This window comes from Delphinus delphis, chromosome 8 (assembly GCF_949987515.2).
Source record: "Delphinus delphis chromosome 8, mDelDel1.2, whole genome shotgun sequence".
Lineage (NCBI taxonomy): Eukaryota > Metazoa > Chordata > Mammalia > Artiodactyla > Delphinidae > Delphinus > Delphinus delphis.
In genome coordinates, this window is record NC_082690.1 from 20,161,202 (window position 1) to 20,233,290 (window position 72,089).

General features: G+C 41.3%; 1 protein-coding gene and 1 non-coding gene across 2 annotated transcripts; both read right to left on the reverse strand.

Annotated features, from left to right (window-relative positions):
- Window positions 1–8,120: 8,120 nt before the first annotated feature.
- Window positions 8,121–53,087, reverse strand: HTR3B (5-hydroxytryptamine receptor 3B). The gene is made up of 10 exons (XM_060017608.1): window positions 53,050–53,087; window positions 49,887–49,951; window positions 44,448–44,608; window positions 21,373–21,417; window positions 20,943–21,052; window positions 19,809–19,978; window positions 19,138–19,295; window positions 9,662–9,872; window positions 9,346–9,528; window positions 8,121–8,356 (listed from the first exon to the last, which is right to left on the reverse strand). Exons 1-10 carry the CDS (start codon window positions 53,085–53,087, stop codon window positions 8,121–8,123), a joined length of 1,377 nt encoding a protein of 458 aa, XP_059873591.1.
- Window positions 8,864–8,967, reverse strand: LOC132430419 (U6 spliceosomal RNA). The gene has a single exon (XR_009520510.1). It is a non-coding gene; the product is annotated as a U6 spliceosomal RNA (small nuclear RNA).
- Window positions 53,088–72,089: the final 19,002 nt, after the last annotated feature.

Consider the following 72,089-nt stretch of genomic DNA (forward strand, 5'->3'; position numbering starts at 1 on the left):
CCTTGTCACCTGGGGTTCTTCCCGTCCCCACCCCCGGGGCCCAGCGCTTTGATGCAAGATGGCAGCAAAGCGCTTGCCCCACCGTAGCTTGGCCGGCTGCCTTCTGGGGCAACTGGAGCACATGTTCCTACATCCAGGACTCCCAGTGCCCCACTCTGTGCGGGCCTGTGATTACATGCCAGATACGGTTAGGGCGACTGCAGCTCTGGTCGCAGGTCTACCTTCGCCCGGCGTTCTGAGGCGCCAAGCTCTAGGGAGCGGCGAGGATTTGGGCGAGCAAACCTGCTCCATCTGTCAGAGGCCAATCCGTTAGAGGAAGCCCCTCCTGCGAGGGGAAGGATTCACACAATGGAGGTCCGTGGAGATACTCTGGCCATGACCTGGCCGGCAGGAGGGCTCAGGAGTTTGCTGCACTGAGTTTGCTCCACGGTGAGTGGGCTCTGGGGGAAAGGGGCCACCTGATGGTTGGTATCGGCAGCTTGGTTCTCCAAAAAAGAGGGTGTCTGCTGTCAGGGGAAGGAGGGCAGTGGGAGGGGCCTTCTCTTCCCTTCACTGCCCTCTCTCTTTGGACGGCATACACAGAGTCATCTCCAGCATCTGCCCACAGCCTGTAATTCAGCCACCCAGCTGCACTGAGTATTTGGCTGCTCTGGTTGTGGGGAGGGCAGATTACTGAGTGGAGTGAAGTGACTGGCAGGTGCCTGGGGGGCCCGGCTGCCCTGGTAGCAGAGGCAGGCTCCACGTGACGCTGTACTGCCCGAGAAGCCCCAGCTCCCGGGACTCCTGTGTGTCCCCTTCCCAAAACTCAGACCGTCCCCCTTTCCCTTCATCATTCTTTAGATCCACGCTTCTCTAACTGTTATAAGCAAGTGAATCATCTGGGATGTGGTTAGAATTCAGATTCCAATTTAGAGCCCAAGATTCTGTATTTCTAACCAGTTCCCGGTACTGTTGCTCTGCTGCTGATGCAGGAACGATGCTCTGAGTAGGAAATCTTTAGAATTTTCATAGCATCATTATGTATATGATCTCTGCTCTCATGACAGCCCTGTGGAAAGAGTAATGATAATAATAATAATGGTAGTAGCGTATATCATTCTCATTGCCTCCAATGCAAGACACTGAACCCCGAATTTCATAAATCCTACTTCAATCTTCACAGCACCTCAGCAAAAGAGCTCTTTCTCAGAATTTACAGATGAGAAAAAAGTTGACATTCTGAGATAACTTGCCAAGGTCATGAACCCAATGAGCGGTGGAGCTGGAATTCAAACTTCCATCTTCTAACACTGGTCCCTCCTCTATTTATATATAAGGTTGGCAAATTTAAGCTTCTTTAAAAAAGTAATGGTCAAGGATGTAAGCTCTGGAGCCAGAGTGTGCCTGACTTTAGCAGAGAGCCCAAGAATCTGGACCCAGACTCTTCAGATTTGAATGCTAGCTTTGTCACTTGCTAGCTTAATGATCTTGGGCAACTTAATTAACCTCTCTGTGCTTCAGTTTCTTTAACTGAAATGGCAATGATAATACTAGGGTTATTATGAGGATTATACAGTCAGCCTTCTGTATCTATGGATGTGGAACCTGCAGATACAGAGGACTGACTGTAAGACACGTGAGCATTTACAGATTTTGGTATCCAAGGTGGTGGGGTCCTGGAACCAATGCCCCTCAGATACCAAGGGACACTGTAGAAACTATGATATATAATTATATATGCATCTCATAATATATATAATCCTCATAATAACCATAGTATTATCTATCTATCTATCTATCATTGACCTTAAACAAATAGTTATTTCTTCAGCAGTACATGGGTTTATTCAGCATCAGCAAAGAATTGTAATTTGGGGTCTGCAAGCATGATGAGCCATGTGTAAGTGTTGTGCAACAAAGAGACGAGAACTCTTTTATGGAGGGTGAAAGGAAGCTGGGAGGGCTATAGTAAACGTAGAGTCCATTGGAGGAATTGAGAGTTCAAAGCATAGTGGCTTTTCATTGGCTGAGCTCCTGCCAGCCTAGAAGAGAAAGATTTTCTTCTTCCTGTAGGGCTCTGCTATCATCCAGGGTGTGAGAACTCCTCCTTCTGACCTCTCAACTCGAGATTCATTGAGGTCTCTGTTTATTCATTTTTATATTATCTGTGCAATGAGATTATAGACAGAGAGCACTTAGAAAAGTGTCTGACACAAATATCAGTGATATGATTACTTGTGAAATGGGGATATTGATACTAAAGATAAAGACTATCATTCAATCAAAGACTTTGCAAGTGTCAGACACTTTTCTACATGTAGTAACTCATTTAGTTCTCATAATAATTCTATAAGCTAGGTTTACTATTAATCACATTGTATAGATGAGGAAACCGAGGCACAGAGTTTAAATGACTTGCCCCAAATCACATAGCTAATAAGTGACAGAGCTGGAATTTGAACCCAGTGTGATTCACGCAACACGTATTGACATATTGATTGAGTGTTTACAGTGTGCCAGGCACTGCTGTAGGCACTGGAAATACAGCAGTAAACACAATAAACCCCCTGCTCTCTAGGGGTCCTAGACTGATACCTCCTAAGCACTCAGCACAGTGCTTGGCACATGGCAAAACCCTCAATGAACACTGGCTCTGCTTGTCCTCTTACCCTTCTCTTGCCTGTGGCAGACATCACTAATTGATCACAGCATTCTTTCCCACAGAGCCTGCCTCCGTCCAAAAAACCTGTCTTAAGACAGCACTCCAGGCAGCCTCTGTCTGCACTGAGACCAAAGCTATGTCAGCTCTGAGTAATCATGGAACAAATGAACATCTCTGACCTCAAAGCCTGTGGTGTCAGCACCCAGGAGGAGGCAGATGGGACAGAGACAGAGGGAGGTTCATATGGGGAAGAGCCGAGAAGCCAAGATTGACCAGGGAGGTGGGGAGGGAAAGCACTACCAACAGCCGCTCAACTCCCTTGCTCTTGGCCTGGAGCTTTCTAAAGAGGACGAGCAAGACGACTGGGCAGGGGGCTGGCCATCCCCATGCAGGTCTGTCCCTAGTGACACCAGTTAGGACTGATAATCCTGCTAGGCCCTCTTGGGCCCCAGGTCTTTGGAGCCTGGCACTAGGCTTGGGGAGAGGTAGAAGGTGAGGTAAAGGGCGAGCAAAGGGCTCCCCACCCCGGCTCTACTGCCTGCTATCGAGCCCACCTACTGCCCAGCAGAAAGCCTGGCTGCAATTCCCACTATATGGCCTCTGCCAAATGAAGCACAAACTTCACTACATCACCCCCCTGACAGGACAGGGAGGGGCTGGAGTGAAACGCTGGGCGGCTTCAGCCCCTAATCTAATCACTGGCATGGGTCATTTCAATTCCGGAGTGTGCTGGGGGCGTGGCAGCTCCCCAAAGCCTCCATGCTGGTGCTCAGCTAATTGCGAATCTCTTACTGTCTCCCAGGTGAATAACTCAGGACTAAGAGCTTCTGGTTGCTGAGATGGAGTGTGAGCTGGGGAACTGGACAGGGCAACACCTGAGATGGGCCCCGGGGCACAGATGGGGTTGCAGGGAGGGAAGCACAGCCTTCCTGGAGGGGACACAGGGACTGTTGTCCCTGCCCTGGGGTGACCACCCACCATCTGGGAACTGGTCTTAAAACCCAAGACCTAGAAACAGACTCACAGACATAGAGATCAGACTTGTGATTGCCAAGGGGGAGGGGGAGAGGGATGCACTGGGAGTTTTGGGTTGGCAGGTGCAAACTATTACATTTGCAGTGGATAAACAACAAGGTCCTACCGTAGAGCACAGGGAACTATATCCAATCTCCTGGGATAAATCATAATGGAAAGGAAAATATTAAAAAAAAGAAAGTCTATATATGTATAACTGAGTCACTTTGCTGTACAGCGGAGATTGGTACAACATTGTAAATCAACTATACTTTGATTTAAAAAAAAAAAAAAAAAAGAAAGAAAGAAAAAAAAGCAAAACCCAAGACCTGAAGTTTTCTGGAACCTCAGAGCCACAGGGTAGGGTAAAAATTTAAGTTCCACCCCTTCCTACTAACCTTGTCTTTAGATATATAATTAGATCCCTGAGGAGTGAGAGGGCCCGGGAAGCCTCCGGGCTTTACCGAGGGGAGAGCTAATGCCTTCGGGCAGCTTCAGGCTGGCTGCCTGCAGGGCGGTTCTTTGGTTCCTTTATGGGTCTGGCCCATAGAGGCTTCAAGCTGGACCCCGGGAGACTGGCTGAGTCATGGAGATGTAAGAGGCGAGGGGCTCAGTATCCTTAACCACACAGCTCCTCTCCTCTAGTACAACTGGAGAAGGAGGTGGGGATGTCTTGGGAGGAAAGTGAGACCTCTACCATCGAATTATTGGCCATCCAACAGGATGCAGAGACTGTGGGAGATTGTGGCAGCAGCCCTTGGAAGTTTTTCTGGTTATAATGACAAATAGAGGGCTGCCTGTCTAGCCAGGGGTTGTGCATAACTAACTCTTTATTCTAGATGTTAGTGAAGTCCCCAGAACTGGAGCTGAGATTTCTTGGTGAGTGCTGAAACTACCTGAGATTCTGGGAAATAGCAGATGGTAGGAGCATTCACAGCTGGGAAAATCCCATTTTTGCTCTGCTCCTCAGTTGCCTTCCTCTCTGAAATGGGAATCATGAAAGGTATAAACACTTGGAGAGGCTGAGCCAATGCTGCTCTGTAAGTAAGGGCTGCTGGTGCCCTATCTTCGTCCCACTGCAGAGGGACACTATTCCAGGAGGAGGGCTCTAAGTGCCATTCGCTAATGATAGCTTTGCTTCAGGCCCTGACCCAGGGCTTAGAATGAGTCCCTGGCTGCCACGTTGACATCAGGGCCACTTGGCACTTGGACAGAGGAGGTCCACACACTGGGGCCTGGCTTAGCAGCCAGGCTTCACTCGTGAAGGCCTGCTGACATAGAGAGGCTGGGAGAGATTCCCTAGGGAGAAAGCCAAGGTGAGCTGCATGGGAAGTGAAATGGGAAGTCCCTTGGGCAGCACCCACCCCCACCCCTCGCCTGGCCCGCAGCCCAAGTCCCTGACAAGGAGGCATATGGTGGCTTCAGCCCTTGGCCTTTGGATTCTGGAATAAAGGCCCTTCTGGGGTATCCAGTCCATAAATGGATTCTGATAGAGGTAGCTGGAAGAGGACCTCACAGCAAAGACTAAAGAATGGAATCCGTCTGTTGATAGCAGGCAGGTGTTTTTATTTCACAATATATGATTTACTTTTCCAAGTACTCTTAAATACATTGCTTCATTCTGAGCCTCAAAATTCTGTGATATGGGTAGAATAAGTATAAGCAGCCCCGATGTCAAATAGTAAGCTGAAGCTCTGAGAGGTCAGTCTCAAGGTCCCCTGGCAAGGTAGTGATGGAGCCAGGAGCAAAGTCAGGTGGTGGAAAGGAAGGAGCCTCTGTAGTGGGGACCTCACCGCAGATCTTTTCCTTTTCTAATAACCGAGACAGTGAAGAAAGATTTGGGATCAATTTAGAGGCTAACTGAGCAGGTCGAGGCAGAGGAGACCAGGAGCAGGAAGTAGGAAGCGAGGAGGGAAACAGGTGGACGTTTGCATGGACACTTCCTGTTCACAAACTTCTTACACTCCTCATTTCATTAACAGCAGCAGCGGAATTTCATGGACAATTGGCGTTGAGCATTAACTGGGAGGTAATGAGAGGGAGGATGCGGTAAAGGCTGTTTGAATTTAAATTCTTTTCCTTTGGGGGGATGGGGGGGCAGATTTTTTTAAAGGCAATTTTAGTGCTGGAAAAAGTTCCTAGCAAACAGCAGTCCTCTGTAAGCAGTGTTAGGAGTAATGCCTTACCCTCAGCCCACGGTGTTCTTCTACCCACCAAATTCTGGTGCTTGCCCTGAGTGAGGGATGCTGAGGGACTGGGTGTCTGACCCTGGGCAGATTCAGTCCCTCAGACTTGGGGAAACACAGTGGTAGATGGTAGAAATGTGTCTACCATCAGCCACGAGCTAGAATGAGTTTCTCTGCAATAGTTATGGCAGAATCACCATGAAAAAAAACTCTGTATGGACCTGGGCAGAGATGAGGATGACCTAGAAATAGAAAACAAGATTTCTGTTTTAGGAGTGTGCGATCTATTTGACAAGTGATACACACACACACAGAGCCATGAAACATTCAAGGGGAGAAGGATAGGAGATAATGTAAGTCTGAAGTTAGAGGAGAGGGGACAGAGTCATAGGGTGATCAGGTGGTAAGGGTGGGGGAGGAAGGCTGTTTTTTGAGCCAGGTCTTAGACAGGGACCTACAGATTGGTGAAACAGAAGAAGACTGTGCCAAGAAATAGAGGCTTAGATGGAAATGAACCCCTTCCTGAGCAGGATGGTAGGCAGGCTGGCTTGGCTAGATTGAAGGTTCTGTAATAGAAAGCAATGAGAAATGAAGAAAGTTAAATATAAGGGGAGGGAAACTTTGTGGAAGGCATGAATTCTAATCTTAGGATTCAGGTTATGAGGCCACAGGAACTGCCATAAGATAGGATAATCAGTACAGAATTGGCTACTGAGGAGAATGAACCAGAAGTTGATTAGTTACCCAAGTGCAAGGTGATCAGGGCTCTTCTATCTGGACAGATGGCTGTGGGCACAGATGGGGAGCTAAGGGGCCATTGGGACTCTGATGGCTAATTTTCTGTGTCAACTTGGCTGGGCCACAGATATTTGTTCAAACATTATTCTTGGTGTTTCTGTGAAGGTATCTCTTAAATGTTTAAAGTCTTTAAACCAGTAGACTTTGAGTAAAACAGATTGTCCTCCAGAACGTGGGTGGGCTTCATCCAATCATTTGAAGGTCCTAATAGAAAAAGACCAACCTCTCCAGAAGAGAAAATCCAGCCAGCAGACTGCCTATGAACACAAACTGCAATTCCTTCCTGAGTCTCTAGCCTGCCAGAATACCCTACAGATTATGGATTTGCCAAGCCTCCACAATCATGTGAGTGTTATGGGCTGAATTGTGTCCCCCAAGAATTCATATGTTGAAGTCCTAACCCCCAATATGTCACAGTGGGACTGTATTTAGAAACAGGGCCTTTAAAGAAGTAGTTAGGGTTACATGAGTTCATAAGGTGGGCCCTGGTCCAGTGTGACTAGTGTCCTTAGAAGAAGAGGAAATTTGGACACATATGTGTCCAGAAGAGAACCACAGGAAGAAGGCAGCTATCTACAAGCCAGGGAGAGAGGCCTCAGAAGAAACCAACCTTACCAACACCTTGATCTTGGACTTCCAGCCTGCAGAACTATGAGAGAATCAATCTCTGTTTAAGCCACCCAGTCTGTGGTATTTTGTTATGGCAGCCAGAGCAGACTAATACAAGGATAGCAGATTATAATAAACTCCTTGAACCCAAGGGCCATGCATTAAGCCTATCCCCCAGCTCAGTGCCTTACACATGGTGCGTGTTGATGAAATGTTGTGCTAGATCTGGATCCCCTCCAATAGGAATGCACTGCTGAGAAGGCACAGGGGAAGACAGACTCACCTGGGATGAAGGGAACGAGAGCTCCAGGATATAGATAAGGTGGGAACTTTGTGTTCTGGTTGGAGCAATGTTCCTTAGGGATCAAGTCAAGTGAAGAATGATCTGAAACTGACTTATTTTGTACTCTCTGGTGTGCCTAACACAAGGCCTAGGACCTAATCAATACTCAATACAAGTTTTGTTGAACGACCGACTGAATAAGTGACCAAGACAGGACTGGGAGATGGAGTGCTCTTACACCTTTTAAAAAACCACTTAAACACACATGTATGCTTTCATGTGCTAGAAATTTTCTGAAAGAGGTTGCTAACGGTGGTTACTTCTGGGGAGTGAAGTGGGTAAGAGGCCAGGATTACTTTTCACTGGATACCTCGTACTGTTTATGCATTTTCATCATGAATGCATTACTCCTGGGTCATTCAATAGCTAATTCGATGATGTGCATCCCTGGGCTGAATGAAAAGAGGCAACGGGGGCTGGAGAACATTTTACCCCATCATTTGTCCCCTTCCAATATCCCCACAAAAACTTTTCAGCCTTCCCCAAGTGCCATGCAAACACATTGATGGAGACCAGCAAACTTGGGTCTTCATAAGCCACTCCACAGCACCCAGAGGGAGCACAGGGTGATGGTGTAGAACCCCAGCACAACAAGATAGCTTTGGAAGAGCAATCGGTCAAAGCGCTCCAGGAGGGCCAGCCACCCAGCCTCCTGTCGGTCCGCCTGGTCCTGGGTCTGGAAGTAGCTGCTGATACGTTGAAGCTGGGACCAGACTTCCCTCAGGGTCCATGGCTGGGCCTGGTGCTCCTGACAGATGGGGGACTCTACATGAGAGGAAGACACTCTAGGTGAGCCAGGGGCTACCAAGGCTCCCCCAGCCTTCCCATTGAAGCCGATGGCCTCAACCTTCAAGAAAGGTGGTGGGCAAAACTGGGCAGTGGGTTAGTTAGGATTGGGGACCCTCTCCCTACCTGCTGAGGGGAGGCAAGACTGCGCTGAAGGAACCCCTGGAGAACACAGCAAGTAGGGTGCTTGTGTAAGTAGGGTGTCGAGGCTACATCTATCCGGGAGATTTTTCTGAGCTAGCAGCCAGCCCACATTGACTTAGAGCTTCAGGGGCTGGAATGGTTCTTTTTTTTTTTTAATTGAGGTATAATTGACATATTATGTTAGTTTCAAGCGTACAACATAATGATTCAATGTTTGTATACACTGTGAAATGATCACCACAATAAGCCTAGGTAACATCCATCACCACACAGTTACAAATTTTTGTTCTTGTGATGAGAACTTTTGGAATGTACTCTCTCGGCAACTTTCAAGGATACAGTGAAAATATGGACTGCTTCATGACTTTGCATGTCATCCTTGCACAGGGGCCATGCTAACCTCTGTATCATTCCAGTGTTAGTATATGTGTTGCCAAAGGGAACACTGGGATGATTTGTATACTTTTGCACATTAAGCGATCAGATCCCACATGTATACAAACCATTTGTGTGTGTGTGTGTGCGCGCGTGCACACGCACGCACTCTGCTATTCTGGAGTCAATGGCTCCAAACTGGAAAATAAAACAAGCTAAGGGGACTGAGGCCCTGATCTCTAGGCTGACATGTGGCTTCCTGGCAAGCCAGCAGGAGACGGTCTTCAGTCTCCAGGGAGGTAATGTAATATGCAGGGCAGAGGTTAAGAAGCAGGTGTTTCCATTTTTTCATACAGCTGACTCAAGACGGCCTGGTACTCCACCCATGGGAACTAAGGCTGAGGGTGATAAAGCAGAACCAGGCAGGGACCTCAAGGCTTCTCACAAACCTGTTACCCCAGTGAGCTGGGCCCAGGAATCCATTCTAGACCCTTCTGCATCGGTGTCCCCTCGAAAGCACAAGAAGGTCCACTCCCGCTGGCTGCACTGCTCATCATGGAGGAATTTGACCAACAGGATGGACTTGCATAAGCTGAGGACCAAGAAGGCCATGCAGACCGTGAAGAAGACCCCTGAGGGAAGGAGCCAATGGAGGTGGAGTTAGCAGGGGTCCCTGGGCCTCTTCCTTCCCCATCTGAAAGGCAACATCAGATCTTGGACAGAAGCAATGCGAGACAGGTACCTAGAGACCCCGGAGCTGCTTACCAATTAGAGGCGTGGTCACTGCACTCTTCGGCACCTCATCAGACATGTTAAGCCTGAAGACGGTGTAGCCCACCAGCACGCTGCTCTTGAACACAATCCTGGCGTGGCAGGTGGGCGGGAGATAGAAGCTCCCCAGGTCCACGAGCATTAGGAAGATGCTGGGAATCAGCAGGCTCACAACATAGACCAGTGGGCGCCTGCGAATCACCACCTGGACAGGGATGAGGAATCTGTTGCCAAGAGGGTCTAAGCCAATGGACAAATGTTTGGCCAAAGAACACTTAGCCAAGAACACTTTCTGCCGTCCCAACATTTCTGCATAATAAGAAAAGTCTATGTAGTTTAGAATAGGAGATTATCTTGTGGTTTAGAAAATAGAAAAAAATCCTTTAAGCTTTTACATAGAACTAATATTAATATTATTAATCATTATAAGAAGAAGCTACCATTTATTTAGCACTTGCTCTATGCCAGGCACTGGAATAAGTGTTTCATATGATTTGTCTTATTTAATCCTCACAACAGCTCTGAGGGCTGCTCTGAGGGCTGGGTATTATTATTATTATTTTTTAACGATTTTATTGGAGTATAATTGCTTTACAATGGTGTGTTAGTTTCTGCTTTATAACGAAGTGAATCAGTTATACATATACATATATCCCCATATCTCTTCCCTCTTGCGTCTCCCTCCCTCCCACCCTCCCTATCCCACCCTTCTAGCTGGTCACATAGCACCGAGCTGATCTCCCTGTGCTATGTGACTGCTATGTGACTGCTATTTTACATTTGGTAGTGTATACATGTCCATATATACACTACCACTCTCTCACAGGGCTGGGTATTATTATATCCATTTTACAAACCGGGAAACTGAGGTTCCTGGAGATTAAATTGCTTGTCCAAATTCACATAACTGGTGAGTGAGAAACTGTTTTAAAACCAGGTCTTACACCAGACTCTTTCTTTTTAAACCATTTAGTTTGCAATATATTGTATTGGTTTTGGTTTAGTCTCTCTTCTTACCCGAGATGCAAACACCTTAGTACCTGTGTATCTGTCAGAGTCTTGTTAGGAACAAATAACACAGTTAAACTAAGAAAGTTGAGGAGGGCTTGACAAGGTGTGGGCAGGACATAGAGAAACAACAAGGAAGAGGACAGTGCCCCAGGGATTCGGGGGACTGCGTCAGCTGTTCCTACCCTTAGGCCTGAAGGGACCAAAGACCGGGAATGTGGTTGGAACTTGAGGGGACAGAAGGCTGGTTGGACTTGTGGCTTCCTTGTAGGAGCACAGCCAGCTGGCAGAAACACCGTGGGGTGGGGAGAAATGGAGAGATAAATGCCCCACTCACTCTCCCCCCTCCTTCCAATCTCCTGCCACTGCCTCCCCTGCTGCTACTGGCCAAACATGACCAGGAGTCCCAACTCTACAGGCCATAGACCAGCCTCCAGGAGCAAAAGTAGATGTGAGGTGGGGGCACCTGCAGATACCCAGCAGGGCCTGCTGCAGGGCTGGGCAGAGAGCTGCTGAGCAGGTTTCTTAGCTGGGAATTTAAGACTCATAAAATTACAATGATTGCTGTTGCCATTTTGTTATACCTAGCTTCTCTGGGATGGGAATAGGAGATGTCTGTAATGAACACAAAATCTATTCTCATCCTTCCTGGAGAGAAACTATGATATGACAGGGCTGTTTCCCCCGTCAGACACTTACTGCTTTGCAATGACCGTTTGAGGGTGAAAATGGCATTTTTTAATCCTTCATGGGGCCAGAAATAATGCCTATCTTACAGTGGGTGTTCGATAAATGTTTACTGAACAAATGAATGTTCTGAGCCACGTTGCTGTTAGATTTGGAAAAAAATAATGTCTGAAATCTCCCATTGCTCTGATTCATCAAACAGCTGAACGATTTCTACGTGTCAGATAGTGTGCTAGATACTCTTTCACATGGGATGTGAGTTATTTGCTCTTCACTGTCAGTTTGTTGGGACGTAATAGAGCATCCCCACTTTATAGATCTTTAAAAATAAAGCTCAGCCCCCTAGGTAAGCTGAGTAAGTGGCAGAGCTGGGATGTGCTCCCACATCTTCTGGTTCCAAGCGCTGTGCTCTTTCCCATACAGCCTACTCTTGGTCTGATCAGACCTCTGAGCTGAGTTCAGGGTCTTCTCTCTCACCTCTGCCTCCGTCTCCGGATGAGGATCACATAGACGGGAGCCAGGGCAGAGACCAGGGAAAGAGCAGAAGGTGGTGGGCGAAGAGCCTGGCTGGGTGAGACCAGATGTCACCTTGCTGGTGAGAGCAGGGCCTCCCCAGCCTTTGGGTCTGGAAGCGTGTCCTGACTCAGTGGAGTTCTGCAGACCAGAGCCATTCGGCGTATTGTAGTCGGGCTGTTGTCTTTCACACGAGACATAACTGGCTGCAAATATCTAAACCAGAGTGACACTCACTGCTTTGCAATCATTTGGTTAAAATACATTTTTACCCAAGTGCAGTCAACAAGGAAAACCATGACCTGTCATCAACCTGCACCTTTCTACTCCCTTCGTTGTGCTGTGACAGACATAGCCGTGTTTGGAGGCGCAGGGGGAAGGGAGTCAAGGGGCCAGAGTCCACAGGGGCTCTTGTGTTGTGAGCCCCACCTGGGCTGTTGGTGATCTAGCCATATGGGGAGATGGGGGCGACCAAGCCTGCTGTCTCTGGAGGGTAGAAGTGGGAAGACCCCCAGAGACTTCATGGTGGATGTTACATAAAGGAGATGAAAGGAATAAGAATACCACCCTAAAGAAAAGTACCAGTAGGCATGTTGGTTAAGCAGAAAGAGCCCAGACTTAGAGTCAAAGGAACAGCAGAGTTCCTAAGCTTCTCAATTTGATGTGCTGGTTCAAGTGATTCTGGATGGTATCGAACCTCTCCTTGCCTTGGTTTTTCCCTTTTTAGAAAAGGAGTTTACTTTTGCCTTGCCAAGCACCTTGGGTACAATTGAGATTAGCTGTTGTACTCTGTAAATAAAGTTCCCATGTAAATAGCGCATGCCGAGATGACTCTTCTCCACCCAGAGGCTGATACAGAAAGTGAGTGGAAATCTGGGACAGAACCAAAGATGGGCAGTGTGGCTCCTTAGGGTCCCTGGTTCCTAGGAAAGTGCAGTTTCACCAAACCTCATGTTCCCCAAGGTGCCAGGGGAGAGGCGTGTCAAGAGGTAAGAGGCTGAGAGGCACGCCAGCTTCATGCAGTCACGAGGAGCCGGGCACTGAGATGGGCCCATGCTTGGCTTTGTGCCATTTTGAGATTCTTAATAATTTTTAAGCAAGGGACCCTGCATTTTCACTTTGCAGGAGGCCCCAAAAAGTATGTAGCCTGTCCTGTTGTGACGATACTCCTCACTGGCTATCAACAATAGCTGAAAGTAAACAGGTAGGTACAAGGGTGGACAATTAGCTTGGGCTGTGACATAAAGCAGAAGGCTCTATGTCTATGCTTGGCTTGTAAAATCGTGAAACTAGGCAGACCCTCCAGAACTACCTTAGCCATTTTTCTGCCTTTTAGCAGGGATGTTCCAATTCCTAAGACAGATCAAATAGTTCCTACAGTTTTGGTTTTCTTCAAGCACAAAGGACCCACCTTTTTCTTTAAGTTGATCTGGGGGCAATGTTACCTATGGACTAGACTAATTTTCTCTACAAGCCCAGTACAGCCTAAAGAAACTCTAATTTTATCCCACAGTTTTCAGAAATGTTTTGTTTTCATGATCTCCTTTGATCCTCAAAGCCCTCTGTCCCCCTACTCAAGAAACATGAATTGAGCATGAACAGAGTATCAGGCACTATCCTAAATGATAGAGTTAGAACTGGTGACAGGACAAGTCTCTACTCTTGCCCCCCAAACCCCCAACCCACGTCTTATGGGATCAGGAACCAGATTCCGATGGTTAGATATTTCACAAGTCTGCAGATCGAAGTTTGCCCCAGAATGGACCATACCCAGGGTCTATTCTTGATTTGATGACAAGATTTGGGACTTTCTGAGTTAATGTTTAGGTGATATTCTGGTCTTAGAATTAGTACTGGAATGGGTTAAGACATTTGGGGATGTTGGGATAGGGCGTCTATATTTTGCACATGGGACAGACATGAATTTGGGGGAGTCAGAGGGTGGCAGATGGTACTGGGTTGAATAATGCCCCCCAAAATCTGTGTCTTTCCAGAAGCTCAGGATATGACCTAATTTGGAAATGGGATCATTGCAGATGAAATTAGTTAAGGTGAGGTCATATGGAATAGGGTGGGCCCTTAACCCAATGTGACTGATGTCCTTGTAAGAAGAAGAAAAAATGGATCTCCTTTGTATCCATTCAAAGGATAATGCCACGTAAGGATGGAGGCAGGCATTGGAGTGATATGTCTACAAGCCAAGGAAAGCCAAAGATTGCTAGCAACCACCAAAAGCTAAGGGAGAGGCATGGAGCAGTCTCTCCCTCAGAGTGCCCAGAAGGAACCAACCCTGCCAACACCTTGATGTCAGATTTCTGACCTCCAGAACTGTGAGAGAAGAAATTTCTATTGTTTTAAAGTGGTCCTTTGTGACAGCAGCTCTAAGAAACTAATACAGGCGACTTGGCCGGTAACACACAGTGGCAGGATGCCACAGACTGGACTGGAATATTACTGCTTATCTTTAGTTGTGTGTCACCATCATACAGGATTAGGCACAGAGTTTCTGGAGTCAAGTCCAGGCTCCACCAGCCACCCTATAACCTTGGTTAAGATACTTAACTTCTCTGCACCCCAATTCAAACACCTGTAAACATGTGGATCCTTAGCGGCTGCATCTCACAGAGATGTGAGGGTTACAGTATGACCTCTTAAAACAGTGCCTGGTTTGGAGTTAGTGCTTGGTTTTGTGGTTAGTGTTACCATGTCTCCCTGGGCAGATTTTGAGGCCTGTGATAGGAACCAAGAGACTTGTTTTATTCATGCTTGTGTCCTCAGTGCTCAGCATTGAGCTTGGTGCACGATAAAAACACAAAAGGTGTTCATTGAGCTGTATTAGAGTCTGTTAATAATGCTGCTTTTAGCTCCAGTAGGGTGGGAGAGTGGAGTGAACCCAAAGGGAGGCTCTCATCTTAAGGTCAGTGTTCTGAGGGCTACCTCTCTGCAGGTCACGTCAGGCAGTGACCCCTGTATGCCAGGGGACGGTATGTCACCAGCTCAATGAGACACCACTCTCTGCAGAACTGCCCCTACCTAGAGCCCATCATTTCTAATGGACTAAAGGAGCTGGTGCCTTTAAATTCCACAGAAGGGGAAGAAAAAGCACTTTGGTTTCAGTCCGTATTCTCCATTAGACACCCTTCAGGTGTTAGCAATATTATGCCACAATTTCATTATCCATTAAAGCCAGGTAATAATAAGTACACAAAGGTATTTGCAGCCTATTGATGTTAATGAAAGAGATCAATCTAATTCAGAATGTGTATGTAGAGAGCTCCTTGGAGATGGAATAGGCCCCAAGGTGAGCCTCTAATTGCCTCCTTGATGGTAGACCTCACCAGTACTCAATTTTGCATGACCATCTTTATGACATAGTTGGAATTTTGACGCCCAGACTCACGCTTCATACAGAAGCCCATTCTCCTCCTCTCCCAAGCCCCTCCTAACATTCCCAATTCAGAAAGAATGGGAAAGTTGCGGCCATTTAAGTAAGATCCTTGCACAAGAGTGAGAGTTTCTTGGATCTAGACCATGGGTCGGGTTGGATTAGCAGAAAGTCCGTGATTCCAGAGTTACTTGAGTGACCCTGGAAGGGTTTCTAGGGGTCTAAATTCTATCTCTCTATCTCTCTATCTATCATCTATCTATATATCTGTGTGTGTGTGTCTCTCTCTCTCTCCTCTCTTTATCTCTGTCTCTGGAGTGACCTAATAGAGCTTAGAAGGATCCTCTATCAAGTTTCTGAGCTGCATTCAAAGGATATCTCAATGAAATTAATCTACCCTACTCTAGAAAGGAAAATTACATCTGAAAGTGAGGGTAAACAAGGCGCCTTTCTTTCCCAGATGCCCCTCTGCATTTTTCTAGGAGTCCCCTGTGGACCTCCCAATTCTGGCCGCATGAAATTTAGTCAGTGAGAGGACATCTGTGGTCCAGCTCACTTTAGTTCCCACAACGGTCTGCCCTTTTCTATCCAACGTAAGTTCTCAAATTTTATTTCTACCGCCTCTCACTTCTACCCTCATTCTTTTTTTTTTTTTTTTTTTTGCGGTACGTGGGCCTCTCACTGTTGTGGCCTCTCCCGCTGCGGAGCAACAGGCTCCGGACACGCAGGCTCAGCGGCCATGGCTTATGGGCCCAGCCGCTGCGCGGCATGTGGGATCTTCCCGGACCGGGGCACGAACCCGTGTCCCCTGCATTGGCAGGCGGACTCTCAACCACTGCGCCACCAGGGAAGCCCTACCCTCATTCTTTAACAAACAAAAAAGAAACAAAACACTACATATAGAAATCAAATGTTCACCCTGCTCTTTCTGGGAACCAGCACCTCTGGCAATGTGTTGGAGGAAACCTCCCCTCCTATGGCTGCTGGATCGGGTGCCAGGCTGCACACAGACATCCTCGTAGGCAGAGGTGCCTGTGCTCTGGGCCCCCTGCGGAATGCAGCCTGACTCCAAAGTGTCACCGGTGCCCTCTGATCATCAATACATGTCCTAGAGCTGCAGACATGATTGCACATTAGCCAGAACTAATGGGGCACCCGGAGCATTTGGTTCAGTATCAATGGCAGCATGTACATCAGGCCCAGGTTGATGACGTACTTAGAATAGATCTTTGTTCCTCCTGCCTGCCCCACCTGTTCCCTACCCCCTGCTGGGTAGCCTGGACTTGGACATAGGAGGTGATTAGATTAAGAGGGAGTTGATCCTTTGCTGTCAGGACCCTGGCAGGCCCATTGTTGGCATGGAACTGGGCTCTGAATTTCACATTATTGGCTAAAGGTCGTTGAAGGACACCAGGGTGACTTGATTGCTAAATTCAGAGTAGGATGTCTGGCACGGAGTAGGAGAACATGGGCCGACACGGTGCACATAGGGGGAATAGGGAGTCAGGGAGGCTGAACGAGGTCGAGGGGGACAAAGAACTGAACTGGAGAGTCATTCAATCTACTTGTCTTCCAAAGTTGCAGGAATGCCCCTGAGTCTGACTCCCTGCCTTACCAAACATGATCTGTGGCTCTTCCCAGGATTCTTTCCCTACTCTGTTCCAGAGGGCCAGGGTGGAAGGCAGCCTGCTAGATAACCAACCTTAACCCCCAGGGCAAAGGTCCCCAGGGAGAAGTTCCAAGAGCATGAAATCTCGCACCGATGTCCCCTCCAGCCCCACTCAGTGTAAACACTGAATGGAAAAGAAGGGTGGCAGTGAAGACAACAAACGAATGGGACCTTGGTCCCCGAGATCCAGGGAGGAGATCGTCTCCTCCCTTTAACAATCTTTTACGTCTCTGTTCATCATATTTAACATGGACTAGGACATAGAAAACCTCTTGCCAGGACTTCCCTGGTGGCGCAGTGGTTAAGAATCCGCCTGCCAATGCAGGGGACACGGGTTTGAGCCCTGGTCCGGGAAGATCCCACATGCTGCGGAGCAACTAAGCCCGTGCACGAGCCACAGCTACTGAGCCCACGTGCCACAACTACTGAAGCCCGCACACCTAGAGCCCGTGCTCCACAACAAGAGAAGCCACCTCAACGAGAAGCCCACGTGCAGCAGCAAAGAGTAGCCCTCACTCGATGCAACTATAGAAGAGCCTGCGCACAGCAACGAAGACCCAACACAGCCAAAAATAAACAAACAAATAAATAAATAAAGTAAAAAAAGAAAACCTCTTGCCACTGTTGAGAAGACAATTAATATCTAGGGTAAAGGGTGACATGTAACTACAAATAATGGCTGCTCTATGGAGAGAGTGCGTTTGTGTGCACGGGAACACACACTCCTGTTTACCTGCCCCGTCTCCCATCTTTGTTTGTCTCCTCCGTGCATGTAGGTAATGGTGTGTGCAGCGTTCTCCAGAGTGCTTGATAGGTGACTGTGTTCCACCCTGCATGTGCTACTCTCTCACATTTCCCTTTAATGATCTCCATTATTCGGGCTGCATTAATAATGTTTGTGGGCTGATATCTTTAAAATTAATGAGGTGTTTACTCTTAGCCAAGAAACTCATTGAAATTAAAAAAGCTTTCTTTTTCCCCTCCCTTTCTCTTGGTAAAAAAGTGGACAAACAAGCCACAATGCAAGCTTTGATAAAAACCAAGCAGAATAGGCAAGAACCCAAGCCCTACCGCAAAGAAGGTATGAATTGGGAGTAGCTGGTGCCTGGAGTTATACATTAGTCATGTTCAAATCACAGCTGTGTCTAAGAGGGCTTGATTTAACAAGAGCTTTGCTAGAAAGCTGCATACCACACCTTTTAACCAATGGAGGACTTCTGTGCCCTCAATAATCGCTTATTTCATCCCCACCGCTCCCCTTAGCATAGGATTATCCATTGTAACCGTAGCACCTTAGTCTAGTCTGACTTTTCCTTCTTATTCAAAAGGGTTGTTTCCAGGAGACTTCATCTGTGTGAATTCATCTGTGCAATCCTGACCTGTCTGTAGTCTCTACTTTTCAATCAGATTACCTGGCATGAAAGACCCTCCCACTGCCCCCAGCTCCCACCACCAGCTGACTTTGTGCAGAAAAGCAGGACTGAATATTAATGACAAGTCTGCCGGCTGCAGAAACTTGCTGCAAAGTATCAGGCTTCACTGTCCTGCTCCCAACTGCCTCCCAGGTGTCTGCTGGACAAATTTCCCCAGGAACAGTGCAGCCAAGGGCATTCCCGGTGACACATCTGAGAAGTTCGGGTTCTTATCACGTCGTACTAGAGTAGTTGTTCTCTCTGACCTGGAAACCACCAGTAGTCTCTGTGGATCCTGCAGGTGATTTGTTAGCTAATCCCTCAAGATACTCAAGTTAATAATATGATAATTTTATGCACTTGAGTCTGGGATTAATTAATAATTTACTCAATTGCAAACAGGACATTAATGTTGAAGAGACACTCTTCTCCCAATTTTTTGTTGCTGTTGTTGTGGGGTTTTTTTTCTCTCTCTCTCGGTAGCAATTAAAAGTGAGGATGTTACATGTATTGAAAGCCTGGAAGATTCCTGCTGTAGGGGCTGGTTCAGGTCTCTGTCTGAAAACCATTCTCTTTATATTCACATATGGAATAGCTACAGCAGGAGTCCAGGATCTACGGCTGAATCTCTCGTCTCTGAAATGCCAAAATGCAAGTGGATGTTGGAACCATTGGAATCTCCTGTACTTAGGTGGTAATGAATGAGAAGATGCAGGAGAGAGACTCCTCAGCCCAATAGAGAAGGTGAAAAACTGCAGAGAAGTGGGCAACAGGGACAGGAATGGGGAGGACTTACATTAAACTGAATCTGTGCAAAATCTCCAGCGCTGCTCTGCAGGATGTTGTATGTTGAGGACACAGAAAGAAGTTCCCACTCACCGTCATTCAAAAATTCTTTTCGGTCATGTGTAATGTCTTCTCTGCTTCTCAGGAAGGCCAGGTCTACATCTTCCACTGAAAACAGAAACACTTGACTTCCCATGGAGAGAGGCACCAATATTAACCCACTTTTCCAACTCGCAATTCAAATCCTTCCTTTTTACTCCTGTCCCCACATGGACAGTCTTATGGAGATGGGGTTCAATATACTATTTTGAATTAGGGGTAGGGATGGGGGATAAAAACTTTCAGGTCATGAAAAAAAGCAGCTATGAACTGAGGGTTTGTACTCCATTGTCTATAGAATGAGACTTCTATAACGTTCTCAATGGCAGTAGAGGCCTAATATTGTATTTTCAAACCAACAGCAGCAAAGGGCAATATCTCTGGGCACAATACTGTACTTAGTCTGAATTACAGCAGGAGCCAAATAACTACAAGAAGAGATTTAGATTTATAAAAAGTCAATTATGTGCAAGAATAAAATAGACCTGAGGGACAGCAGAATGTAATAATTTCACCTATGTGAGCCAACCCAGCACAACAAGTGTGTTTGCCCACTAGCAGGCTACACCTCTCATGGCTTACCTGTGTGCAGAATGCTATTGAAGGTTAGGCTGCAATTCTGAATATCGAATGGAAAAGCGTATGTCTCTAAACTGCATGCAGAGACCAGTAGGATGGACTTAGAGTGCTTAATGGTCCCAGATGAGTTCACGTAAACATAGGGAAGATCAGGTGATCTTTCAATGTCCACACTATATGAAACAAAAAAGATCTTTGTTACAGAAAGGGCTTTAGTCATTCCAATACATAAGCAGAACTGATTATGAGATGATAGTGACCGTAACACCCAAGACTAGACTAGAAGTGCAAAGACAGAATCGCACTTTACATGAGATAGCCACCCTGGCAAAGGTGGGTTCAGCAATGACAGCCTTGTAAGTCAACTCACTGGAGATCAGCTCGGTGCTTTGTGACTGCCTGGAGGGGTGGGATAGGGAGGGTGGGAGGGAGGGAGACGCAAGAGGGAAGAGATATGGGAACATATGTATATGTATAGCTGATTCACTTTGTTATAAAGCAGAAACTAACAACCATTGTAAAGCAATTATACTCCAATAAAGATGTAAAAAAAAGAAAAAAAAAAACACAGGCATAGGACTTCCCTGGTGGTGCAGTGGTTAAAAATCTGCCTGCCAATGCAGGGCACAGGGGTTTGAGCCCTGGTCTGGGAAGATCCCACATGCCACGGAGCAACTAAGCCCATGTGCCACAACTACTGAGCCTGCGTGCCACAACTATGGAAGCCCGCATGCCTAGAGCCTGTGCTCTGCAACAAGAGAAGCCACTGCAATGAGAGAAGCTCACGCACCGCAACGAAGAGTAGCCCCCGCTCCCCTCAACTAGAGAAAGCCCACGTGCAACAACAAAGACCCAATGCAGCCAAAAATAAAATATATAAATAAATAAGTAAATGTATAAAACAAACACACACACACACACACAGACATAATCCATGAGTAACATCAAGCATTAGCAATCAAATCTGTATCTTAAATGATGTCAACCCATGGTACTTCTAACCTGAATATTCCCAACAGTATGCTCTTCTTCAAGTTGAGAAACAAAAATTAGTAACAATGACTTAAAGGAAGCAGCAACCAGCCTGAATATTCTAAGCAGTCTAAACCCCACAGAAACACACCCCAGCACACTTACAACTCATTTATGGTGATATCAGGAGCCCAGATGGCACTTAGGGGTAGGGAGATCTCACTAATCTCATCAAACATGCTGGAGTTCCAGGATAAAAACTCATCATCCCAAACCTGTATCCAAAAAGGAAACATCACAAAGGGGCAATGCCAATCTCATCAAAGAACTGAAGAGGGATTCGGATGAATAACTCAATTGATCAGCCCGTTGGTTCTATCTGTCAGGGAAGAGGACTTTCCATTCAGCTCCTAAAAAGGGTTGCCCCAACCAGAAACCACGGCCATGTATCTTACTCAGATTCTAATAAATCAAGTCTGCTGCGGACATAAAGAACTAGAAACACAAGATAGTATCTATTTCTTCGAATAATTACATCTTGCAACAGATTGAGTTCAGGAGTCCAGCATGCACGGAAGAAAACATAATCATTTACCTCACGGTACCATACACTTGTCTTTAATTTTTGATTCTGTGCATCCTGCAAAGCAAAAAGAACATCCACACCAAATCTTAGAGTGTCAGAAAATCAAAGCCCAATTCAACAGTATGACAATTCAGAGGAAGAAAATCAAATCCAACAAAATAATGCTGATTTTAGAAACATTACCTTGACTCTTCAATACCTGAGTATTCTCAGTTCTTATTTATTACATACACCTGTCGCTATGAGCTTTACTATATTATCTATGATAAAATGACACACTAACTGCACTTGACATCTTAAATGATTTGTGAATCTCTTTCCTACTCTAATTGTTACCCTGCCATTAATCAGACTAAAAGATGATATGTAGTCGTAGCCAATTTTGGACTAAAAAGATGAGACCACCCTTTTATTTGTAATCAAGATGTTATTCATAATCTTTCAATGAATGTTATCTCAACTGCCATTGGCAGCCATTCCTGTTGTTACTTTATGCTTGGATTTCTCTGCTTATAAAACAGACTGAATGAGCTTAATCCAAGTGAGGTATATTTTTGGTGATATAAATAGATGTGGCTTCCCACGTCAGTGATTTAAAAAAAAGATCTCCCCAAACAAAAAAATCCACTTTACTAATTTTTTTTCATATTGAATCTAGTAAAAACATGCTAAAATGATTATATTCTTAGGGATTAAAAGAAAAGGAACATCTCATACCATATACAAGCATTAACTCAAAATGGATCATAAACCAAAATGTAAGAGCTAAAACTATAAAACTCTTAGAACAAAACATAGGAGTAAACTTCATGACTTTGAATTAGGCAATAATTTCTTAGATATGACACCACAAACACAAGCAGCAAAAGAAAAAGTAAATGGGACTTCATCAAAATTTAAAACCTTTGTGTTTGAAAGGACATCATCAGGAAGTCAAGTGACAAACCACAGTATGGGTGAAAATATTTGCAAATCATATACCTAGTAAGGGGCTTGTATCCAGAATATATAAAGAACTCTTACAACTCAACAATAAAAAGGTAAATAAACCAATTTAAAAATGAGCATCAAAGGACACAGTCAAGGCTTCCCTGGTGGCACAGTGATTGAGAGTCCGCCTGCCGATGCAGGGGACGCAGGTTCGTGCCCCGGTCCGGGAAGATCCCACATGCCGCAGAGCGGCTGGGCCCGTGAGCCATGGTCGCTGAGCCTGTGCGTCCGGAGCCTGTGCTCCGCAATGGGAGAGGCCACAACAGTGAGAGGCCCATGTACCGCAAAAAAAAAAAAAAAAGGACACAGTCAACAGAGTGAGAAGGCAACTCATAGAATGGAAGAAAACATTTGTGGATCCTACATCTGATAAAGGGTTATTATCCTGAATATTAAAGAACTTCTACAACTCAAAACAAAACCAATATCCTTATTTAAGAGTGGGCAAAAGACTTGAATACACTAGATATACAAATGGCCAATAAATACATGAAAATATGCTCAACATCACAGCTATGGACCAAACTGTGTTCTTCCAAAATTCATATATGACTGTATTTGGAGGTAGGACTTTTAGGAGATAATTAAGGTTAAATGAGGTCAAAAGGGTGGGGCTCTCATCCAATAGGATTGGTGACCTTAGAAAGAGAGGAAGAGAGAATGATCTCTCTTTCTCCTCCCTGTGAGGACACAGTGAGAAGGCAGCCATCTGCAAGCCAGGAGGAGAGCTCTTACTAGGAACCAAATTGGCTGGAACTTTGATCTTGAACTGCCCAGCCTCCAGAACTGTGACAAATAAATTTCTGTTGTTTAAGCCACCCAGCCTATGGTATTTGTTACGGCAGTTGGAGCTGGCTGATATAATTTCTAATCATTAGGGAAATATAAACCAAAACCACAATGAAATACCATTTCACTCTCATTAGGATGGCTACTATTTTTTTTTTAAAGCAGAAAATAAGTGTTGGTGAGGATAATTGGAATTCTTGTGCACTATTGTTGGGAATGTAAAATGGTGCAGCTGCTATGGAAAACAGTATGGCAGTTCCTAAAAACTTAAAAATAGAATTACTACATGGTCCAACAATTCCTCTCCTCGGCATTTACCCAAAAGAATTGAAAGCAGGGACTTGGACAGATATTTGTACATCTATGTTCATTATTCACAATAGCCAAGGGGTGGAAGCAACCCAAGTGCCCCTCAGTGGATGAATGGATGAACAAAATGTAGTATATATATGCAATGTAATATTATTCAGTCTTTAAAAGGAAGGAAATTCTGACCCATGCTACAACATGGATGAACCTTGAAGACACTATGCAAAGTCACAAATAAGCCAGTCACAAAAGGACAAATAGGGCTTCCCTGGTGGCGCAGTGGTTGGAGGTCTGCCTGCCGATGCAGGGGACACGGGTTCATGCCCTGGTCTGGGAAGATCCCACATGCCGCGGAGCGGCTGTGCCCGTGAGCCATGGCTGCTGAGCCTGCGCGTCCGGAGCCTGTGCTCCGCAACGGGAGAGGCCACAACAGTGAGAGGCCCACGTACCGCAAAAAAAAAAAAAAAAAAAAAAAGGCAAATATTTTATGATATTTGTCTATATATAGACAAATATATAGACAAATATCATATTAGGCTATATATAGTCTAAGTACCTAGACTAGTCAAATTCATAGAGACAGAAAGTAGAATGATGGTTGCCAGGGGCTGGGGAATGGGAAATGGGGAAATGGTGTTTAATGGGTGCAGGGTTTCAGTTTTGGAAGATGAAGAGTTCTGGAGATGGACAGTGGTGATGTTTGTACAACAATGAGCATGTACTTAATGCCATTGAACTGTACACTTAAAAAAGGTTAAGATGGAAATTTTATATTACATGTAGTTTACTACAAGCAAAATTAATAATTTTAAAATAAGCAAAGGACTTGAACAGATATTTCTCCAAGGGAGATATATAAATGTGGCCAATTAACACTTGAAAAGATGCTCGACATCATTAGTTATTAGGGAAATGCAAATCAAAACCACAATGAGATACCACTTCACCCCACTAGGACGGATAAAATTAAAAAGACAAAAAATAAGTGTTGGGAAAATGTAGAAAAATTAGAGCCCCCCTACATTGCTAGTGGGATTATAAAATGGTGCAGCCACTGTGTAAAACAGTATGGTAGTTCCTCAGAATGTTAAACATAGAGTTACCATAGGACCTAGCAACTGCACTCCTAAGTGAATAACCAAGACTCTTGAAAACAGAAGTACACACACACACACAGTGTGTACAGGAAAAAAAGCAAACTTGTACAGGACTGTTCATAGCAGCCAAAAAGTAGAAATAACCCAATATCCATCAACTGATGAATGGATAAACAAAATGTGGTACATATCCATTCAATAGAATATTTTTCAGCACTAAAAACTAGCATGTTCCTACATGCTACAACATGGATGAAACTTGAAGACATTATGCTAAATGAAAGAATTCAATCACAAGAGGCCATTTATTGTATGATACCATTTATATGAAATGTCTGGAATAGGCAAATCTATAGAGATAAAAAGTAGATTAGTGGGACTTCCCTGGCAGTCCAGTGGTTAAGACTTCACCTTCCAATGCAGGGAGTGAAGGTCTGATCCCTGGTTGGGGAGCTAGATCCCACATGCCTTGCAGCCAAAAATAAAAAAAAACCCAAAACATAGAACAGAAGCAATATTGTGACAAATTCAATGAAGACTTTTTAAAAACTGGTCCACATCAAAAGAAAATTTTTTTAAAAAGTAGATTAGTGTTTGCCTAGGGCCGGTGAGGGTGGGGTGCAGGATGCAGCTGCTAATGGTATGAAATCTTTGGAAGTGATGAAATGCTTTGAAATTAGATAGTGGTGATGGTTGCACAGCTCTGTGAATATACTGCAACCACTGAATTATATAGTTTAAATGGATGACTTTTGTGGTTGTGTTATATCTCAATAGAACTGCCATTTAAAAAATGTATTAATAAAGAAAAAGAAAATCATTATTTTTTGGCCACACCATGCAGCATGCGGGATTTTATTTCCCTGACTGGGGATTGAACCCATGCCCCCAGTAGTGGAAGCGTGGAGGCTTAACCATTGGACCACCAGGGAAGTCCCAGGAAACCATTTTTGAAGATGTTTCAGGGAATGTATAGGTAAGAAGGCTGGTACAAACTACTGATGAAACCATTCCTTTCCAACTGTATCCTTCAAAGAGAATAAGAGGCATGGAAAATCCAAGATAAAAACATGTGAAATAAAATGTGTAAAACACTTCCTTACTGATTTTGGTTCAAAGCTGAGGAGTCATTTAAATAACATTTGTATTTCTGTAATATTAAGTGTAATACCAATTTCAGTAAAATAATAGAGTTGGGGAATTATGGCATGAAAGCAAACAACAGCTCCATTTTCCTCCCCAGAACAAAGTATATTAAATTAATTATCCAGTCAGTTATCCAATCACATCAAAAATATATAATCTTGGGGCTTCCCTGGTGGCGCAGTGGTTGAGAGTCCGCCTGCCGATACAGGGGACACGGGTTCGTGCCCCGGTCCGGGAAGATCCCACATGCCGCGGAGCAGCTGGGCCCGTGAGCCATGGCCGCTAAGCCTGCGCGTCCGGAGCCTGTGCTCCTTAACGGGAGAAGCCACAACAGTGAGAGGCCCACGTACCGAAAAAAAACAAAACAAAAAAAAAATATATATATATATATAATCTTTGTGCATAGGGTCAAGACTACCACTCTCTTAAATCCAGGCTGGGTGGGGGGTAGGGAGAAGCCATTGACATTTACTTCTTGCGGGGGGTGCACCTGGAATTGTGTAGTGCTCAGACTATACAGGTGTACACAGGATGGCATCATTTGAAAGAGAAACAATAAACTTTTTAAAGTTCCCCCTTTTTGCAATCAAAAAAGTAAGTTGCTATTGAATAAACATTTCTAGATACCTTGAGAAAAAAGGGATTGTGCACAGATACAGAGGGACTCTACTTCAGTGGTTCAGCAAAGGTTAGTCGGAGTGAACTTGCTCTGCAGATTTTTATGAACTTCAAATAGATACATGAGAAAGGCAGGTTTTAAAATGGTATACAGTTGTCCCTCAGTATCCATGCAGCATTGGCTCCAGAACCCCCTCAGATACCAAAATCTATAGATGCTCAAGACCCTTATGTATAAAATGGAGAAGTATTTGCATATAACCTACACACATCCTCCAGTATACTTTAAATCATCTCTAGATTACTCATAATACCCAATACAATGAAATGCTACGTAAATAGTTGCTGATGCATGGCAAATTCAAGTTTTGCTTTTTGGAACTTTCTGAAATTTTTTAAAATAAATTTATTTATTTTATTTATTTATTTTTGGCTGCCTTGGGTCTTTGTTGCTGTGTGCGGGCTTTCTCTAGTTGCAGAGAGCAGGGGTTACTCTTTGTTGTGGTGCGCAGTGTTGGGAGCCAAGAAGTTTTCGCCATTAGAAGATGGCCGACACCCTGCTTCTCTTCCTGATTTATGAGATAGAAGTTCGCGCCTAAAATGAAAGCCCGCGCACGCAGCACCAATGATGATTAGCCAAGTACTTCCCTCATTCTGAATCCCGCCCCCCTTTCTCTGCAGTGTATAAATACAGCTACCGCAGCAATAAAAGTTTGAGGCTTGATCAGGATTCTGTCTTGCCTCCATTCTTTCGCGTCTCCTGCCCTTCCCCCTTTTTTCAACCCCCACAGGTTCCTCCTCGGACTCACAAGGATTTGTCCTGCTGGTCGGGACTCCCGGGGACGCCCGGGGCCGTACACAATTGGCGCCCAACGTGGGGCTCGAGGAACGGATCCTGACGGAGGTAGCACGCTTACGAACGCCTGGCCAGGCACCCACTGAGCCGCCGCGAGACTTACTCGAAAGTGCAGCTTGATTAGGTCCCCGGAGGACTGGCCGTCCTTCGGCAGTCGTGACCTGAGGATAAGGTAAGCGGAGCTATAAATATGGGACAGGAATTGAGTTCCCATGAACTCTTTCTTCAGGGGATCGAGGATTCCCTCAAGATGCGGAAGATTAAGGCTAGAAAAAAAGATTTGCGTGAATTTTTTATGTTCTTGTCTGATGTTTGCCCATGGTTCCCACAGGAAGGGACAATAGATAAAAAATGCTGGAATCGTGTAGGAAATTGTTTAAATGATTATTATCAAACCTTTGGGCCTTCTAAAGTGCCTGTGACTGCATTTTCGTATTGGAATTTAATTAGGGAGATTCTCATGGGTCATTTTTTTGACCCCGATGTCCAAAAGGTTGTAGAGACCGGGGAAACAATTCTTAAAGCAGCCTCTCGTCTCCATTCAGCTTGTCCATCCGTTACCATTGATATGGGTTCAAATGAAGAGTTCCCAAAAATTCCAGAAACCGGTCATCATTATCCCACAGATGATAAAGTTATCCCAAAGATTTATCCTTCCCTTACTGCTATTAAGGGTGATCCCAATGATGACCAGCTTTCCCCCCAAGATCAGGAAACTCTCGATGAGCAGGCTGCTCGTTATCATCGCAATGATGATCCCTGGGGATTCCCCCTTTTGAAGCCTCCACCATCTTATAATACTCCTCATCAGATGCCTGCCTTTAGCGCCCCTGCTCCCGTTGCCCCCCTGATTGATCCCCTTCGACAGGCTAAGATGGCCTTAACCCAGGAAATTTCCTCTTTGAGAGATGTTTTACAACAAAAACGGGAACGCTTGGATCTCCTAAAGGAGCTTAAGGCCCTTGAGGTGGAGCTTACTTCTTTTAATGTCTCGAACGGTCCCAATAAACCCCCGCTTCGACAAAAACCAGGATCCATTAAGTTAGCCTTCCCTGTTACTCGCAGTCAAAATTTACCCACTCAAGGTGAAATTCAAGCTGAAGATAGTGAGGAAGGGGAAGAGGAAGAAGGAGAAGAATCTCCTGAACCTGATGAGGGACCAGATATTCATAATTCTTCTGGGGGCGGCCCTTTTGAACATAAATATCGCCGCCTCAATTTAAAACATATAAAAGATTTAAAATCTGCTGTCAATAATTATGGGCCCACAGCCCCTTATACATTGGCAATCTTGGAGGGATTAAGCGATCGCTGGCTGACCCCAAATGATTGGCTTACCCTGGCTCGGGCCACCCTTTCTGGGGGAGATTTTGTTTTATGGCTCACTGAATTTGCAGAAAATTGTAGAGAAACTGCCCAAAGAAATGCTGAAAACAGAACTTCCCGATCATGGACCCGAGATAAATTACTTGGCCGTCCCCCCTATGAATCCAATGAGTCTCAGGCTGCTTTTCCCCCTGGTTTGTTGGCTCAAATACAACATGCTGGCCTTAAGGCCTGGCGCCGTCTTCCGCCTAAGGGTTCGCCCACAACTTCCTTGGCAAAAATTCGCCAGGGACCAGAAGAGCCTTATTGTGAGTTTATTAGCCGCCTCACGGACGCCGCCGAGCGTGTAGTGGGTGATAGTGAAACTGATAATGCCTTTGTTAAACATTTAGCTTATGAAAATGCCAATCCGGCCTGCCAAGCTGCCCTTCGGGCTCATCGTGGTGGTAGCCTGGCTGATTACATTAAGTTGTGCTCCGGAATTGGTCCCTCCCATTCTGTTGGTCTTGCGATTGGAGCTGCTCTAAAAGATTTTATTAAAGATACATCCGTCCTAGATAAACAACAAAAAACTTGCTATAATTGCAAACAACCTGGACATTTTGCCCGGAATTGTTCATTACATAGACAAGGACAGTCATTAAAGGCTAACCCACAACAACCCCAATATCAATCCCGGGCTCCTCCCACCACCGTTTGCCCTCGTTGTAAAAGAGGCAAACATTGGTCTTCAGAATGTTTTTCAAAAACGGATATAAATGGCCAATTGCTCCCCAAAAAACAGGGAAACTTTTCACGGGGCCAGCCCCTGGCCCCTTCCTTGGAACCAAACCAAGGGACAATTCGGTTCGTTCCTCAAAAATCTGGACAAGTTCCCTGCACCCAGATGTTGGCTCCCTCTGTCCAGCCACACCCGGAAGCGCAGGATTGGACCTCTGTGCCTCCACCGACTCAATATTAGTCCCAGAACAAGGAGTACAACCAATTCCCACAGAAGTTTATGGCCCCCTGCCCCCAAATACTTTTGGTTTAATTTTAGGAAGAGGTAGTTCCGCTTTGGCTGGCCTCCAAATTATACCTGGTGTTATTGATAATGATTATTCAGGTCAAATTACCCTTTTGGCATCTGCTTTACAAGGCCCTATATCAATCCCTAAAGGTCAAAGGATAGCACAGTTAGTATTGTTGCCCCTAAATTCTTTAAATAAGAGCCATACTAATTGTCCTAGAGCAGATGCTGCTTTTGGCTCCTCAGATGTTTACTGGGTCCAACAAATTACTCCTGAAAGGCCACTCCTAACCCTGTGGTTAGATGGAAAGAAATTTGAGGGTTTAGTCGATACAGGAGCCGATGCAACAGTTATTTCGGAAAAATATTGGCCCTCCTCTTGGCCTTGTACAGTGTCTATAACTCATTTACAAGGCATAGGACATTCTACCAATCCTAAACGGAGTTCTAAAGTTCTTACATGGATAGATACTGAAGGTAATACTGGACAGGTACAACCTTATATTTTGCCACATATCCCGTTGAATCTTTGGGGACGTGACATCCTGTCACAATTATAGTTAATCATGGCCAGCCCCAATGAGGTGGTGACCCAACAAATGCTAAACCAAGGGTTTCTACCAGGCTTAGGCTTAGGAAAAAATAATCAGGGTATTACACGACCTATTTCCCTGGCATCTAACATAAATCGCCAGGGCCTAGGCAGTTCGCCTTTTTCTTAGCGGCCATTGACCTTCCTGTGCCCCATGCGGACAAAATACGATGGAAAACTAATGATCCCGTTTGGGTGGACCAATGGCCTCTAACAGAAGAAAAACTTACAGCTGCCACAAAGTTAGTGCAGGAACAATTGGCCGCTGGACATTTAGAAGCCACTACTTCGCCATGGAATACCCCTATATTTGTGATAAAAAAGAGATCTGGCTCATGGCGACTTCTCCAAGATCTTAGGGAAATTAATAAAACAATGTTTACTATGGGAGCTTTACAGCCTGGCTTGCCTTCTCCTATTGCCATTCCAGCTGGCTATTTTAAAATCATTATTGATCTTAAAGATTGCTTTTTTACTATCCCTCTCCATCCTCAGGATAGAGAGCGTTTTGCATTTAGTCTCCCAGTAATTAATTTTAAAGGCCCAATGCCACGTTTTCAATGGAAGGTCCTCCCGCAGGGTATGGCCAATAGCCCCACCTTATGTCAAAAATTTGTTGCACAAGCTGTAGACCCTCTTAGGGCTCGTTGGCCTGGTATCTATATCATTCATTATATGGATGATATTCTTTTGGCTGGAAAATCAACTGATGAACTCCTTAAGTGTTATCAAGATTTAAAAGATAATCTTGCTTCCTCTGGCCTTCAAATTGCTTCAAATAAGGTACAATTAAAAGATCCATACTATTATCTTGGTTTCGAATTAAACAAAAAAAATAATTACCACTCAAAAGATACACATACAAGTATCACATTTGCAAACCCTCAATGATTTTCAAAAATTTTTGGGAGATATTAATTGGCTACGACCGTATCTTAAACTTACTACGGGAGAGTTAAAACCCTTATTCGAAATTTTACAAGGGCCATCAGATCCCTTGTCACCCCGTAGGCTGACTAAGGAGGCTAAAAATTCTCTTCAATTAGTAGAAAAGGCCATTAGATGTCAACAGATTACCTTTTTAGATTATGGTCGTCCCTTTAGTTTGATTATTTGTGCCACTGCACATACACCCACTGGAGTCCTATGGCAAGATCATCCCCTCTTGTGGATACATTTGTCCGTATCTCCTAATAAAGTGCTTAAGACCTACCCTTCCTTAGTAGCACAGGTTCTTACTTTGGGCAGAGAAAAAAGCCGTCAATTTTTTGGCAGAGATCCTGATCATTTGATTCTCCCCTATACCAAAGAAGAGCTTGGTTGGTTATTACAAACTGATGATAAATGGCTTGTTTCCTTATCCTCCTTTCAGGGTAATATGGATAATCATTATCCACCTGATAAGCTCCTTCAGTTTGCTAGAAAACATCTGTTTATATTTCCCAAAATCACTTCTGCTGTTCCTCTGGGAGATGCTGCCCTAGTATTCACTGATGGATCATCATCCGGTGTTGCTGTATTTGTTATAAATAATCAGCCCTATAGGGTACAGTCCCCCTTTTTATCAGCACAACTTGTTGAGCTTTTTGCCATTCTTCAGGTTTTTGAGATGTTACAGAATATCCCCTTTAATTTATATACGGACAGCTCATATATAGCTTTGTCCGTCCCCCTTTTAGAAACTGTTCCATATATTAAACCCTCTTCCAATGCTGTTCCCCTTTTTCAACAACTTCAAAGTCTTATACTTCGAAGACAAGCGCCTTTTTTTATTGATCATCTTAGGGCTCATACAGATCTTCCTGGACCCCTCTCTCAGGGCAATGATTTAGCTGATAAAAATGCCCGCCTGATGTGCACCGTAACCTCTGATTCTGTTTCTCAAGCTACTCAATTTCATCAGCTACATCATGTTAATGCACATACTCTTCGCTTAATGTTTAAGCTTACTCGAGAACAATCAAGACAAATTGTAAAAAATTGTCCAGGGTGTGTTACATTTTTACCTCTTCCACATCTTGGGGTAAACCCAAGAGGTCTATTACCTAATGAAATCTGGCAGATGGATGTTACCCATCTTGCTAAATTTGGAAAATTAAAATTTATTCATGTGTCCATTGATACCTTTAGCGGCTTTATATATGCCTCCCTTCAGGGAGGAGAAGCCACAAAAAACATTATTTCACATGTGCTCCAATGTTTTACAGTTTTAGGCAAGCCTCAAATAATTAAAACAGATAATGGGCCTGGGTATACCTCCCAGGCTTTCCAAGATTTTTGCACCCGGCTTCAAATAAAACATCTTACGGGAATTCCATATAACCCCCAGGGTCAAGGCATAGTAGAAAGAGCCCATCAAACCCTTAAAAATACCATTTCCAAGCTTAAAAATAATGATTTAACTGCTACAAAAAATTCCCCAAAAAATATTCTTAGTCATGCCCTGTTTGTAATTAATTTTTTACAATTAGATAATAATGGTAGATCTGCCGCCGATCGCCTTTGGCATCAAGAAACTAAAAATCAATATGCACAAGTTATGTGGAAAGACCCTTTGACCTTTAAATGGCATGGACCCGATCCACTCCTCATCTGGGGGAGGGGATCCGCATGTGTATATAATACCAAAGAAGGTGGAGCACGCTGGTTGCCTGAGCGCCTTATTAAACCTATAAGTTCTATAAAGTAATAAATTTTATCCAGGGCCCTTTTCCCTGAGATTGTATTTCTTTTTCTTTTTCAGAAAAGATGGAGACCCTCCTAATATTGAAAGAGCGGCAGAGACGACATGAGCTATCCGTTGTGACCCTGATCCTGTCATCTTTGCTGGTTGTTGGACAGGCTGAAAGCACTCCCCACTTGCCTCAAAATTTAACCTGATACATTACCATCGCCTCGCCATTACAGAAGCAGAACCAAAGGATGATTCTGGCTGCCCCTCCACTGGAGCGGCATGAAACAGAGACATGCCTACCCCCCTCTTTGATGGAGGGTATGGGTACCGAGTTGAGTGTGGCAGCAAAGCATGCACAAGGGAAAACGTGTATATATGTATATACAAGGTAATCTCTGTTATTCCCTGTGAGTATACCTGAATTATGATAGAGGTTGGTATCTAAACATTGTTTTTGGCTTTTAGTAGCTAAGATTATCTTTGGCTCTGCCTCTTCTCCCCAAAAGATACCAAGAGCCGATGAGTGTGGACACACATACCTTGTCCACGGGAGGATTCAGGTCACTACTCCCTCACTCGGTTAATGCCCACCTCCTTAAAAGAAATAAAAAGGGAGGAAATGTTGGGAGCCAAGAAGTTTTCGCCATTAGAAGATGGCCGACACCCTGCTTCTCTTCCTGATTTATGAGATAGAAGTTCGCGCCTAAAATGAAAGCCCGCGCACGCAGCACCAATGATGATTAGCCAAGTACTTCCCTCATTCTGAATCCCGCCCCCCTTTCTCTGCAGTGTATAAATACAGCTACCGCAGCAATAAAAGTTTGAGGCTTGATCAGGATTCTGTCTTGCCTCCATTCTTTCGCGTCTCCTGCCCTTCCCCCTTTTTTCAACCCCCACAGGTTCCTCCTCGGACTCACAAGGATTTGTCCTGCTGGTCGGGACTCCCGGGGACGCCCGGGGCCGTACACAGCGCAGGCTTCTCATTACAGTGGCTTCTCTTGTTGCGGACTGTGGGCTCTAGGCACGTGGGCTTCAGTAACTGTGGCACATGGGCTCAGTAGTTGTGGCACATGGGCTTAGTTGCTCCACAGCATGTGGGATCTTCCAGGACCAGGGATCGAACCCTTGTCCCCTGCATTGGCAGGCGGATCCTTAACCACTGCGCCACCAGGGAAGTCTCTGGAATTTTTTTTTAATATATTTTCGAGGCACAGTTGGTTCAATCTGCAAATACTGTACTGACTGTACAAAATGTAAACACTGAATTCACAAGTATTTCCCTAAGAAACAGCTTGGAGGAGGTACAGAGAGGACTCCCAGCCAAGATAGGCTCTGAGGGGCTCAGGGCAGTTAAAAAAAGACCTCTACTGAGAGCCCAAGATTGGGTGACACCACTTTCTTCCAAGTTTTACTGGCTGAGAGAGCCTGAAATAGATCATATCTCACCCACTAACACACAAAAGGCACAGTTCTAGGCTTAGCTGCAATCAAAGAGGGTCCCCCCTTAACAATGGAAAAAGTCCAAAACGTTGTTTCTATTACTGAGAAATATAGCTTTTAGCTACTCTTTCATTACAAATATACTTTTACATCTATGAAATATCCCAACCAGTTTCTTTATCACTGTCATGAAAAGTTGTGAATATAACTCGTTGACTCAGTCATGTGGCTGGGGAGGAAGGTCTCTACGTATTAATGTTTCATTTTCACTGTCATTTTATCTAGTTGGTTCTTATTAACTGCCATGTTGACGCCTTTGCTTGTTTTTCTCTTCCTGCCAAGCCCTTTGTCATGTTACACGTAACAATAGTGTTAAGAATTTTTTCCCTAATATCTTATGGGGGTGTCTGGGAAGATTTGTCATTCACCCCTAAAGAACACAATGTCAAAAAGAAGTTTGAGGCTAAAACTGAAGTCTTTTTTTTGTCAAGGGAAACAAGTTTCTCAATGCCAGCTGGTGAACATAATTGGTTCTCTGGTGGCATTATTCACAGCTTTTCCCTCTGTGCATCTCTTTCTTTTATTTTTTTCTTTAGATGCCTTCCATCTTGTTTGTTAAAAGCAAAGGATATTTCAGAGAATTGGAATTCATTAGCCTTCCTAACAGAGGGAGTCTATTTAGATCTAAATTGGTGGTTAGCAAATATACAGATAATTCCTGCACATTCTTATTTATCTTTCCCAGTTCCAAAGACTATAGAAACAGATGCCTTAACGTCTGGCTGGGAGTCTCTAGTCAATGGACTGGAATACAAAGGAATCTTGGATTCAGAATTGACAAAACTCAATAGAAACAAATGGAAACTCTTCCCTGTTAGTAGATTATCTCTATAATCAGATTTCCCTAAGGTACACATAATACCCAGAAATTCTAAGACAAGACTGTAGTCTTTCACGTAAACAAAACAGGAGGCAAAACATAACGGAAGGGAGGTGCACTGATGAAAGCTGGGCTGAAAGCTCTTCACTCCAAACAAAAGTTGCCAGCAGTTCAGCTGCTGGTAGATGCATCCAACAAGTTATCTATTCACATTGGGAGTGTCCTTGTCTGAGCAGAATTTGTGAGTGATTTTTATCAAGTCCTTCAAACCAGCCCTGCCTCTGGAACAAACTTTAGGAGCAGCCCACCTGAATGTAATAGAGACATTTGCGAATTATATTAGACTAAGTCATTCATAAAGACAACCCTAGAATTGTACTTACATATCTTAATTAATTGGTTAGACATATATCTACCCAGTAGCTCTGAAGTAAGATATACTATGCTGCATATTGTGGGAAACAGGACCATGAGTTAGAAAATCCTTCCCTCAAGTAGCTATTAGTGTATGTGACATTTTAACAGTTAACTATGGGCATTAAGAAATACACATACTTCGTTGGATTCAAAAGAGGGAGACATTGCTGTCAGTTTGGAGAATTGAGGAAAATTTCTCTTAGGAGCTGAGATTTGAGGACTATAATATTTGATAGATGGCAAATGAAGAGGAAAACACATTCATTGGAGGAAATAGCAGAATTAACAGCATATAGGCAGGAAACAAGAAGTTCAGGTTCATTGTAGCATTGAGTACATGTAGAAGATAAAGTTAAGACAGTAGATAGGGATAAAACTAGAGGGATGGAATATAAGATTTTTCCATATTTCTGAAGGCAAGTTTTCCATATCCAATAAAATATGTCTAACATATTCTTGTAAAAAATTAGTATATTTCACAACATTGGAGAAAAGCATATCTTTGAAAAAATAATGGTGTTCTCCTTACCCACCATAAGGGATATAATTTTATTTTCTTTTATTGGGGTAGGAAGAAAGAGTTAGATTAAAACTTTCAATTTGATACAGTTGTTCCAAGGGAATTAGTAAAAGAAAGACTTTACTCCTTTTCTTTATCTCCAAATAAGACTCTAAATGAAAGCCTGAGCAATTCTACTTCACCTTCACCAATATGAAGTCAGAAAGTAGAAGGATAAGGAGAGACCTAGAAACCTGTCTTCAGCTCTTAACTCAAGGCTGATTCTATCTCTTCCCTGGAGTTTCATATAACATGGTTCATATCGTGTCTTTATTCAAATCATGTTTTTCCCATTGGACAATGTCCGATAAACAATATAGACATAATAACCCACTGACAACTAAATAGCAAGGACTAATATCTCTTAAGTAAGTGAAGATGCAGCCCCAGAAAATTGTCTCCCAAATTCTAGTTCAACATCCAAATAGAAAAGAGATTTAAAGGAGTTTTCTACTGGGGCTTTGTGTAAGACTAGGTCTTTTGGATAGTAAGGGTGGGCGTTTTCTGGCATTTAATTAAACAGTATTTTCTAGGATCTTAGATAGAGTACTTTTACTAGTGTAAGTGGGAAAATAAAGCTGAGAAAAGTGAAATTGTGTGCTAAAAGGAGGATTTTTTGTGTTGCATTTAAATGTACCTACTTATGGCCGCATAGCACAGGGAGATCAGCTCCGTGCTTTGTGTCCACCTAGAGGGGTACGATAGGGAGGGTGGGAGGGAGACGCAAGAGGGAGGAGATATGGGGATGTATGTATATGTATAGCTGATTCACTTTGTTATACAGCAGAAACTAACACACCATTGTAAAGCAATTATACTCCAATAGAGATGTTAAAAATAAATAAATAAATGTACCTGCTTACGAAGAAATAATGAGTAGGGGTTTATCTAAGCTCGAGGAAAATTATGCTAAAATAACTTGATTAGATAAAAAATAATTTAAACCATGTTATAACAGAAAATTTATACTTTCAGTTTTGAAGTATTTTTCATCAATTTCAATACCTGAGTCTCAGTCAAAAAATCAGAGTCTATGATTCATAGTGCAGCACTAAGATATTAACATAGAGAAACACATCCATTAAAATAAATTAAAGAGAAATTGTTGAATTATTTTTTAAAGTACATTAAAATAATAATACTGTATTGTAGGGCATATTATATATGTAAATGTAAGGGGAACAGGTAAATAGAATTTTACTGTTGTAAGATTTGTACATTTTATATGAAGTGTAATAACATTAATTCTAAGTACATTGTATTAAGTTAATGATGGATATGGAAATCCCTAAAATAACATCTAAAAATAATACACAGAGGGATTGCAAAAAAGCTAATTTGATTTCAGAGGAACTAAAATCAAATATTAAAGAATATTTAATTTATCCAAAATAAGGCAGGATAAGAGGATCAGAAAACAGAAAACAGATGCGACAGCTAGAAAACAAATAGCAAGATGGTATTGGTAAATGGACAAAACACTTCCATTAAAATGCATAGGTTGACAGGTTAAAATAGCAATACCCTGGAACACTACTCAGCAACAAAAAAGAGTGAATTATTGATACACACAACAACTTGGATGAACCTGAAGGGAATTACACTGAATGAAAGAAGCCAACCTCAAAGGTAAGATACTGCATGATTCCATTTATGTAATATTCTTGAGATGACACAATTATAAAGATAGAGAAGGGATTTATTGGTTGCCAGGGGTTAAGGGTTAGAGGGGAGAAAGGATTGCGGCTATAAAGGAACAGTACCAGGGAGCCCTGTGATGATGATTGTGTAGCTTGATGTGGTGGTAGTGGTGGTTACACAAAGCTACACATATGATAAAATTATAGAGAAACATATACACACATGCAAATGAGTATATGTAAAACTGGAGAAAGCTGAATAAGCACCAAAGTCCATTTTCTAGTATTGATACTGTACTGTACTGTATTTATTGTACTGTACTGATATTGTACTGTACTGTACTGTACTGATATTGTACTGTACTGTATTTATGCAAGATGTTAACATTGGGGGGCATTGAGTGAAGGGTGCACAGAACCTCCCTATAAATTTATTAGCAACTTCCTGTAAATTTATAGTTATTTCAAAATAAAAAGTTTAACAAAATGAAAGACCAAACTACATGCTCTGTCTAAGAGATGACTTTGAGTACCACAGAAATTGAAAATAAAAGGATGGCAAAATACATACCATGCAGAAAGTAAGCAAGAAAAAAACTTCAAGAAAAAGAATATTACCAGAGATAAAGAAGGGTATTTTATAATGGTAAAAGCTTCTGTTTGTTAAGAAGACATATGATCTTAAATGTGTATGCATCTAATAACAGGGCAGATAAATAGACAAACCACAATTATAATTGGGGATTGTTATACCCCTCTCTACGAAATTAATAGAACAACTGGACAAAAAAATTGTTATAGGAGATTTTAACAATACTATAAACACACTTATTGAATTTACATTTATAAAACAGTGCACCCTTCTATTCAACATTGCACTAGAGGTTCGAGTCAGGGCAGTAGGCAATAAAAGGAAAGAAAAGCTATAAAGATTGGAAAGAAAGACATACAGCTTTCATTATTCACAGACAACATGATCTTCTACAGAGAAAATTTGAAAGAATCTATTAATTAGATGGCAGGGTCACAGGATCAAGGTCAATATATACAAATCAGTTATATTTTTGTATGCTAGCAAGTAACAGAGACCCAAAATTAAAATACATTTATATTATTAAAATTTTAATTCTCTTTCTTATTAAAAAATATCATTTATAGGGCTTCCCTGGTGGCGCAGTTGTTGAGAGTCCACCTGCCGATACAGGGGACACGGGTTTGTGACCCGGTCCGGGAAGATCCCACATGTCGCGGAGCGGCTGCGCCCGTGAGCCATGGCCGCTGAAGCTGCGCATCCGGAGCCTGTGCTCCGCAATGGGAGAGGCCACAACAGTGAGAGGCCTGTGTACCGCAAAAAAAAAAAAAAAAAAAAAAAAAAAAAACTTTTATAATAGCATCAAAAATGTGAAATACTTAGGGATATATTTAACCAGATATGTGTAGAACACTGAAAAGCACTAAACATTATGCAAAGAAATTGAAGAACTAAACAAATGGAGAGATACACTGTTGTCATGGATTGAAAGCTTATTGTTAAGATGTTGATTCTCCTTAAATTGATCTATAGATTTAATGCAATCTCAATAAAAATCTGGTGGTTTTTAAAATAGAAGTTGATGAATTTTCTTAAGTTTATATGGAAATGCAAAGTGCCTAGAAGAGTCAAAACAATTTTAAAACAGAAGAGTAAGGTTGGAAGACTCACACTATCTGATTTCAAGACTTCTGTAATGCACAGTAATTGACACAGTGTATTGGTGTAAGGAGAAATATATTGATTAGTTGGACAGAATAGAATCCAAAAATAGACCAAAACTATATAAAGAACTTCTGCAACTCAATAATAAAGTAATAAACAATGCTATTTTTTAAAAAGTAAAAGATTTGAGTGAATACTCTATTTTAAAAGATATACAGTTGACAAGTAAGCTCATGGAAAGATGTTCAACATCATTAGTTTTTAGTGAAATGAAAGTTTAAAACCACATCGAGATATCACAAATCTACTTTGTGGTGACAAATCTACTAGAATGGTTAAAATTTAAAGAGATTGACAATATCAAGTGCTGGCAATCATGTGGAGGAACTGAAACTCTCAGACATTGCAGGTGGAGTGCAAAACAACACAGCCACTTTGGAAAACAGTTTGGCAGTTTCTTATAAAGTTAAACATAGACTTATACAACACAGCAATCTCACACCTAAGTATTTATCCAACAGAATTGAAAACGTATGCAAATGTTTATAGTGACTTTATTCATAATTGTTCCAATTTGGAAACAACCCACATCACATGTCCAACAACTGGTAAATAAGTAAACAAATTGCAGTACATTTGTACAATAGAATACTACTACTGACATATGCAACAACACAACACTGATAGCTCTCAAAGGCATTATTCTAAGTGAAAGAAGCCAAAAACAAAGAATAAAATACAATATGATTCCATTTATATGACATTCTAGAAAGGCAAAACTATAGGGAGAAAAAAGAAAATCTGTGGTTGCCAGAGACTGGGGCTGGGGGAAGGGACTGGCTTAAAACAGATGAGTTTCAGGGACTTCCCTGGTGGTACAGGGGTAAAGAATTCCCCTTACAATGCAGGGGATGCAGGTTTGGTTCCTGGTCAGGGAACTAAAATCCCACATGCCGCGGGATAACTAAGACTGTGCACCACAACTACAGAGCCCAGGAGCCCTGGAGCCCACGCACCACTACTAGAGAAGAGAAAACCCACATGCCACAACTAGAGAGAAGCCCCCACACTGCAACAAAAGATCCTGCATGCCTCCATGAAGATCCCGCATGCCACAACTAAGACCTGATGCAGCCAAAAATAAATAAAGTAAATAATAAATAAATCTTAAAAAAATGATGAGTTTCAGTCTACATAATTTTTACCTCAAATTTTAAAATGCATCAAAATTTCATAGGATACAGTTAAATTAGTGCTTGGGGGAAAACTTATAACTTTAAATGTTAAAATTATAAAAGAAAAAAGGTTTAAAATAAATGATATAACTTTCCACTTTAAGAAACAAGATAAAGAAGAACAAATTAAGTACACAGTAAGTAGAAGAAAGGAAATAAAGATAAGAGTAGATATCAGTAAAATAGAAAACAATAAGGAAAATTCAAAACCAATATTTGGTTCTTTAAAGAAATAAATTAAATTGATAAACATTTGGTAATATTGGTCAAGGGAAAATAAGAGAAAACACAAATTACCAACATGAGGAATGAAAAAGGCAGTATCACTGGAGATCCTTTGGACATTAAAAGAATTAAAAGAGAATATTATGAACACATAAATTTGTAACTTTGATGAAACAGACAAATTCCTTGAAAAATACAAATTACCAAAACGGGCACAAGAAGAAATAGAAAATTTGAATATTCCTATATATGTTAATGAAATTAAATTTATATTTAAATACCTTCCCACAAAGAAAACTCCAGTCCCAGGCAGTTTTACTGGTGAATTTTATCAAACATTAGGGAAGAAAATTATCCATGTTACACAATTCCTTCAGGAAATTGAGGAGGGAACACTTTTCAACTAGTTTTATAAAGCCAGCATAACCCTGACGCCAAAACCAGACAAATACATTACAAAAAATAAAACTATAACCCAATACTCCTCATTAACATAGATGCAACCTACAATAAGTAGGAATTCAAATCCAGAAATATATAAAAAGGATAATATATCAAGATCAAGTGGGGTTTATTCTAGGAATGCAGGGGTGGTTTAACATTTGAAAATCAATCAAAAATAATTTACCATATTAACTGCATAAAACAGAAAAATCATATGATCATTCAAATTGATTGAGAAAAAATTTGATGTAATTTAGTGTCATTCATGATTTTTAAAATATCTCTCAGCACATAGAAAATAGGAGAGGACTTTTTCAACCTGATAAAGATCATCTATGAAAAATCTATAGCTAACGTCACACTTAATGGTGAAAGATTTTTCTGTAAGAATGGAAACAAATAAAAATGTCTGCTCTCACCACTTCCATTAACACTGTAGTAGAGGTCTTAGGCAATGCAATAAGACAAGAAGAATAAAGGGTACACAGATTAAAAAAGAAAGAAGTAAAACTATTTGCAGATGAAATGATTGTGTATGTAGAAAATACGAATCTGAAAAACTACTAGAATTAGGAAGTGAATTTTGCAAGGTCACAGGACACAAAGTCAACATACAAAATGAATCCTATTTCTTTCTAATGACAACAAATAACTAGAACATTTAAAATTTTAAGTAATATTTATAGCTACATCAAAAATACTTTGGGATAACTTTAATGGAAATATGTATAAAACTTCTACCTTTAAAATTATAAAACACTGCTGAAGACCCAAATAAATGGAGAGACATACCATATTCAAAGACTGGAAAACTCAGTATTGGTAAATGTCAATTCTCCCCTAAATTTCTCTGTGGGTCCTACACCATTCCAAGCAAACTCCCAGCAGGTTTTTTTTTTTTAATGAAGTGTGACAAACTGAATATAAAATTTATGTAGAAGTACAAAGGTTCTAAAAAGCCAAACTATCTTAAAAATGAAGAATAAAATTCAAGGACTTACACTATCTGATTTCAAGATATCAGATAGTCTGACACTTATAAGTTAACTTAATTTTCAGCCAAGACATCACAGCAATTCAACGGGGAAAGGGAAGACTTTTCAAAAAATGGTGATGGAACAAATCCTTTCTAAATGCAAAAACAAAAACAAAACAAAATTCAAAACAACAGCAAAAAACTTTGAACTATGCCTCACACCATTACAAAAATTAATTCTCAAGATCACAGAACTAAATCTAAGGAGCTAAAAACTATAAATCTTCTGAAAGAAAATATAGGAAAATATTTTGGTAAACTTGTAGTAGCAAAGATTTCTTTTAGACAGTACCCAGAAAGCACTAACCATAAATAAAGAACTGGTAAAAAATGGACTTTATTAAATTAAAAAATTTCTGTCCATCGTAAGACCCATTAGGAAAATAAGTAGGCAAGCCACAGACTGAGAATAAACATTTGCAATACATAGATGACAAAGGACTTGTGTCCAGAATATATAAGCAATCCCTATTAATCTATAATAAAAATACAACCAACACAATAAAAAATAGGAAAAGACTTAAACGGGTACTTCACAAAGAAAGATATATAAGTGGCCAATAAACACATACAAAAAGAGCCCCTAATTATTAGCCATGGGAAGTATAAAGAAAAACCACAATGAAATATCCCTACACACTTACCAGAATGGGTAAAATTAAAAAGACTGATAACACCTAATGTTGGTGAAGATGTGGGGAAATGGGAACTCTCATAGCTGATGGGCGGGAGTATACAGCGTACAACCACCTTGTAAATCAGTCTGGCAGTTTCTCGTTAAATGTGCATCTATCCTATGAGAATTGGCAGTTATTCCACTTCTAGGTTTTACTGAAGAGAAATAAAAACATATATACACCAAAATACTTGTACAGAAATGTTCACAGCAGCTTTATTCATAATACACTAAAACTGGAAACAACCCATATGCCTATCAACAGGAGGATGGATAAACAAATCATGGTATAGCCATAACCAAATACCACTTATCAATAAAAAAGAAAAACTACTGATACGCACAACAACATGAATGGAGCTCAAAAACATGCTGAGTGAAAAATCCAGGCACAGTAGGGTACATACAGTAAATTTTCATTCTTAAGAAGTTCTAGAACTGGCAAAAATAATCTATGATGAAAGAAATCAGAACAGTGGTTGTCCTTGTGGATGGAGGGGATGATGGGAAGGAAATGGGGGATCTTTCCGGGGTGATGGAAATGTTTGACATATTGATAGGGATACGGATTATGTGGGTGCATGCAATTATCAAAACTCATACTGTGCATTTCAATATCTGTATATTATACCTCAATTGGAAAAAAAATTTTGAGAAGTAAATTGAAAAACAATTATTAAACTGCTTTAACAAACAAGCTCAGTAAAGTCTGCTTTTAAAAGAAATCAAAAGAAATTTGGGATCTATTGATACTGAAGACTTTGTAATTAAGAAAAAGGAGAAAGAAGAAGCAGAGATGATTATATGGGCCATCACTGAGGGCTTCCTAAGACCTCTGCTAACTGCTTTACATGCACTTTCTCATTTAATACCCACAACAACCCATTTTTCAGACATAGTAGGAAAGATATGCTTTAATAAACAAATCTTCCCACTACCCTTAGCAAATACCTTAGGTATAAGTTCCCTTAAAAACTCAGGATAGCAGGCACTTTTTTCCCCCTTTTAAAATGTCAGGCAGTAAGTTGTAGAAGTTGTTTCATAAACCTGCTCCTATCACTAAGAAATGTGAACCATAGAAAATAATACCTATTACCATTTTTGGTTTCAGCAATGCTCATAAAATATGTTCTGTGACCTAGGACCACAATTCTTAAAACATCTTATTTCTGTGAAATTCCTATTTCTAGGAATATTTTCTAGATATAGAAATTCCCATTTCTATATCTGCCCTCACAATGCAAGTCGGGGGCTAGAAAGCATGATTTGCCTAATAAATATTTACCCCAGGCTCACTGCTGAGTCTAGCACAACTTCTCTGTCAGCTCAACGAGAGTCTCAAGAATAAAACTTCTCCTAGACCCCTGCATAAACAGCAGGTAGTTTTACAAAAGAACGATGGGACTAAGAGATGGTAAGATGGTCCTTACCACATCCAACACAGCGCGGACAAACACATCCAGGTATACTGTGGTGGCCTGGGTCCAGTTGTGAACTGGCCTCACTTCCTTGCGATATTTTTGTAATAGCTGCTTGGTGAGATGATGCAGAGCAGAGCTCCTGGGATGAGGGGTATCTATGGCCAGGATTCCTGAAAAAGAAAACTATCATCGTTTTCACCGTTTATGAAAATAAAAGGAACTTAGCATCTTTAGGACACTTCAGACTGCTCAGGACTCAGTGGCTCCTAGCAGGATATAGTTTTCAGCTCATCCGAACTGCTTAAGTTCACAGCCAACTAGCGGGCTTATTGGCAGACACTTGTTTAAAGTAGAAAATAAACTTATGGTTACCAAACTGGAAAGAGGGGGAAGGGATAAATTAGGAATTTGGGATTAACAGATACACACTACTGTATATAAAATAAACAACAAGGACCTACTGCATAGCACAGGGAACTATATTCAATATCTTATAATAACCTACAATGAAAAAGAATCTGAAAAAAAATATGTGTGTGTGTGTGTGTGCGTGTGTGTGTGTGTGTGTCTATAACTGAATCACTTTGCTGTACACCTGAAACATTGTAAATGAACTATACTTCAATTAAAAAGCAAACAAACAAACAAAAAAAAGCAAAGTAAGCTGATGGGCTAAGTGCCCAATGGAGAAATCTCATTGTAAAGATAAATAAATCAACCCCATCTCTGAGGATGCAAACTTTCACTTACGGTTCCATTTTTACAACAATCTTGCATATTGGAGACAACATCCTTTCTTTTTTCCTGTATCACCCCCTCCCGGTACATAGGAGAAAACTTCCCATGCACTTAGCCAACATTTAACTTCCTCTTTGGATTTTTCTTTGGATTTTCTGTTCGTAATTCAAAATCACATAGAAAGCCCAAAGCAGAAACATGGACAAACCAGTTGAACACAAAGATTTGTGTGGATTTCTGAGTAATGGGATTAGTGAGATTCCAATTCACATTTTTCTCCTCAAAAATATATCTGTTCTCTCACTCTGCCTTAAAATGCACTTGTCGGAAAATGAGATCTTCATTTTGGGAAAATTCTCTGTGGCTCCAGGGAACAACCATTTCCTAGGACCCAGGAATCTTGATTTGTAGAGGAGCCGTGATTGGTGTTGAGGCCGGGAAGGCCAGGGGAAAGCAAGCAAGAGAAATGAGCACCAGCAATTGGAAGTGACAAATCTGTGAGGGCTTTCTCAGAATTGCAGAAAGATATTTTGTTCACCAGCTTTGCCGGCCCCTGGGGGATTCAAAGCTTCGCTAAGTCATTGGACTGAAGCAAATTGCACACCTCCTGCCAACAGCGCCTGAGTGAAATCTATCTGTAGTGTCCTGCGTGTGAATTCACCTCGGCTCTCAGCGGTTTTGATGGTTATTTTGATGAGCTGCTGAAGGTACGCGGGATCCAGCAGGAAACTGTAAATGAGATATCCTCTCCCCGTGGGACAATCCTGTTTATACCCATCTGTTTATGAATGATGCTTTGTCACTTGCTGCCGCAGGCAACAATTTCTATGTTTATCAATGTCAGTGTGACCAAAATGCTAACAACGGTGCTGGAGGTGCAATTCCAGACTCATTGTGGGCAGTGGAATATTCACTTTCATTATCATCTGAACTGGGAATCTAATTAGCGTTTTAACTCCCTAACTATTCACCCGACAAGATGCCAGAAGTGGCAACAGCGATTCTGGCATGCGGGACTAAGGTGGGTGACTTGCATCAGGCATCATCTTTAGTTTTTGTGAACTGTGATTGTCAAAAAGTGTGCTGTGAATCTCTCTACCTGAGACTGTTTCTTGCTGGCGGACGCTGCGGGTAGAGATTTCTGGAGCCCAAATCAAAGCTGGTCTGGTGCTTTTCCTGAGAACTTCGCTTTGGGCAAGTTCACTCTTACCTCCCTTGGAAGCTCCCAATTCAAGTCCCAGCTGGGGAGCCACTGAAATGTGCCTGTTTCAATACAGGAAACCACTTGAGACAGAGTTAAGACATAATTCTGAGAAGTGAATGTGTGCTCCCTATACCCTCTGTTCATGGAGAGTCAAATTCCCCTCTGATACCTTTTCTAGGAAACAATCCATAGGTCCCCTATGGATAAACACATACTTTCTAGAATGTGTCATAGTCTTTGGGTAAAAAGAGAATGTTCTGGAAGCTGGAAATAGGAACAAAAGAGAAGCAGGCAATGATTGGAGAAAAATCAGAAGCAAACGGAAGTATGCTTAAATAAACTACAGAGGGAAAGAGTTCTTTGTTTAAAATGGGAAGAAATAATAAATTACATTTCTACTATGAGTGCACATTTGCCTGAGGAGAAAGATCAATTAGAGGAGAGAGATTAAGGATTTAAGTGACCATTAATTAACAGTAAATTATGCCCCTTGAAAGCTAATGTGACATTCACACAAGCACTAAATGACTCACAGTTCAGTGATGTTTCAGCAGACACTGATGGAAAATATCAACAGACCCAGGAAAGATTCCTCACTAGCTCTGCCTCCTTGAATGATAATAATCAGCTTCAAATAATTCACTTGTAAATTTCTGGAAAGTAGAATGTGTTAGGAACTGAGCTGTGAAGCGCTTTTGGTGAAGACAGATTTAAAAAAGATAAGAATACAATAGAATTATTCCTTTGTTTTCCTTATTTCAACGAGTTACACACACGCCTATCTTAGAATGTTCTGGGCACTTTGATGAAAAGAGCTCTTTTTGCTTTAGTGAGTATACCACCTTTAGGATTATAAGAGAATGATACTGAGACAGGCTGGGACCTGGGACCTAGGACCCTTTGCTGCAGTGCTTACACCTGGACAAATGTCTCCTTAAGAAGCAAAATACAAAGAAACTAAAAGGGACTAAAAATAACTGCGTGCATGTGCAGTTAGGGCAAATTATGGACAACAAGATACAAAAAGACCAAAAAAACCCAACTTCCACTTTTGAAGAGCAGGGAGCAAAAGCAGGGTACTGCACATGCCCCTGCACACAGCACCACCAAGGGGGTGGGCAGACCACCTAAGCCTCCCCTCTGGCTGGACCCCTGGACACACCCCTACCCTCACGCCATTTAAGGAACCAGCTCCTCCCACCTCAGGGAGCGAGCAAGGGAACCTGTTACTTGTTTTTACTCCTCCCTGCTATATAGTAGGAGTCCCAATAGAGCCGTGCCTGAACTTCTTGTCTGGCCTCTTATCAATTTCTATTGATTAAGGAAGGCCAAGAAACGTGGTTGGTAGCAATACATATATCTGAGATGTTACAAGGAAACAGAGGTTTGAGGGCATGGTACGACTGAATACCTAATACTGATTAAATAATTAGCTGTGTGCCAGACACTGGGCTAAGAGCCCTTTACATGAATTATCTCATTTAACTTCTACAAGAATAGGTACTCTACAGCCCCGTGAAGGGTCATTTACAGGTGAGGGACTCTAGGCCTAGGGAGGTTAGTACCACTGAAGATCACACAGCTTGTAAGTGAGGAGGCCGGAATTTAAACAAGACTGATCTGGATGCAAAGGTCAAGCTCTTACTCTGGCACTACCCTGAACTGGCTCCCTGAGAATACTAGGTGAGTAACCCTTCAAAAGGAAGAGTTGCATGTTGTACGTTTTTGGACAGAAACAGCGCACTGTTATTTTCTGTGTTTGTGGGTTTTTTTTAAATATTTATTTATTTGGCCGTGCCGGGGCTTAGTTGCGGCCCTCGGGATCTTTGAGTTTCATCATGTGAACCCTTAGTTGCTGCCTGGGGGATTTGTTCCCTGACCAGGGATCGAACCTGGGTCCCCTGCATTGGGAGCATGGAGTCTTAGCCACTGGACTGCCATTTGTGTGTTTTCAGGTCAGTGATATGTTACATTTGCATTGCAGCTTACAATTACATAATGCTATCTTATTCGGTCTTCGTGAATATACAAAATAAACAGTTAACTTACAGGGAAACAGAGTCTCTAAGAGGTTAATTGACTTGCCCGGGGTCACGTGGCTGGTGAGTAGAGTGGCAGGACCTAGATGGTTCTAATCCAGGCCTCCTACCCTAGCACACTGTCTCCTGGGTGCAGCAGTGAATTGGTGGTTGGTTCAGGGCTTTGATGTTTACAAATCATCTTGATATTAAACCAGTAAAAATTCCAAAGGATGAATTTTTCTGCAACAAATGTTCTCAGTATGATTTATGGTCAAGCACTGATTACGAGACACTATTAAAACACTTTCTCTGCCACAGTTAGAGCAAAAATCAAGCATAAGGCAAAACATTAGAAAGAGAAATCATGAAGAAGAATTTCTTCTGTTTTCAAACCTTCATTTTTCTATTTTATCTTACTTAGTTTAATGTTCACAATTATTTTCTGCTAAGAAACCCATTTGACATTTAATGAAATTCCCTCTGTTTTCATTTTTATAATTAAGATATGCTTTTATCCTTTAAGTTCAACACCCAGCATTTTTATACTTTAATGATAAGTGGCTATTTTTCTTCTCTACCCAATAAAAAAATCATTGCCGGCTGCTTGGCTACCAAATTCCTTCCTCATCTCCGTAATTGACTCATTCCACTTTCAGTTATATTTTAAAACATGGAAATTCAGATACGAGCTCTAGGAGAACCCTCAAGAAAGTGGGGTGTTGGGAAACACCAGCATAAACATAAATTTTTGATTTGTGTATATTTTCTAAGAACCAATTGTATCCTATTCAAATGGCTCAATTCAGTAGAGTTAATACTAGCACTATGGAATTTTAGTTTCAGAAATTTAGGGAATGAAAACATATATATATATATATATATATATATATATATATATATATATTAGTTTCTAAAATATTTTTAAGGGGAATTGTACACTCAAAACATGCAAGTTTATAGAGCTCGTCTTTAGAGAAACACTCATCACCTACACAGACTTTGTACGGCTGGATGTAAAGCCCCTAATACCAAAATGACATCCAGGTTTCTGTAGCTATGATGGATCCAAGGAACTCTCTCTCTGGGCTACTAAAAGCCAAGACTACTTTGGATAATAAAAATATACTATTCAGACATAAAAGTAAATCTGAAAGAGAATACCCCAAACTCTCAATGTCAATTGTTGTAAAGAAAGCTTGATTTCTAAGGAAGCAGAAATTTATCAGACAATTATAACATTTCAGAGCATATTTTCAGCCATGTGTAAAGCCCCACTGTGTGACCCTATGTGTATATACATCTATAATTGTAGGAGCAAAGTCGTAACAAATTGTTGGTCTCCGTGTAGCTTCACAGGACTGACATTTTACAGATGGTAAAAAAAAACAAACACTTGTGACGAGTTATACAGCACAACGTAGAAAACCATGTCTTAGCTTCTAGGCGTTAATATTCAAAGCCTAGTAATATCATTAAAGGACTCACCTGAGGCGGCCACCAGGACCAAGGGCCACAGAGGGGCCATTGAACTTGCCAGTGTTCCCCAGGCACTTCCAGAAGATGAGAAACACAAACTTGCCTATTGGATGGAACGCCGCTCAATCTTTCCTAAAAGACCTCCTTTCCATTCCGTTCTTCTCTGTTTGCCAGTTTATGCTGTCCTTGCTGGTGCTATTTTGTAAACACTAAATGGGACCAAAGGCAGTACCAGCACCACACAAATGTTTTGGAATTGATACCATTGCAATACTTCTTAACTTCTCCATTTGGTTCTGCCCCAGGATCAGATCTTGGCCAACATTTCAATTTCCCTGACAGGAGATAGCTAAGTGAATAATGTAATCTAAGAGGAGCCCCTAAGCAGGGGAAATTCCACACTAATGTGATTTCCTTTACAGCCTTTACCTAAGGCAGTCCTCTTGCTGACATTTAGGACACTAATTTCATTAATAATTGAGTTCCAAATAGCTGATCTAAATCAGACTTATGCAGTAACATCTTCAGCATTTGACTATGATTATTGGACTCTTGAATTTCACTAAGCTAATGGAAACCTGGTATTGTCAAATGAAGAGCAACTACTAACAGTACAGTGGGAAGAGTGTCTTTTGTTTCTCCTAAGCCCCTTTCATTAAAAGAAACATCGATTTTTGATAAATAGAAATGCTTCTTAAATTCTCACTGCCCACAATTCAGAAAGTAACTACATAAGAGAGAATGCGTCTAGGCTTACTGAAGATGAAAACTACTAAAGTTTAACATCACTCAATAAAAACTGGGGTTTTTTTTTCACTTTTTGATTGAGCCCCATTCACTTTTCATTATTAAGGAAAAAGATGCATCATTCCACATAACTCTATCTTGCATTGGTAGACCCCTAGATGCTCTAGAGACAAAAATTAAATTTCATACCATTTCCAACATATGCCCGCTTTTTACTATAGATGGAATGTAGAGGAACAGGTTTGAGATAAGTTTTCACACAACAAACTGAGGGAGGGGAAGCATATACCTGATCCCTGTGCTCCTAATCATTTGGTCCCTTTGTTTAGAATCCATGAAGCTCTCTTTTTAATTTTCATCTACCAGTAAAATATAGATGTTGGTGAAAGCAGTTACAAATATGGAAAGGGAGAAAACTTGGATGAACCCTGTAGTGTTGAGTTGGTTTTGGAAGTATCAGAGTGAACTCTTGGTTTTCGATACATGTAGCTAAATATAGAAATACATACAAATGTAAGCATGTGTGTACATGTGTTCATACACGCATATGTTCCTAGCTCTGTCCACTAGAGCGCCTGAGAGCAGGAACAGCCCAACAAAAATGAGTACACCTAACACCCAGATCTTGGTCTCTAAATAGCATACATACCTACAAGGAAGAAATGGAGAAATGCGTGATGCCAGGGCCAGGGCAGGAAAGTAGAAAAAGAGCCTAGAATGCCTCCTTGTATCACAAAGTAAAGAAGTGCTAAGAGAATCATGGGGACAGGATAAAAGGACAGAGTCAGCTTGAAGGGGCTCCCACTGGCCAAATCTGTGACGATTCAAGCATCAAAATCAATAATGATGGCAAAGATTTATAACTCATGAAGTAGAATAACAATCCATGAGTCCATCCTGATTTAAATAAAGAGATGGATGGGAAGGAGAGAAAACTTTTCCCTTAAGTTACAATTGCCAACTAATAAATGTAGAAGAAATAATGGAATCTTTATAGTGATAATTAATTCACAAAAGAAACATCAATGGGTGATAAAAACTAGTTGGCAAAAGTTTGATGAGGAACAGGACATTAACACAAAATACTTACTAAATACAAAGATTTAAAAAAATCTTTCAGGACTTCCCTGGTGGTGCAGTGGTTAAGAATCCGCCTGTCAAGGCAGAGGACACAGGTTCAAACCCTGGTCCAGGAAGATCCCACATGCCGCAGAGCAACTAAGCTCATGTGCCACAACTACTGAGCCCGCACGCCACAATTACTAAAGCCCGCGCGCCTAGAGCCCATGCTTCGCAACAAGAGAAGCCACCACAATGAGAAGCCCGCGCACCGCAACAAAGAGTAGCCCCTGCTCGCTGCAACTAGAGAAGACCCAACGCAGCCCAAAATTAATTAATTAATTAATTTTAAAAATATTTCAGTAGAGAAGTCTGGCAGACAACACCTTTATCAAATGATGAAAATTAGCATCACCAGTTATGGGAGTTGTGCACCACGAGATTTGAGAAGACGCAACAGCCCTTCTGTTATCATCCTGCCAAAAATTCATAACTTGAATCTATCCAGTAGGAAACCCCGTATTGTGGGACATTCTACAAAACAGCAGGCATGTAATCTTCAAAAGTGTCAAGGATATGAAAGTTAAAGAAAGACTGAGAAACTGTATCAAACAAAAGGAGATTAAAGAGGCATGACAACTCAGTGCAATGTGTGATTCTGCAGTGGATCCTTTTGTCATAAGAATATTTTGGAGAGAACTGGTGAAACTCAAATGCGGTCTGTGGATTAGATGGTAGTGATATAGCAATGTTGAATTCCTAATTTTGATTGTATTGAGATTATGTAAAATAATGTCCTTGTTTGTAAGAGTAATGCTCTAAGTAATCACAGGTGAAGGGTCATCATGTTGGCAACAAACTCTCACATGGCTGGTGGGGGTGGAGAGTTCTTTCTACTTCCTGTGCTTCCAGTTTTGCTGGGCATTTGAAAATACTTTTACTTTTTCAGAAGAAAAAGTAAAAAAAGAAATATAACCTGGTAGAGGAAATTGGATACAAAGTTATGGAAAGTTTGAGAAATATCCTTGAGATAGGGTAGAAAAATAAATGGGGCTTCATCAAGAGGTAAGATCATGAAGGACTGATCTGGCCATCAAAATCCCATCACTTCCCATCAATGCTTTGAATTGTTGGCTTCTACCTATGAGATGAATTAGGACAGGAGAAAGGCAGGCTGTAGGCAGCAGACCATTTTTTTTTATGGGCAGGGAGCACAGAAGCTTGCCTTTATGCAAAGCTTTAATTGAGATGGTAATCAACATTATCTTCTTGCCACACATGTTAGTAAGCCATGACTCTAGGTCAAACCTCCTGGGACACGCTTGCCCTCCCTTCTGGCTCACTTTCTCATATACCCATCCGTTACTGGAAGGCCACTGCTAATGACGTGTAATACAGGTACATTACGACCTTCATTAGCTAATTTAACAACAGTCTGGTGATCCTGCCCATTACAGCTCTTTATTGGCTGATGAATTTTGCAAAGACAAGAAAGGTTTGTGTGAGTGACTTGTCTTCAAAGTAGTTTATATACAGATATTTCCTGATCTTCCCTTGATTGCCCTGCTCTGCACCACCAGATGGCTCAGAGCTTTCTTTTCCCAAACTTACTGTCCTGTCTAGGTTTAGTTTATATACTCAGTGCCTTTACATTCGGTGTCTGTCCCTTGCTCAACTTTTAATTTTCCATGAAAACCATCTCTTCTCAACTCCTTAAATTCAATACTGTTTACTCACATTATTTTTTGCAATCCATTAGTCAAAGATTTCATCCCCCTTAGATATCTCTTTAGGAAGGATGAATGCAGGGTGAACCCTGTTCAGACCCTTGAAACAGGTCAGGGTATTAAAGTAAAGAAAATGGAATTGTCAGGGGATAAGCATTCAGGCTTCTTAAATATCACCTGGGGAAAAAAAGACTTATTAATCTGAAGTTTGAATCTGCCATTCTCTGAGAGCAGTTCAGGCCAGGCCTAACATTAAGAGAGTACCTAGAAATATATTTATTTCAGAAGTCCCCTCTCCACATTCCCATGAGCACTTGCACTTTGTTTTTCCATTATTTCCGAGTAAGATATGACACCTCTTGGACCAGTTTTTTGGAAGAAGCAGGGGGAGAGTGTTTATTATGCAAACATAATAAGGAAGTGTTTATTATGCAAACAGCAACTGAGTTATGTGTCCTTTAAGACTACTAAATAGTTTTTAATTACTGCTATATCAGTAAATCCCATAAATATGCAAATGCAATTAGTTGACAAAATAGGCCTTAAATATCTTTATTCCTCTCCAACAAAGTTCTTTGAAGTTAATCGCTAACTCTCTTTGTTCACTCCCTTGGCAGTAGTGCTAAAATTGACAGGAATTTTGACAGATGTACATATTCAGGGAGAACCAAATTTTCTGAGCACATCTGGTCAAGCTGCAGGAGAAAAGCAGAAATGGACACTCTAGCCAAACTCAAATATTTAATGAGTAGAGTCCCATATGAAATTTCTTTTATTTAATGAGTAGAGTCCCATATGAAATTTCTTTTATTCCATAGCAGTGCCTTCTGAAATAAATATCAAGGTAACCACTTGGGCACCACTTCAAGTCCAAAGCTACATTGAACATTTGCTTTTTTTTCTGGCACAGGATTTCATTTTTTAGTAATAATGCACATTTTCTGGTCCCTAAAAATAAACAAAAAAATATGGTCCGCCATGACCCCGGCCTTTCGTGGTTATGTGACATTGTTTTCCATGAGAACATAGGAGCTAAGGTTCCAGGCTTTGGAGTCAGACACACCTCATTTTGCCTCCCAGCTCCATCACTTGCTAGCTGCTCATGGCCTTGGTCAAATTGCTTACTGTTTCTAAGCCTCAGTTTTCACAACTGTAAAAAGGGTATAATAGGCTCTGTTTAGTTTTCTATGGTTGCATAACAAATTACCACACACTTAGCAGCTTAAAACAAAGCTCATTTGTGAGCTCAAAGTTCTGTAGGTCAGAAGCCCAGGCACAGCAGGGATAAATTCTCTGCTCAGGATCTCACAAGGCAGAAATCATGGTGGTATGCTGGAGCTGGCTCTTACTACATCAGAAAGGCCAACTGTGGGGACTTCCCTGGTGGTACAGTGGTTAGGACTCTGTGCTTCCACTGCAGGGGGCACAGGTTCGATCCCTGGTCAGGGAACTAAGATCCCGAAGGCAGCCCTGCACAGCCAAAGAAAAAGGGGGGGTGGGGGGGGCAACTATTGTACATCCCTTCCCAACTCTGTGTTCAGGTTAGTAGCTTGAAATCAGCCATGACGGAAGTATCTGCCACACGGGAACGAGCAAACACTAAAAATCAGGTCTCCTCCGACCAGCTGGTTACCAAACACCCACTAGCACCCCGGGGCCCACTCCCTTGAACTTACAGGGCTTCATAGACACCTCCATTGGGCACTTGAGTGTATTATGACTACTTGTTTACTTTCCTATCTCTTCCAGAATTCTGTGGATTCCTTGAAGGCAGAGCACTGTATCTTATTCATCCTTCTATCTCCAGCATGGAGCTTGGTACCTAGCGAGTGCTCATTAAATGTTTGAGAAGGATGGAAAGAGGAGAGGAAGGAAGGAATTAACAAATAGGCAGAAAAGAATTTCGGTTTATGCAGGAAAGATGACACCAGGAAGGGCCTAGCTTTTTCACAACCACATATAATATGCTAACCCTTCACTACCCATCTCACAAAGGATGGTGAGAATAATGGCTTGGGTTCAGATCAAGATTGCTTTTATTTAGTTTGCTCCAGAACAGGCCAGCAAGCCGTGAAAAGGATAAACATGGGACACAAATGCAGCAAGTTCATGCCTCTCTTTGAGTCTCTCAGAGGGTACCTAAAATTTGGGGGTCTTGTGATCCCCAGGAGTGAGATGTCCCCCCAGAAGCCAGAGGAATGTACACCTGGGGGCTTGTTGCTTCTGTGTATTCCTTCAATGACAGCAGTTCCAGGAAGCTGCTTAGACTGCAGTGTAAAGCAAAGAGTCTGACTCACGATGCCATGCTGGTCAGGCCTTCTGCACAGATCATGAGCCTTCAAGTCTTGCTGTGCCAGCACTGGGGAATCTCTCGTGACCTGTGGCTCACCGCAGAGCCCAGGACTTTTCCATTTAGGTTCATTTAGGAGTCTTCTGTGGAGAGGCCTGGATACGGTCAATCACAGAAACCAGTAAGAAAACTATTCTGGTTTGGTCTAAATTTCTGGATATTTCTATCTCTGCCATGGACTCAAGATGGGCAAGGGCTTTGATCTTTTAGAGCTTGCTTTATTCATTCATTCATTCACTCTGTGGAGAATTGTGGTAGACACTGGGGATATAAAGATAAGGGAGTTCAAGGAAATTGGGGTGGAGGTAATAGGTAAGAAACACCTAGAATACAACGAGATAAATGCCAAAAGATGAATGAAGTGGGGGAAAATAGAAGTAAAAAAAAAATGGAGCCCAGATTTGGGGTGAGGTGAGGAGAGGCTTTTCACAAGTGACATTTGTGCTGGGTAAAGATAGGTAGGTGAGGAGAGAACTAGGAGAGCGGAAGGAATAGCATGTGAAAAGGCTGGACGGTGAGATGAAAGAGCATGATAGAATGAAATGATGCCATTTCAGCAACATGGATGGACCTAGAGATTATCATACTAAGTGAAGTAAGTCAGACAGAGAAAGACAAATACCATATGATACCACTTACATATGGAATCTAAAAAAAGATACAAATGAACTTATTTACAAAACAGAAATAGAGTCACAGACATAGAAATCAAACTTATGGTTAACCAAAGGGGAAAGGTCAGGGGGGAGGGATAAACTGGGAGTTTGGGATTGACATGTACACACTACTATATATAAAATAGATAACCAATAAGGACCTACTGTATAGCACAGGGAACTCAATACACTGTAATGACCTATATGGGAAAAGAATCTAAAAAAAGAGAGTAGGTATATGTATATGTATAACCGATTCACTTTACTGTACAGCAGAAACTAACACAACATTGTAAATCAATTATACTCCAATAAAAACTAAAAGAAAAGAAAGAGCATGGTACCTTCCAGGGAGCTGCAAGCCTCACTGTGTAAAATTGGGAGGCAGATAATCCCAGATGCACATGAGTTGAGTGGATTAATAAGTTCGTGTTAAAAAGCGTTGAGGAGAGAATAAAACGGAAAAGTGAAATACTGTATAAGTCTGTATAAGGGCTGTTGTTATAAAGCTGTCTCCAAATGGCCCGTAGCAATTATTCTAAAATGCACAACAGCTGTATTTGTCCCCTTTCTGCCATTGCTGAAATTTACACTGTCATTGCTCCAGGAGGAGGGCTTGGCACTAATAATAGGCTGGTTGACTATGGCTGGAGTGTGACAGACCTCTAGTCAGAGCCCTTAAAAACTGCAGAGTGGGAAAAGGGAAAGCTACTTGGAAGTCAAAGTGAATGTAATCAGAGCGCTGCCTTGTGGCAGCCGTCATACCTGCAGCCCCAGGAAACGCCAAGCTGTTTTCTATTTTATTACACAGTGCACTTTTACGAGACTTGAAAGTCACGTCCCGCCTCTATTCGTGTCACCACTCTTTTTTCTTTGTTCTGACTATCCCTCTTTAGATTCCCCAACATCAACTCACACCAACCTGTCTAATGTATTTCCACTCTGCTTACAAATGTCAACCAATTCCTCCCTGCTCACTTACGTTTGTTCCTCCAAACTCTTTGTTTCTGGGAGTTTCCCAGTGACTCAGTGACTTCCCTACTCTGTTCCTAAGAGCAGGAATAAGTAAAACCTTGATGCTCCTTGTCTGAAAAGTTATAAACAGTATTATTAAAAGTCATGTAGAATTTTAATATTAGACAGAAAGTATAAAATTCCATAAAGCTGAATGTCTTAGATTGGGTTTTCCTGAAACATACCTGAGATAAGGATTTGTGAACACGTGTTTGTTGTAGAAGTACTCACAACAGAAATAGCTAAGGAAAAACAATCGTTATAGCCTCAAACTGCAGGGAAACTGACAGAAACCTACACTAAGAATTCGTTCCTTAGTAAGGGAGCCTGGTGGCGGCATACTCTCACCTGTCTGTCATTGGCTTTGAGCCTGGGGGCAGGGGTGACGGAGTGAACTCCCAGGCATTTTCTGCTCTTTTCTTGGGCAGACAAAACTTTAGTAGCCCAAGGAAAGTTCTACGGAAGTTCTAGGTATTGGCATTTGGAAGCAATAGCACATAGAAGTTGAGATAAGGGAGCACAGAAACAGTAAAAAGGGATCTGAGAAGAGCTGGGAAGATCACTGAACGTTTCCACTGAAGAGTCAGCAAAGATTTGTGGGAGATACTACGTTTCTTATTTTTCCAGAAGACTGTTACATTCTAAGGAACCTGATGATCAACTTTGTTTCAGAGCCTAATCATACAGAAATATAAAAAGCTACCTTTCACACCTGAAACTAACACATTGTAAATCAACTACACTCCAATAAAAATGTTTTAAAAATAAAACAAAAAGGTACCTTCAAATTAATACTACCCCACCCTGAAGGAAGCTCTTCTCTCCCCAAAATATTCAATGATGATTTTTCCATAACTTTTAGCAGAGGCACGTGATTCCTAACTTGATCACATCTTTTAAGAATAATATATGAAGGGACTTCCCTGGTGATCCAGCAGTTAAGACTCTGTGCTCCCAATGCAGGGGGCCCAGGTTTGATCCCTGGTCAGGGAACTAGATCCTGCATGCTGCAACTAAGAGCCTGCATGCAGCAACAACAACAAAAAAGAAAGATCCTGCAGGCCACAACGAAGATCTTGTGTCCTGCAACTAAGACCTGGCGCAGCCAAATAAATAAATATTTTTAAGTATTAAAGAATAAGATATGAAACCATAAAATCATAAGTCTAAATTATAATGGCATGAAGTCTAAACAAGAAGTTTGCAACCTTGGCAGCACACTGGGATCATTGGAGTGCTTAAAAACTTTTAAAATATTATGTGGGGGGCTTCCCTGGTGGCGCAGTGGTTGAGAGTCCGCCTGCCGGTGCAGGGGACATGGGTTCGTGCCCCGGTCTGGGAGGATCCCACATGCCGCGGAGCGGCTGGGCCCATGAGCCATGGCCGCTGAGCCTGCACGTCCGGAGCCTGTTGCTCCGCAACGGGAGAGGCCACAACAGTGATTATGTGGGCCCCAACTTCACAGATTCTGATGTTAAGGTAAAAAGTGGGAACAAGGCACTGGCATGTTTTTGAAACTCCACAGGTGACTCTGATGTGCAACCAGGTGTGAAAATCACAAGTTTAAATCAATGCAAATAGAAGCACTTGTAGATGGATGGAATGAATTTCCCTTCATTCAATTATCATTGAATTCTACTTTGACGCTTGTAAAAAGAAACTGTCAGGATATTTGCCCTGTGTACACTTCCCTTCTTTGATAATTGCCTCCTTCTCCAGTTCCCATGGCCATGTGTGTATAGTTTTCCCAACCACTCTGACCAAAGCCAATAGGACAAGGGGTGGACATCTGGTCCAAGTGGACCACTAGACTCTCTCCAAGAACTTGGGGGATAAGTCACTGGCCAGTTGGTTAGTGGTGCTGGGGCTGGGAAAGTGTCATGGACCTGGGGTTGGGGAAATGTCAATTTCCACCATTTCCACAGAGAAGCAACTGGACGACAGAGAATGAGAAGAAAACAGACCTGTAGAGAGATCAAGGATGAGAAATCACGTGGCAGCAAAGAGAAGAGTAACCGATTCCTGATGATTCTCCAAGAGTTGGTTTCAGTGCTCGTGTGGCCCAGCTATGTTACCAAGAAGTTGCCCTGTGGCTTCCAAAAAAGCCCTCCTCGCCCCTTTTTACTTAGAGCTTCTTTGTGCTGGTTTCATTTACTTACAACTAAAAAGCCTTTGTTAAAACAATGGTAGTTTGGCCAGGTGCTAAGTTTGTGCCCCAGAATAACTTTCCGTTAGGTAAAGTATATGAGCTTATAGTGCGTATACATTTCTGAGTCTGTGTGGAATCATTCTTCATCACCATGTTTGTCTGCCTCACTGAACTAGAGGGCCCTTAAGGAAGAGAGGCTATGCCTTACTCATCCAGCTGGCCTCGAGCACAGTAAAATGGTGCAGTGACGGTTCAGTACATGATTGTTGAATTCAACTATGAGGCTGGTCAAATAGAATATGTATATATTAGTCTGCTAGGGCTGTCATGACACAATACCACAGGCTGTGGGGCCTAAATAATTTATTTTCTTACACTTCTGGAGCTGGACGTCTAAGATCAAGACGTCAACAGGGGTGGTTTCTTCTGAGGCCTCTCTCCTTCTTCTGAGGCCTCTCTCCTCTCTACTTTCTCACTGTGTCTTCATCTGGTTGCCCCTTGGTCTGTGTAAGTTTCTGTGTCCTAATCTTTTCTTATAAGGATCCCAGTCGTATTGAACTAAGGGCCACCCTAATGACCCCATTTTAACTTAATTACCTCTTTGAAGGACTTGACCACATATTCTCCACATAGTAACATTCTGAGGTACTAGAAGTAATGGCTTCAACATACACATTTGGTGGGAGCACAATTCAGCCCATCACAGTGTGTGCTGATTTATTTATTCAACTCACTTTTATTGATCGTGATGAAATAGGTCGAGTGTGATACTTCAAACTAAAGACTCTAGGGTGCTCTGTCATTGCTAAATATGCCAACTCCTTCATATTCTTAGTTTATAACTCTCAGAGAATCTTAGAGACTGAATTAACTCCAAATTATATGATTAGCCCTCAGAGGAAATCTAAGGCTATACACTTCAGAAAAATAGGTAAGTTCCCAGCACATAATCTTATTATTAAAACCAGTATGGATAGAGTTTTAAAATTTTTGCTTCATTATTTTTTTAAATTAAGACTTTATTTTTTAAAGTAAGTTTAGGTTCCCAACAAAATTAAGGGGAAGGTACAAAGATTTCTCATACACACCCTGCCCCACCCAATACACGCATAGCCTCCCATATTATCAACATCCCCCACCAAAGTGCAGCATTTATTGCAATTAATAGACCTACACTGACATGTCATAATTTCCCAAAGTCTGTAGTTAACACCACATTTCACTCTTGATGTTATACATTCTATGAGTTTGGAGAAATGCATAATGAGGGACATGTATTCATCATTATGGTACCATACAGAGTATTTACATTGCCCTAAAACTCCTCTGTACTTTGCTATCCCCTATGCCCCCTCCCCCAACTCCTTGGCAACCACTGATCTTTTTACTGTCTCCATAGTTTTTTTATTCAAGAATGTCATATTCTTTGAATCATACAGTATGTAGCCACTTAAGATTGGCTTTTTTTCACATACGAATATGCATTTAAGGTTCCTTCATGTCTTTTCACGCCTTGAGAGTTCATTGCTTTTTAGTGCTGAATAATTTTCCGTTGTCTGGATGTACCACAGTTTATTTATCCATTCACCTACTGAAAAACAGTTCAATTGCTTCCAAGTTTTGGCAATTATGAATAATTACTACTATAAACAATTGTGTACAGGTTTTACTATGGATATAATTTTCAACTCCGCTTGATAAATACCAAGGAACACAATTTCTGGATCGCATGGTAAGAGTATGTTTAGCTTTATAAGAAACTGCCACACTGTCTTCCAAAGTGCTGTACTACTTTGCATTCCCACCAGCAATGAAGGAGAACTCCTGTTGCTCTACATCCTCACCAGCATTTGGTGCTGTCAGTATTCTGGATATTTTTTTATCGGTTGATTTACAATATTAGTTTCAGGTGAAAAACAAAGTGATTCAATATTTTATAGATTATACTCCATTTAATGTTAGTATAAGATATTGGCTATATTCTCTGTGCTGTGCAACATATCTTTGTATCTTATTTGTCTTATACATAACAGTTTCTACCTCTTAATCCCTCACCCCTATCTTGCCCCTCCCCTCATTCCTTTCCACACTGGTCACCACTAGTTTGTTCTGTGAGTCTGTTTCTCTTTTGTTGCATTTATTTGTTTGTTCCATGTTTTAGATTTCACATATAAGTGATAACATAGAGTACTTGTCTTTCTCTGTCTGACTTATTTCGCTAAGCATAATACCCTACAGGTCCATCCATGTTGTTGCAAATGGCAAATTTTCATTCTTTTTTATGGCTGAGAAGTATTCTGTTGTATATATACGCCATGTCTTCTTTATCCAGTCATATGTTGATGGACACAAATTGCTTCCATATCTCAGCTATTGTAAATAATGCTGCTATGAACATAGGGAAGCATATATCTTTCAAATTAGTGTTTTCTTTCTTTTTTTTCTTTTTCGGATATATACCCAGGAGTGGAACTGCTGGATCATATAGTATTTCTATTTTTAGTTTTTTGAGGAACCACCATACTGTTTTCCATAGTGGTTGTACCAATTTATATTCCCACCAACAGTCTATGAGGGTTCTCTTTTCTCCACATCCTCACCAACATTTGTTATTTGTGGTTTTTTTGATAACAGCCATTCTGACAGGTGTGAGGTGATATCTCATTGTGATTTTGATTTGCACTTCCCTGGTAACTGGTGACACTGAGCATTTTTTCTTCTGCTCATTGGCCATCAGTATGACTTCTTTGGAAAAATATCTGTTCAGGTCTTCTGCCTATTTTCTGATCAGGTTCTTTGTTTTCTGATATTGAGTTGTATGAGCTGTTTATATACTTTGGATATTTACCCCTTATCAGACATATCATGTGAAAATATTTTCTCCCATACAGTAGGTTGTCTTTTCATTTTGTTGATGGTATTCTTTGCTGTGCAAAAGCTTTAAGTTTAATTAAGTCCCATTTGCTTATTTTTACTTTTGTTTCCTTTGCCTGAGGAGTCAGATCCAAAAAAAAATAAAATATTGCTATGACTTATATAAAAAGTGTTCTGTCTATGTTTTCTTCTAGGAGTTTTATGGTTTCTAGCCTTACATTTAGGTCTTTAATCCATTTTGAGTTTATTTTTGTATGTGTTGTGAGAAAGTGTTCTAATTGCATTCTTTTACATGTAGCTCTCCAATTTTCCCAACACCACTTGTTGAAGAGACTATCTTTTCCCCACTGTATATTTTACCACCTTTGTCGTGAATTAATTGACCATATATGCATGGGTTTATTTCTGGGCTCTCTATTTAATTCCATTGATCAATATATCTGTTTCGTGCCAGTTCCATGCTGTTTTTATTACTGAAACTTTGTAGTATAGTCTGAATTGAGGGAGCATGACAACTTCAGCTCTGTTCTTTTTTCCAAATATTGCTTTGGCTATTCAGAGTCTTTTGTACTTCCATATAAATTTTAGGATTTTCTGTTCTAGTTTTTTGGGTAATGTCATGGGTATTTTGATAGGGACTGCATTAAATCTGTAGATTGCCTTGAGTAGTATGGACTTTAAGTTTTTTTTAAATTGAATGTTACAATTATTGCTTCTGTTTTATGTTTTGGGTTTTTATGGCCAAGAGGCATGTGGGATCTTACCTCCCAGACCACAGACCAAACCCGCACCCCCCTGCATTGGAAGGCAAAGTCTTAACCACTGGACAACCAGGGAAGTCCCCTAGTATGGTTATTTTAACAATATTAATTCTTACAATCCATGAACATGAGATATCTTTCCAATTCTTTGTATCATCTTCAATCTCCTTCATTAACATTTTATGGTTTTCAGAGTATAGGTCTTTTGCCTCTTTGGTTAAATTTATTCCTAAGTGTTTTATACTTTTGGATGCAATTTTAAATGGGATTATTTTCTTGCTTTCTCTAATAGTTGATTATTATTGTATAGAAAAACAACAGATTTCTGTATATTAACCTTGTATCCATCAACCTTGCTGAATTCATTTACTAGTTCTAATAGTTTTGGGGTGGAGATTTTAGGGTTTTCTATATATACTATCATGTGATTTTCTGCTCTGATCTTCATTATTTCCTTCCTTCTGCTAACGTTGGGCTTTGTTCTTCTTTTTCTAATTCCTTTAGATGGTAGATTAGGTTGTTTCTTTGAGATTTTTCTTGTTTCTTGAGGAAGGCCTGTATCATTGTAAACTTCCCTCTTAGAACTGCTTTTGCTGTGTCCCATAGATATTGGAAAGTTGTTTATTATCATTTGTCTTGAGGTATTTTCTGATTTCCTTTTAATTTCTTTATTTACCCAGTAGTTTTTTAGTAGCATGTTGTTTAGTCTCCACATGTTTGCATTTTCCCCACTTTTTCTTCCTGTAATTGATTTCTAGTTTCATATAGTTATAGTCAGAAAAGATACTTAGTATAATTTCTATCACCTTAAGTTTGTTGAGACTTTTTCTTTGTAGTTTAGCATGGGTTCTATCTTAGAGAACATATCATGTGCACTTGAAAAGAATGTGTATTCTGCTGTTTTTGGATGGAATGTCCTGTAGATATCTATTAAATCCCACTGGTCTAATGTCTCAATTAAGGCCACTGTTTCCTTATTGATCTTTTGTCTGCATGACCTGTCCATTGATGTAAGTGGTGTGTTAAAATTCCCTACTATTATTGTATTGTATCGTATTGAATCAAATTGAATTGTATTGTCTATTTTTCCCTTTATGTCTATTAGCACTTGCTTTATAAGCTTAGGTGCTCCTAAGCTAGGTGCACATACATTAACAAAAGTTATGTTATCTTCTTGTATTGATCCCTCTATCATTATGTAATGTTCTTCTTTGTCCTTTGTTATAGACTTGTTTCAAAGTCTACTTAGTCTAATATGAGTATTGCTACCTCAGCTTTCTTTGCATTTCCATTTGCATGGAATAACTTTTTCTATCACCTCACTTTCAGTCTGTGTGTACCTTTAGCTCTGAAGTGAGTCTCTTGTAGGAAGTGTATAGATTCATCTTTTATTATTATTATTCAATCAGCCACCCTTTGTCTTTTTTTTTTGTTTTGAATGTTATCTTACTTATTGTTTTATACAGCAGGTCCTTATTAGTCATCAATTTTATATACATCAGTGTATACATGTCAATCCCAATTGCCCAATTCATCAGACCACCACCACCACCTCCCTCCCACTTTACCCCCTTGGTGTCTCAATTTCTGCCCTGCAAACCAGTTCATCTGTACCATTTTTCTAGGTTCCACATATATGTGTTAGTTTATGATATTTGTTTTTCTCTTTCTCCCTTACTTCACACTGTATGACAGTATATAGATCCACCCACGTCTCTACAAATGACCCAATTTCGTTCTTATTTATGGCTGAGTAATATTCCATTGTATGTATGTACCACATCTTCTTTATCCATTCGTCTGTCGATGGGCATTTAGGTTGCTTCCATGACCTGGCTATTGTAAATAGTGCTGCAATGAACACTGGGGTGCATGTGCCGTTTTGAATTACAGTTTTCTCTGGATATATGCCCAGTAGTGGGATTGCTGGAACATATGGTAATTCTACTTTTAGTTTTTTAAGGAACCTCCATACTGTTCTCCATAGTGCCTGTATCAATTTACATTCCCACCAACAGTGCAAGAGGGTTCCCTTTTCTCCACAGCCTCTCCAGCATTTGTTGTTTGTAGATTTTCTGATGATGCCCATTCTAACTGGTGATACCTCATTGTAGTTTTGATTTGCATTTCTCTAATAATTAGTGATGTTGAGCAGCTTTTCATGTGCTCCTTGGCCATCTGTGTGTCTTCTTTGAAGAAATGTCTATTTAGGTATTCTGCCCATTTTTGGACTGGATTTTTTCTTTTTTAATATTGAGCTGCATGAGTTGTTTATATATTTTGGAAATTAATCCTTTGTCCGTTGATTCATTTGCAAATATTTTCTCCCATTCTGAGGGCTGTCTTTTCATCTTCTTTATGGTTTCCCTTGCTGTGCAAAAGCTTTGAAGTTTTATTAGGTCCCATTTATTTATTTTTGTTTTTATTTCCATAACTCTAGGAGGTGGATCAAAAAAGATCTTGCTGTGATTTATGTCAAAGAGTGATCTTCCTATGTTTTCCTCTAAGAGTTTTATAGTGTCTGGTCTTACATTTAGGTCTGTAATCCGCTTTGAGTTTTTTTTTGTGTATGGTGTTAGGGAGTGTTCTAATTTCATTCTTTTACATGTAGCTGTCCAGTTTTCCCAGCACCACTTATTGAAGAGACTGTATTTTCTCCATTGTATATCTTTGCTTCCTTTGTCATAGATTAGTTGACGATAGGTGCGTGGGTTTATCTCTGGGCTTTCTATCTTGTTCCATTGATCTATGTTTCTGTTTTTGTGCCAGTACCATATTGTCTTGATTACTGTAGCTTTGTAGTATAGTCTGAAGTCAGGGAGTCTGATTCCTCCAGCTCCGTTTTTTTCACTCAAGGCTGCTTTGGCTATTCTGGGTCTTTTGGGTCTCCATACAAATTTTAAGATTTTTTTGTTCTAGTTCCATAGAAAATACCATTGGTAATTTGATAGAGATTGCATTGAATCTGTAGATTGCTTTGGGTAGTATAGTCATTTTCACAATATTGATTCTTCTAATCCAAGAACATGGTATATCTCTCCATCTGTTTGTGTCATCTTTGATTTCTTTCATCAGTGTCTTATACTTTTCTGAGTACAGGTCTTTTGTCTCCCTAGGTAGGTTTATTCCTAGGTATTTTATTCTTTTTGTTGCAATGGTGAATGGGATTGTTTCCTTAATTTCTCTTTCAGATTTTTCATCATTAGTGTATAGGAATGCAAAAGATTTCTGTGCATTAATTTTGTATCCTGCAACTTTACCACATTCATTGATTAGCTCTAGTAGTTTTCTGGTGGCATCTTTAGGATTCTCTACGTAGAGTATCATGTCATCTGCAAACAGTGACAGTTTTACTTCTTCTTTTCCAATTTATATTCCTTGTATTTCTTTTTCTTCTCTGATTGCTGTGGCTAGGACTTCCAAAACTATGTTGAATAATAGTGGTGAGAGTAGACATCCTTGACTTGTTCTTGATCTTAGAGGAAATGCTTTCAGTTTTTCACCATTGACAGTGATGTTTGCTGTGGGTTTGTTGTATATGGCCTTCATTATGTTGAGGTAGGTTCCTTCTATGCCCACTTTCTGGAGAGTTTTTATCATAAATGGGTGTTGAATTTTGTCAAAAGCTTTTTCTGCATGTATTGAGATGATCATATGGTTTTTATTCTTTAATTTGTTAATGTGGTTTATCTCATTGATTGATTTACGTATATTGAAGAATTCTTGCATCCCTGGGATAAATCCCACTTGATCATGGTGTATGATCCTTTTAATGTGTTGTTGGATTCTGTTTGCTAGTATTTTGTTGAGGATTTTTGCATTTATATTCATCAGTGATATTGGTCTGCAATTTTCTTTTTTTGTAGTATCTTTGTCTGGTTTTGGTATCAGGGTGATGGTGGCCTCATAGAATGAGTTTGGGAGTGTTCCTTCCTCCACAATTTTTTGGGAGAGTTTGAGAAGGATGGGTGTTTGCTCTGCTCTAAATGTTTGATAGAATTCACCTGTGAAGCCATCTGGTCCTGGACTTTTGTTTGTTGGAAGATTTTTAGTCACAGTTTCAATTTCATTACTTGTGACTGGTCTGTTCATATTTTCTATTCTTCCTAGTTCAGTCTTGGAAGGTTATACCTTTCTAAGAACTTGTCCATTTCTTTCAGGTTGTCCATTTTATTGGCATAGAGTTGCTCGTAGTAGTCTCTTAGGATGCTTTGTATTTCTACAGTGTCTGTTGTAACTTCTCCTTTTTCATTTCTAATTTCATTGATTTGAGTCCTTTCCCTCTTTTTCTTGATGAGTCTGGCTAATGGTTTATCAATTTTGTTTATCTTCTCAAAGAACCAGCTTTTAGTTTTATTAATCTTTGCTATTGTTTTCTTTGTTTCTATTTCATTTATTTCTGCTCTGATCTTTATGATTTCTTTCCTTCTACTAACTTTGGATTTTGTTTGTTCTTCTTTCTCTAGTTCCTTTAGGTGTAAGATTGGATTGTTTATTTGAGATTTTTCTTGTTTCTTCTGGTAGGCTTGTATAGCTATAAACTTCCTTCTTATCCACGATTCTGTCTTCCAGGTCACTTATCCGTTCTTCTGCCTCAGTTATTCTGCTATTGATTCCTTCTAGTGTAGTTTTCATTTCAGTTATTGTATTGTTCATCTCCGTTTGTTTGCTCTTTAATTCTTCTAGGTGTTTGTTAAACATTTCTTGCATATTCTTGATCTTTGCCTCCATTCTTTTACCGAGGTCCTGGATCATCTTCACTATCATTATTCTGAATTATTTTTCTGGAAGGTTGCCCATCTCCACTTCATTTTGTTGTTTTTCTGGGGTTTTATCTTGTTCTTTCATGTGGTACCTAGCCCTCTGCCTTTTCATCTTGTCTATCTTTCTGTGAATGTGTTGGGATTTTTTTCCCACAGGCTGCAGGATTGTAGTTCTTCTTGCTTCTGCTGTCTGCCTTCTGGTGGATGAGGCTATCTAAGAGGCTTGTGCAAGTTTCCTGATGGGAGGGACTGGTGGTGGGTAGAGCTGACTGTTGCTCTACTGAGTTGCAGAACTCAGTGAAACTTTAATCCGTTTGACTGCTGATGGGTGGGGCTGGGTTCCCTCCCTGTTGGTTGTTTGGCCTGAGACAACCCAACACTGGACGCTACCTGGGCTCTTTGTTGGGGCTAATGGTAGACTCTGGGAGGGCTCACACAAAGGAGTACCTCCCAGAACTTCTGCTGCCAGTGTCCTTGTCCCCATGGTGAGCCACAGCCACTGACCTCCTCTGCAGGAGACCCTCCTACAGTAGAAGGTAGGTCTGGTTCAGTCTCCCCTGGGGTCACTGCTCCTTCCCCTGGGTCCTGATGCGCACAATACTTTGTGTGTGGCCTCCAAGAGTGGAGTCTCTGTTTCCCCCAGTCCTGTTGAAGTGCTGCAATCAAATCCTAGCCTTCAAAGTATGATTCTCTAGGAATTCCTCCTCCCGTTGCCGGACCCCCAGGTTGGGAACTTGACGTGGGGCTCAGAACCTTCACTCCTGTGGGTGGACTTCTGTGGTATAAGTGTTTTCCAGTCTGTGAGTCACCCACCCGCAGTTATAGGATTTGCTTTTACTGTGATTGTGCCCCTCCTACTGTCTCATTGTTTCTTCTCCTTTGTCTTTGGATGTAGGGTGTCTTTTTTGGTGAGTTCCAGTGTCTTCTTGTTGACGATTGTCCAGCAGCTAGTTGTGATTCTGGTGTTCTTGCAAGAGGGAGTGAGAGCACGTTTGTCTACTATACCATCTTGGTTGCTAATGTCTCTCACCCTTTGTCTTTTGATTGGAGCATTTAGTCCATTGACATTCAAAGTGATTACTGACAGGTATGTGCTTTTTGCCACTTTATTACTTGTTTTCTGGTTGTGTTTGTAGTTCTTCTGTTATTTTCTTCTTTTAGTCTTTTTCCTTGTGGTGTGACAATTTTCATTAGCATTATGCTTGTGTTCCTTTTTCTCTAGTTTTGATGTATCTATTGAAGGTTTTTTATTTGTGGTTACCATAAGGTTCATGTATGTTGACTGATAACTTTATCCACTTGTTTTAAACTGGCAGTCATTTAAGTTCAAACACTTTCTAAAGATCTACACTTTTTACTCCTCTCCCCCATGTTTTGTGTTTTTGATGTCATAGTTTACATCTTTGTGTCTTTCCCTTAACTGTTTATTGTAGTTTTAGTTGATTTTACAATTTTTGTCTTTCATTCTTCATACTAGCTTATTTAAGTGGTTGATCCACAACCTTTACCATATATTTGCCTTTACTAGTGGGATTTTTTCTTTCCTATAAATTCTTACTTCTTGTTGTAGCCTTTTTCCACTTAAAGAAGACCTTTTCACATGTCTTATAAGATCAGTTTAGTATTGATGAAATCTTTTACTTTTTACTTGTCTGAGAAGTTCTTTATCTCTCCTTCAATTCTGAATGATAACCTTGCTGGGTAGAGTATCCTGGGCTTAGGTTTTTACCTTCCAGCACTCTAAATATATCATGCCACACCCTTCTGGTCTGCAAAGTTTCTGCAGAAAAATCTGCTGATAGCTTTATGAGGGTTCCTTGTATGTAGTTCTTGGTTTTTCTCTTGCTGAATTTAAGATTCTCTCTTTATCATTAACTTTTTGCCATTTTGATTATGGTACATCTTGGTGTCAGTTTGTTTGGGTTCATCTTGTTTGGGACTCACTGTGCTTCCTGTACCTGGAAATCTGTTTCCTTCATCATCTTCAAGAAGTTTTCAGCAATGATTTCATCAAATATATTTTCTATCCTTTTCTCTCTTCTCCATCCAAATTCTAGTATGCTTGATATGGTCCCATAGGTCCCTTAAAAGTCCTCATTTTTAATTTTTTTTTGCTATTCCGATTGGTTGATTTCCATTATTCTATCTTTCAGATTGCTTATTTATCCTTCTGTATCACCTAGTTTGCTGTTAATTCCTTCTACTGTATTTTTCATTTTAGTTATTGTATTCTTCAGCTCTGTTTCTTTTTTATATTTTTTAGTTCCTTGTTAAAGTTCTCACTGTGTTCATATATTCTCTTTCCAAGTTCAGTTAGCATTCTTATTACTATTACTTTGAGCTCTTTATTTGGTAAATTATTCAATATTTATCTCTATTTCATTAGGGTCCTTTTGGGGGGCAAGGGTTCTCGTTCTTTCAATTGAAACATATTTCATTGCCTTCTCATTTTGCTTATCTTTCTCTGTCTCTATGAAATTAGGTGAAATGGTTACCTATCCCAGTCTTGAAGGGGTGTTCTTGTGTGGGAGTATCCTTATACAATCTGCTTGTGCCCAGTGGTTTTAGTGGAAGAGCTGAATCTGAAGCAATCATGGGCTAAATCTTCCCCCAGGGTATGCTGGCAACTACCACCTTGGTAGGAGGTAGGGCTGGAGATGGAAGGGCTAGGGCCAGAGACATGTGTAAGCCAGGGCTTCTCCTCTGCTCAATGGCAGTCACTGCCTTCTCAGGGATGGGAGTTCAAGGGGTTCAAGGGACTGAAGTGGAAATCCTGAGGGTTGGGTCTGAGCCAGCTCCATTCCCTTTAAGTGTGCACACTCTCCTTAGTAACAGCACCTCCACACTAGCAGGGCCAGAGAAGGTGCCTGATATGGACTGGGTTGCATGCTGGGGTGGTCCCAGCAAGCTGGTCAGAGCCCAGGCAGTTTTCAACCTGCTGCCTCCATGCTCTTCCTGGGGGTAAGCAAGTGTGTGTGTGTGCACTCCCAAACAGCAGAGTCTTGGTTTCTTACAGCCCTCCTGTAAGTTCCACTGGTTTCCAAACCAGCTAAGGGGACTTGTCTTCCTGCTGTTGGACCCCAGGGCTGAGTTGCCCAAACTGTGACTTGAACCCCTCACTCCCCAGGGAGGATCACCAAGCCCAAGATATTCCCCTCCTCCTCTGTGTCCCCATGCTAGGAGTGTGGTTCCTGACCCAATTACTTCTCCTCCCTTTCTACCTGACTACATGTGGATCTTTTTTATAGTCTTGGTTGTAGAAGAGCTTTTCTGCCAGTCTTCATGTTATTTGCAGTGAGAGATGCTCCACATATAGATATATTTTGATATGTTTGTGGGAGAGGTGAGCTTCACATCCTCCTACTCCGCCATCTTGATCCAGTATTCTGGATTTTGACCATTCTAATAGGTAGGTACTGGTACCTCATTGTCGTTTTAATTTGCATTTCCCTGATGACATATGTAGTGGAGCAGTTTTTCATATGCCTGTTTGTCACCTGTATATCTTTGATGAGGTTTCTGTTAAGGTCTTTGGCCCATTTTTAGTCAGGTTGTTTTCTTATTGTTGGGGTTTAATAGTTCTTTGCATATTTTGGATAACAGTCCTTTATTAGATATGTATTCTGCAAATATTTTCTCCACGTTTGTGGCTTATCTTCTCATTCTCTTCACATTGTCTCTCACAGAACAGTTTTAATTTTAATGAAGTCCAGTTTATCAATTATTTATTTCATGAACTCTGACTTTGATGTTGTATCTAAAAAGTACCCGAGGTCATCTGTGTTTTCTCCTATGTTATTGTACAGGAGTTTTATAGTTTTATGTTTTACATTTAGGTCTGTGACCTATTTTTGGTACTTTTTTGTGAAGAGTGTATGGCATGTGTTAGAATATTTTTTTCTTTGCATGTGGATGTCCAGTTGTTCCAGCACTATTTATTGAAAAGAGTACCTTTGCTCCATTGTATGGCCTTTGCGCTTTTGTCAAAGATCAGTTGACTATATTTAGGTGGGTTTTTTTCTGCACTCTCTATTTTATTCCATTGATCTATTTGTCTGTTCTTTTTCTGAGTCTACACTGTCTTCATTACTGTAGCTTTATATTAAGTCTTA

Bases quoted from the DNA above. Each gene is read 5' to 3' on its own strand.
- HTR3B (XM_060017608.1), bottom strand. From the start codon at position 53,087: ATGTACCTGTATTACACGTCATTAGCAGTGGCCTTCCA. The intron at 9,873-19,137 runs GTAAGTCCTCCC...ATCCCTGTCCAG, and splicing joins TTGCACAGATTCAGTTTAAT to GTGGTGATTCGCAGGCGCCC. The intron at 8,357-9,345 runs GTTTGTGAGAAG...CCTCTCATGTAG, and splicing joins CCAGCTCACTGGGGTAACAG to AGTCCCCCATCTGTCAGGAG.